This window comes from Solanum dulcamara, chromosome 4 (genome assembly GCF_947179165.1).
Source record: "Solanum dulcamara chromosome 4, daSolDulc1.2, whole genome shotgun sequence".
Lineage (NCBI taxonomy): Eukaryota > Viridiplantae > Streptophyta > Magnoliopsida > Solanales > Solanaceae > Solanum > Solanum dulcamara.
This window is the reverse complement of record NC_077240.1, coordinates 11,483,130-11,544,077: the sequence shown is the minus strand read 5'-3', so window position 1 is coordinate 11,544,077 and position 60,948 is coordinate 11,483,130. Positions and strand designations below refer to the sequence as shown.

Here is a 60,948-nt window from a genome sequence, read left to right as displayed (position 1 = left end):
GATGCTACTAGAGAGAAAGTCAGGCAAAAGGTTAAATTTGTTTACTTAACTTAATTTTGATTAATCCAGGTCACTTCTTGAAATTCTTGATTAAAAGGCCACTATTATGGTGCAGGAGTTAATTCACCACCCTTTATCTGTATATAACAAAAATTCATAAAGTGAAGACATGGAGAAGGGGAACATATACAATACTCACCTCACAAAATAGTTATAAATTATTTATACTTTATCAACATTAGTTCTCTTTCGTTATATAATAATTCTCGATTGCCAGAATTCTTGTTGTTTCATTTGAAAAAGTATGTCAAGTAAGCCCATAAAATGCTCCAAGAAAATTACCAACTACTAGTAAGCAAAAAAGAACTTGAAATAAATAAAATGCATATGTTAGGGAAAAAATACATGAAAAAGAAGATGACATAACACATATTGAATATTCTAGTCAAATATTTGTTTGTCCGACTCTAGGACAGTGAAATTGGACTAGTATTATGGAATAGAGGAACCACAAAATAGTATACCAGAAATTTTTCTGTTTAGGACAATTCAAAATAGAATATAACGAATGGACAAAAAGAAATCAAACTTATTTCACTAGTTTACTTGTAGAATTGTCATATATGTGATGTTTATTTACACCAAACTAATAATGCAAGATAAACGTCTCTTATATATACACATTTGTTACTTACTTTAAGTGAATGAATTTTAAATCTTAACTTTTTACTATCGAAAATTGAGATTGCATGATTTAATGTAAAATGTCATGTGCGACTCAGTGCGAGTTAGAAAAAATCATATGTGTGCTTGTTGATTGGAGCAAGTAAAAACTCATCCGCACCAAAACAGTTATTAAGTGATAAATTGATCCAAAAATATGTATCAACCAATTATAATTAAATTAATGATTGCAATTCATGTAAAAATGCATGTTATGTATTCACTCAATTGATATAAACAATTATAAGCTTGAGAATATTGTTTTACTACGAGTAAACATATTATAGAATAAGATTTCATTTATGTGCACTTAATTAAGATTTTAATCTTAATTATTCAAATATCAGTCATTAGATCTGTCTATTTTGTAGGTCTGAATCTTAATCATTATGATCTTAACTACGTTCAATTAAATACGATAATTGCAATACTATAAACTACTGAAAAATGACAAAATAGTACATTCAAAACATTCAAGCCAGCAATAATTTACTTGATAATTGAATAGCAGAAATTGGCACTCATTTTAACTAAAGAGGTGATGTGTATCTTGAGAAATTGTTTAATTCTTTTGTGTGACAAAATTATGATATGAAAAGTCAAACATCCAATGTCTTTATTCAACAAGGAAGAAACAAAAGTAAGAATAAAGAAACTAAAAACACAACAAAAAGGCAAGCTAATAGTACTTGGCACTAAACAAATCCATGGTAATGGAGTTTCAATACTTAAATTTTCCTATGCTTATTGCCTTCCTTATATTTGTAATTATGGCTGTGAAACTATGGAAAAAATTCAAGATTCAGAGTAAATTACCTCCAGGTCCTAGAAAGCTTCCACTTATTGGAAACTTACAACCAATTATCAAGTTCATTGCCACACCATAATTTAAGAAACTTGGCAAATAAATATGGTCCCATCATGCACTTACAACTTGGGGAAGTTTCTGCTGTTTTATCATCACCACAAGTAGCAAAAGAGGTAACAAAAACTCATGACATAATCTTTGCTAATAGGCCACAAATTCTTGCTTTAGAGATTTTAACTAACAATAGTCCCAACCTTTCTTTCTCTCCTTATGGACCTATATGGAGACAACTTAGAAAAGTTTGTCTTTGAGCTTCTAAGTGCAAAGCGCGTTCAATCGTTTGAATCAATTAGGGAGGAGGAAGTAGAGAATCTTATTGAAGCAATTTATTTGACATCATCACAAGTTCTTGTTGATATAGGCAAAATGATATTTTCCATGACGAATAATATAACTGCAAGGGCAGCCTTTGGTAAGAAATGCATGCACAAAGATGAGTTTATTGCAGCTATGAAAACAATTACAGAGTTTGCTAGAGGTTTTGATTTACCAGATATATTTCCTTCTTTCAAGATTCTTCACTTGTTAAGTGGAGTGAAGCCTGCACTTGAGAAAGTACACCGGAAAGTCTGATAAATTATGTTGCACAATGAAGATTTGGTTGATGTCCTGCTTAGGGTTCAAGAAAGTAGTGATCTTGAAATTCCCATCTCAAGAAACACTCTAAAAGCTGTCATTTTGGTAAGTAATTTCCAGCCTCAAGCATCCTTTCACTTTTTGAATAATGCTAGTGTTCGGATCAACTTGTGGGCACAATGACCATTTCAATGGTACCTGATATCTCCCACCAGTATAGCCTATAGGTATCAGGAATTCTGTTCCCCAAGTCTTAGACAGAAGGTAAGAAATCACCTAATGTTTCTGTTGAAATTTGAACTTTGATCTTTCATAGTTTTCACATACTTTACTGACAGTCGGCCACACCCTTTTCTGAACAAGATCATATTATTAGTTTACATATAACATCTTTTTGAAGATCATATTATTGTTTGCCTTAATTTGAAAAGGAATCTCAATCCATAAAACTTATACTTGATGTCACGAAAAATATATGCTCTCCAAAAGGGTGTCAATATAGTGGTTTTACAGAAGATGCTTAGCCATTAAAAGTATTCTTAGGATTTATGGATTCATCAAAGTTATTGTATCGATGTTCGAATTCTCCATGTTGTCACCTTATTTTACCATCTTGCCAGGATTTGAAAAACTGTTTATTAGCCTCAGCTGAATTTGTTTCAAATAAAAGCTTCTTCTCAAATTCTCATGGCTGTGCTTATTGATCAGGAAATGTTCATAGGGGGAACAGACATCATCTACAGTTTTAGAGTGGGCAATTTCAGAAATGATGAAGAATCCACAAGTGATGGAAAAGGCACAAGCTGAGGTGAGAAAGGTACTTGAAGGGAAAACCAAAATTACAGAATCAGAACTCCAACAGCTACATTATATGAAGTTAGTTATCAAAAAGACATTACGAATGCATCCATCGTTACCTTTATTACTACCGAGAGAAGCTGGAGAAAAATGAGATTGGTGGCTATGACATACCACCAAAAACTTAAGTCATCATCAATGCGTGGGCAATAGGGAGACATCTCGAGCACTGGAAAAATCCAGAATGTTTTGAACCAGAAAGATTCCAGGATTCTGTTTCTGATTTCAAAGGGACTAATCTTGATTACATACCATTTGGAGCTGGCAGAAGGATATGTCCGGGGGCACTTTTTGGAATTGCAAATATTGAACTTCCACTTGCAAAGCTGTTGTTTCATTTCGACTGGAAACTCCCAGATGGAATTGAAGCAAATGAACTTGACATGACTGAGACTTTTGGGGCAACAGCTGGGAGGAAGAATGATTTGTTCTTGCTTGCAAAACCTTATATTTCTTGACTGATGCACATCAAAATAAAGTGTCCAAACAAACGAAAAACACTCTTGTCCAGTCTCTGCGGTAGTATATGCAAATCTGGAAATAAGTTATGTACAAGAAAATTGATATTTAAGTAGTTTCTAAGTGAAATCATTATATATGTACTAAGCAATGGTAGCGGAAAGGTCATTTTACGTTTTAACAACATATATATTATCCATCCCAAACAGCTTTTTTTTTTGTCAAATATGACCAATTATATTATCAATGATGGTTGTTGAACTTCAATACCATTCTAGTTTAGTTTATTTGTGAAAATTGAGAGAAGAACTTCCCTACTTAACAAGCTAGTAAGTCGGTAATAATCTTCAAATGCGAAGAGCAAAACTCAGGTATCTAAGAGGAAATGCAGCACATTATGGATTATCTCAGTAATGATTTTCTTTCAAATCAAACCCATGTTTCCTCTGTTTAGTCATTCCTTCGACCCTACGCGGCCCTCTTCGATGGATCTAACCAGGACAATCTTCCTGGATTCCGGATTCAAAACGTTTATTATATTTTGTCCATTTGCAACTGAGACATTATTTGATCAAACTTGATATTGACAGGCATCAATCTTGGTTAAAAAAAAAAAGAAGAAGAAGATTTCACCACATTAAGTCACGGCTTGAACTGATGACCTATTAGTCCGAACAATTGATCTCCAATAATAACCTTGAGAATGTCCAAATTTAAACTTATATATAACCTTGACAACAAAATCTTATTTAAAAATTTGTGTTACCATCACTTTCCAAAATTAATACACATCAGGAGAGACCAAATCCATGAAAAGAATCCTCCTGTTGGATACACCAAGCAATAATGCAGATTATTGTAAAAACTATGAGCTTTAGAGGTCATAATCAACCATGACTAGGGCTTATAGTCCACAATTTTTTTCCATACCCGACCGGATTAATGTGAAAAAGAGTGATATGTTTTTGCAATTTAGCATAATGTTGTTCTTGAGATTGATCCATATAGGAGTCAGATTCAATGAAATTTGTTCTTTAGTCAATTTGAATGTAATCATATTTCCGGGTTCCAATGGATACAGTACTAGAAGAAACAATAAAGGGTAAAAAAAAAGGAAAGATTTTTAGACCCCACAACCAACTTTTTGCATGAAAAAAGAGCATTTGCAATGTTGCTCAAGTTCAAGATTCTCATAATTTTATGTGATAGAGAAATATTTTAGTATATATTATTTAAAACTTTTTAACTGTAGTTAAAATTTGGGAACTACAGAAATTTCATTAGTTTAGCAGCTAATTACTTAGACACATTCTAGTATACAATATTACGGATCTTACTAAATTTTGATGCGTCCAGATAGATGTATTTTGAGATATATATGGTCAAAATTAGACGTAATTTATTCTAGATACACTGTATCCAAGTGGATTCGCTTGTAACTGGGATACATAAACAAATCTTTCTCTCCTCCCTCTCATCTCGCTCGGCACTTTTCTATGTATCTGGTATTCCAAATACATACGAATCACACCAGATACACACAAGTATATGTATCTAGTTAGTGTGTATCTAGTGTAATTCGCATATATCTGTGATACATGACTACCTCACTCGCCTCCTCTCCATCTCGCTTGTCTCTCTCCCTATTTTAATAAATTTGGTAGCAAGAATACATATATCTAGGTGTATCTTCCTCTCAATGTATGATAAGAAACTCTTAATTAGTTATAAAATACGAAATTATTTGAAAATATAGATATAATTAGTATATAGGATATGGATGTATATCTAATAAGATAGTTTGGCTATTAAAAAAAAAATTTAATTAGATTTTGCTTTTTCTTATTGGTGAAATTACTCCATTATATAATTTTATGTTGGTTTTATAGTCCTTTACAAATTTATTTTTATTTTTTTGTCCTTTTCAGGAGAGATCTTCAGTTTTGCACTAAATCTAAAAAAAATATTTCTTCTATTCAATTTTTAAGTGTTCATAATAGATTAATTATTCGTCAAACTGTCATTCCTTACCTTGAATATTACACTAGAGTTTAGATGATGGAAAAACTGTGTATATACTATATGTTGATTCTGTTTATTTATTTATGTATTTATTTTTTTATATCTTAACTGTTTTTAGTGAAAATTCTAACTTCGTCATTGACATTAATGTTAAAGTGATGTAAATTTCAAAACATAAACAGATTCTCCTAAATATCTTGATGTATGCAATATAATCTTTAATTATCACTCAAACTTAACAAGGTCCATGAATTTTTTTGTTAAGCAATACAACAATGATTAACATGCATATATATATATATATATATATATGTACCTGTACACTTACCGATCGCGTAGGAATTTCTTTGAAATTAACTTGTTAAAGGCAGACAGGAATTTGAAACTTTGTACATCGACTGGGGTCGAGCAATTAGCTAGCTAGCTGGCTACTTAGTAAAGTAAATTAATTAGAGCTAGCCAGTCACATCTACTTAAACTCAAACCTTAACATTCATATTGGTCCACAAATCTTGGTAGGTGACAGACCAATTATGAAGAAATTAAAAACACATCATCATTTATTAATTTGTCATTAAAATATCTCTAAACTATGGGCACGTAAATGAAACCACTGGTATCAATGAGTTCCTTTTTGGGTCGTTAATTGGTTGGTATTTATAATGAAGGATTTTCAAAAATAGCAATGATTTGAAACATAATTAGAATCCTCAGATATAGTTTGTCTAATTACGTTTTATAGCTATAGTTTTAGTTATTATGTCAATTTCCGTTTGTATATCTTGTTTCATTATACAAATTGGGCTTTCCCGTTTGTATATCTCGCTATATTATATAAATTGGATTTTTTTCGTTCGTATATATCGTTGTATTACACAAACCAACTCTCTTTGGTTTCCAAATTACCTTCAGTACCCCATCTACTTCACCAGATATATGTATCTGACACACTCAGATACATGCGAGTCAAATTAGGTATAATTTGTTCTAAATATACACTATATCCAAGTGTAATTCAGATGTATTTGGGATACACTAACACTCTCGCTCTCCTCTCTCCCTATGTATCTTTATTTTAGAATGTATCTGAAATGTATATGGTATCCCAAAAAAATGTATTTAGTGTGATTCGCATGTATCTGCGATACACTAACTCTCTTGATCACCTCTCTCATGTCTCGCTCGCCTCTCTCCCTATGTATATGTATTTCAAAATGTATCTAGTATCAAAGATTCATGTATTTAGCATCTTTGATACATGTATCTAACTTGAAATCTGAAGAAGTGATGTAACTGACTTAAAATAATAATTAATTAGACAATATGTAATTATTTCAAACTATAGAGTGTACTAGTATTTATGGTAAAAATGTTTCTATAATTAGATAGTTTTTCCTTTAGAATATATTTTATAGGACATGTTAAATATTCATCAAGCTAAAATATTGGAGTAAAGACCAAAATAGTAGAACTAATCTAAACTGAAGTTGGTATAAAAGTGAAGATAATTGATGGATTTTCTAATAAGATCAAAAGTACTATTATATTCAAAAGTCACAAGTAAGAACAGAAATTAAAGTAAAGTGGACAAAACATTCGTGATAATTTGGAAAAGAAAATTAAATATTAGGTTTCCTTTTGCAACATGGAATAAGAAAATAATCTTCAAAAAGGCAAATTTTGGTTTAGTTGCAGCTATTATTTGCCTTTGATTTCACGATAAGATTCGAGAAAAATGCTCGAATCAATTGGTGTCAACTGTCAACAACTCTTTTATGACAAAGGGTTTGACAGAGTACTAAGTTAAAGAAAGAACTAAATATTTTAAAACTGTGGTCTCTAAAATAAGTCATAAATATCTGTGTGATTATAAAAGGAGAAAATTACACCTAATAAATTAATTGTGAAACTATTTACTCAAATTGGACCCAACCCAAACTATTTACCTTTAATAGACTCATGGTCTAAAATATTACCCTCTTACCCCACTTTTTTTCTTTTAATTTTGTTCATGATGTCATGCTGGCGTCAGCATCACTACTCCTCTTTGATACTCTGATGGTATCAAACAGTTTCTTCTTGATACCATCAGAGTATAGTTTCGCTGAAGTGCTATCTCTTCATTCTTGATACCATTAAAGTGTATATATACTCTCATTATATCAAACGTATATTTATTCCAGTGTCCTTTCCCTTGTTCCTCTTTGATACCATCAGAGTATATTATACTTTGATGGTATCAATTAATTTAGCAAACAGTTTTTTCTTGATACCATCAGAGTATAGTATATTCTGATGGTATCAAGAAGGAAGAGACAGTGATTCAGCGAAACTGTTTGATACCATCAGAGTATATTATATACTCTCATGGTATCAAATTCGCGAAATAGTTAAAAATAAGGGTGTGACAGTAATGAGATATTCAATAGTAAATAGTTTCTTTTTAAGGGTATAACAATAATTATCCCATATAAAAGTATCTCATTAATGGTAAACTAAGAGTTTTAAATCAAATTATTTCTAAATATTAAAAATATGTTGTTCTATTTGAAATATACTTTAAAAAAATGTACACATGGATTAAGACGAAAAGAAATACAAATTATTACTAATATTTACAAAATAATAATGATATAGTAGTTAAAAATGATTTGGGCTCTATATTTTGTCGTTCTTACGTTGGAGATAAGTCTAGGTGTGAATCAAAGTCAAGAATTTAACTTTTAAATTCAAATTAGCACTTAGTTCATGAATCTTGATTTCGTGATTAGATATATGTATCTTTCAAGAATTACACTTAATTAATTTCACCCAAAGACCCAAAAAGGTAAAGATGGTACTCTGATCCTATACGTAAGGTCGAGGATATAGCAGCCCTAGAAATAAATTGATATTGGAGCACTATTAAAGAATGCGGTGGGGCACTATTGCATTGGAGAACTTGTATATTTATTTTGAAAATATTTTTTTATTGATTAAATCAAAAATTGGACTGTTAAAGATCAAAAAACGATAAATTAAAAATTGATAATAAATATCTTATTTATTTAATTATCAATTTAATATATTTCAAGATCAAAAATTAATAAACTAAATTGATAATAATTCAAATCGAACAGACTGACCCATAAACACTAACCCATCTCATTCCATGCATCATAGTATTTTTTTATTATTATTTTCATCTCGCTCCACTTCACTTGCACACTAAAACAATCCTTATAATGAATAATTTTTCTTTATTAACATGTAGTTTGTACGTTGTTTAAAAGTTTAAACTTAACTAATTATATTTTTTACCAAAAAAATTTCAACTACTGTATTAAACTTTAATATTTTCTTGTATACATTGGCTTTTAGTAAAATAAAATAAAATGTTGGTTTATTTCTGTTATTCAGCGGCAATGACCATTCTTTTTCTTCCTTCCCCACCTGAACGTGTCACCAAAAAAAATATCTTAAATCAATCAAGACCTCAAAAAAAAATTATGAAAAAAGACAATATTATAGTACTGCAAGAAAATCAAAAAGGGAGGTGCACATGCACTGTCCAAGAGAGTTATATACCAAGAACAATATTGTAGTCTTTAGTGAATTATTCATTTTACAAGAGAGAAGTGTTTATTGTTGTTTTATCCTTGTATTTGAGAGCAGTGTAGTCCCATATTATCATAGTAAAATCCTTCTACCCCGTGATTTTTCCCCTCTATCTGTTTGAGGGGTTTTCACATAAAATTCTCGTGTCCAATTTATTTTTCATTATTTATTATCATATCAAACTTTAGTTGTGGTGCTTCCTCCCCGTAACAGTGGTATCAGAGCCCTCGATTATTCTGTCTATTTTATGCGAAGGTACTATCTCTGAATAGTAAATTTTTATGAATAGTAAAATTCGATGAAAAATACTATTCACGTGAATAGTAATTTTGGTGATGGTACAGTTTATCACGATTGTTCGCAAAAATATTCATAAACAATCTAAAAGGATTTGAAGCAAATAACAATGTCGATTACGATAAAATTTGACGTTGAGAAATTCAATTGTACTAATTTCTCATTGTGGAAATTGAAAATAAGAGTGATATTGAGAAAAAACAATTGCTTAGTTGTAACCGAAAGCTGAACCACAGACTTTACTAATGACAACAAGTGGAATGATATAGACAGCAACGCAGTTGTTGATCTACTCTTAACACTAGTTGGTCAAGTGTTGTCTAGTATGGTTGAAAAACGGACGACGAAGAGAATATGAGATACTTTTACGGGATTGTATGAGAACAAGTTTTTGCATAATAAAATCTTCTTAAAAAGAAGATTGTATACTCTTCGAATGGCAAAGTCCATGTCGGTTACTGAACACTTCAATACTTTAAATACTCTATTTTCACAACTTACAAAAATGGGCTGTAAAATAGAGGGGACTAAACGTGTGGAGCTTCTAATTCAAAGTCTGCTTGACTCGTATGATCAACTCATCATCAACCTGACGAACAATACTGACAGTCTAGTTTTCGATGAAGTTGCAGCCGCTGTCTTAGAAAAAGAAAATCGACGCAAAAATAATGAAGACATACAAGTAAGTTCGCAGCAAGCTGAAGCTTTGACAATGGTGAGAGGAAGATCAACAGAACGTGGCCACAGTGGGAGTCACAATCATGGTAGATCTAAATCAAGAAGTAAGAAGAATATTAAGTGTCACAACTGTGGTAACAAAGGGCACATCAAGAAAGATTGTTGGTCAAGAAGAAGAGTGAACACCCTGATTCATCAAATGCTTATGAAATGTTGCAAGTACCTTGGATGATGGTGATATTTTATATCGTGAAGTAGTATCAAATAATGAAGGCAGAAAATATTTCTCTGATGTCTGGATCTTGAACACAGGAGCAACATGGCACATGACTTTTTGGAGAGAATAGTTCCATCAATATAAACCTATCTCAGAAGGATCTGTGTTCATAAGAGACGATCATGCTTTTAATGTTATTGATATTGGGTCTATTAAAGTAAAGATGTATGATGGCACGGTATGCACCATCCAGGAGGTACGACATATAAAAGACTTGAGGAAGAATCTATTGTATTTGAGACAATTAGATGATAATAGATCTTTATATAAGACTTATGGTGGAATCATGAAAATATCAAAAGGAGCGCTTGTAGTGATGAAAGTGGAAAAAATTACTGCAAATCTATATGTGCTTAAAGGTGAAACACACCAAGAAGGAGAAACATCAATCGCGTCAGCAAGTTCATTTGAAGAATCAACGAGAATGTGGCATCATAAACTTGGCCATATGTCGGAACGAGGTTTGAAGATTCTTGTTGAGCAAAAGCTTCTTCCATGGCTCAAAAAGGTTCCACTATCCTTTTGTGAGCATTGTGTTATCAATAAGCAACATATATTGAAGTTTAGCAGTTTCTCTGCTAAAAGCAAGAAAATATTAGATCTAGTCCATTCTAATGTCTAGCAAGCACCGATGGAGTCCCTAGGAAGAGCGAAATATTTCATGTCATTTATCGACAATTACTCCAGAAGAAGTTGAGTGTATCTAATCAAGAGAAAGGCAAATGTTTTTTCGATTTTCAATGAGTTCAAAGCACGGGTGGAACTTGAATCTGAGAAAAAGATCAAGTGTTTGAGGACAGATAATGGAGGAGAATACACTGGTGATGAATATGATAACTTCTGTAAAAATGAAGGTATTAAAATGCAGTTCACAGTGGCATATATTCCACAACAAAATTGAGTAGCAAGGGGGATGAACAGAACCTTGTTGGAACGGACAAGAGCTATGTTGGCAACTACAGGATTGGAAAAACTATTTTGGACAGAAGTAGTCAAAATCACCTGTTATGTGATCAATTGGTCACCATCAACCGCAATTGATCTGAAAACACCAATGGAGATGTGGACAGAAAAATCAATTGATTATTCTTACTTACATATATTCGAAAGTCCTACTTATATTATGTACAACACCCAAAAAAAATTAAAGTTGGATCCGAAATCTAAAAAATGCATTTTCTTAGAATATGCTGATGAAGTCAAGAGGTATCGCTTATGAGATCCCACTGCCCGCAAGGTGGTAATCAGCAGAGATATTGTATTTGTTGAAAATAAGATACAAGCAAAAGAAGGTAGCACCTCGAAGGAAAAATCAGAGACTACTACAGTTGAAATTGAAGAAATAGAAGAAGTTCTAGTTTCTTCTAAAGCAGCACCAGAGCACGAAGAACAAGAGCAAGCTGAGATTGAAACTCCACAAGTTCGATGGTCAACTAGGGAGAGAAGAGACCAGCTTGGCGCTCAGATTATTCTATGTAGGGCAGTGTTGCATACTGTTTATTAACAGGGGATAGAGAGCCTTCAACTTTTCATGAGACTATGAAAGGACAAGAATCATCTCTGTGGATGGCAGCAATGCGAGAAGAAATTGAAGCTCTTCATAAAAATAAAACATGGGATCTTATTAAATTACCACAAGGAAGGAAGACCATTGGAAACAAATGAGTCTACAAGATCAAACGCAGTGATAATGATCAAGTAGAGAAGTATCGTACAAGATTGGTGGTAAAATGATTCGCTCAGAAAGAAAGTATAGACTTCAATGAGATATTTTCTCCGGTGGTTCGACTCCCAACAATTCTAATGGTCCTCGTAATGTGTGCTACATTTGACTTGTATTTGGGGCAGTTAGATGTCAAAACTGCATTTTTTCATGGAGAACTTGAAAAAGAAATTTACATGCTCCAACTAGAAGGTTTTGAAGAACAGGGAAAAGAAAACTTGGTTTGCAGGTTGAACAAATCTCTATACGGTCTCAAACAGGTGCCGAGCTGTTATACACCAAGATAAATATTATAATCTTGAGTATCCTCTTTAGTGAGTTATTCCTTTTACAAGATAGAAGTGTTTATTGTTGTTTTCTCTTTGTATTTAAGAGCATTGTACTCCCATATTATCATAATAAAATTCTTCTACGCCGTGGTTTTTCCTCTTTATCTGTTTGAGGGCTTTTCACATAAAATATTCGTGTTCAATTTATTTTTATTATTTATTATCATAACAAACTTTAATCGTGATGCAATGACCATTCTTTTTCTTCCTTCTCCACCGGAACGTGTCACCAAAAAATATATCTTAAATCAATCAAGACCTCAAAAAAAAAAAAAAAAACTGAAAAAAGACAATATTATGGTACAAGTCTCATTTCTTTTGTCTTTGCAGCTTTACGAATTAATAATGACTGTAATTAAAATTTAGAAATAATTTTGATATCAAAATCTAAAATAGAAAATGTTTTTGTAGAAAAGAAGAATTATTATGAGTTTTGTCTTAATATGATGAATTTTGAATACGAAATGATCTTGTTTTAGTGAGATGAATAAATCTATCATTGTAATGAAATAAGTTTGCTTTATTTATTTATTTTAATGGTTCTGCTATGGACGTATTGGATATTCCAATTGGAAGTAAAATTTTGGTTTTCAAGTTTGTAAATGAGAAACTCGAATATCAAAATATATCGTTTCAAAACTTACCCAAATCTGCAAGATCCTCTTTTAAAAACATTTGAATCCGCATCTGCCCCGTGATCATCTTACCCTACCCCTCAGAAGCTTAAACCCACCCGCTCCACCCGTACGGAACTAATTTACCCTATTGGGGTCAGTGTGCAAACCTGTTTAATAAATGGAATATTGTCATTCATTTTTTAACTAAAGCAATTAGCCATAAAGTGGTTCTATTTTTACTGAACTGAAAGTATCATAGAAAGTCATTAAATATTATTTTGTTTTAACAAAAGAATAACATAACTTTGTCTAAATATCATATTATATAATATTTCTCCTTTATATCTCTTCCAATTTTCTTTGCAGAACAAAACTTTTATCCTTCGCAAAAGGATAAAAACCCTAATAATTAACAAAGGAAAATTTGTTTGTTTTTTTAGAAAATAACTTAAAACAAAATAAAATGACTTACCGGAGACAAAAAATAGTTTTTTATGATAGTAGATAAAATTGAGCGACTTTCTGACATTGGAGCCGTCCTAGAAGAGTGGAAGAAACGATACAATATGAACCACAAAATATCAATGTCAACGCAATAAACTGGATAAATAAATCAATCATTCGTTAAGGTAACTTTAGAAATTAATAAAAAAAAATACAGAGATTTGTTCATTGAACAGATCAAAGTTTCATGCAATTTACGATAAAAGACGAATTGGTGTACGTACATCAGTTTTAGTTATCCCCCACAAGGCAAGTTGACTTGAGCTGTGTGCATTAATATGCACCATCCACGTCCAACCAATCAAACAATCTTGGTATTTATTTGAAAGTAGTGAAATATAATTGCGTAAAATGAATATAGACAAATTAAATATAGTATCTCTATATATAGTATCCCTGTGGAGGAGGCAATTGAAACTCCCCGTTGAACACGTTATCTAAAGTTGAGAGATAGAATAGAATAGTACTTTCTCTATTGTAATTTAGTTTAACTGTAACTTTTTTATCTCAATTTTAGCAAGACATGAACATCTGATGTGCATATTGCTAATATGTATATTGTAATTAAGAGACTTGTACAAATAATGTAATGAAGCATAACCAGTAAACTCTCACTTCCTCTGCTAAGTTCTTTATTCTTTAACATGATTAGTGTCAGAGTCATGACGATCGAGTACTCGTGTTAGAATTCGATCAACTGCTTTCGTCTTGAATTGTGATTACTATGCAAAAAATAATAATAATAAAGAAATTAATCAAATTAATAATACATGGTAAAATAGAATCCATGCACACTGATGTTATATCCTGGATTAATTGACATCTAGACAGTCTCTTCATAAGTGGTTAAAATTACAGCCACGTAATCATATATAATGAGCATCTTTTTTAAAATATTAGCAGGAATATTTCTTTAATGGGGCTACTAACCTAAGGCCTAGAGATGTATGGTGTTAATTAATTAACCGGCCTAATACAGATTTGAAAATAATTAGTAGCTCTAACAACTCCGATCCAACAATGTCGGAAATAATTTCAAAGCGCAGATCCAGATCAATGGACTCCAGTTTATTCATGCATGTCCAGAATCATTGCTTCTTTGCTGTTCAATTTGATTTGCGAATATTCACAGATTTCTACTAATCATCTCAATTAATCACAGTTTTTCTTTAAGTAATCACAGCTAATTGTCCATTAACCTCTACCTGATCCAAAATTTTAACTATCGTGGTTGTCACATTTTATTTGCCCTTCCAATTCACTAAAAAAAATAATCTATTTCAAGAATCTTTTACTGCCCTTATCACATTATCTCCCTGATTTGAGAGTGGCTAATAGCATATTTCTTAGAATGATTTGAACCTTTTTATTGCGATGTATCTGATCGCTAGGAATATCGGATAACAACTTAGGTGAGAAAAAGACTGTATTTAATAGCTTGTGAGTACATCAGGAATTTATGAGATCTTGAGATCGGTTCTTAAACTACATGCTAGATGGCAGTTACATAATAAGGAAACGGGTAGAGCTACAATTCTGCTGCTAACACACGTGTAATTTATGAAATCTAATAAATTGTCTTTTCTAAATTTCAAAACTTATAAACCCCGAATACTAATTTCCGCTTTGATCAATTAGGCTCGATTATTTTTTCTTTTTCGTATGTCTCTTCATAATTGATGTTTTATTTTCCTTTTTGGACTGTTTGTGGATGAAAATCTTTCCGCATTAACTATAAGAATCCAAGATAAATATGCACCTAACCGTAAGTATATATGGGGGCCATATTTAACGCGTACGTTGTTTAATTCAGTAGATGATAGAGACAAGAGTTGAAAATAACGCATGGCCACTTCTTCATAACCAACGTTAATTTGACGTGCATATCGCAGCAAATTTATCTGTCATACATATGTATTTAATAAATGCAATTTTGGATTTGCTTGAAGACTTGGTTCTTCTGGTAACTCTTAAATAATTTTAAAGAAAGAGTTCACATTGACAGATGAAGGATCTAATAATTTTTTATACAGTTTCATTTCTTAATTGAAAAGACTGACGAAATCACTTATGGAGCTATATAATCCTTTGTATATAAACCCTAGAATAATACTCCTAGGGGTCATTTGGAATAATTTTGGGAATAATTAGAGCTAGTATTAATTAATCTTGATATTATTTTATTCCATTATATATACTAAAATAATGAGATTACTATTTTATATAAAATATGAGATAAAATAATTCTTTAAAATGTTGAGATATCTTTGCTTATACTGTCCCGCGGATGTTAGGTGTATGAAGTGGTTGATGCCTATATTTGCATGGGGACTCATAGAGGGATAGGGTTTAGCCATGTGGCATAGGTGAGGTCCCACCTTGTTCCTTGTCACTCTACGTTTTCTAATTAATTAGATATACTATGCTGTTATGCACACATTATGGAGTACTTAATTACTGGTCCTCCAGGTAATATTCATGCATACTTTGATGTTTAGGAATAAACACGCATTTAAAGTATTGTTTCTCTCTTTCAATTTGTTCAAATATAAATTGACAGAAAATGGAAAGTATCACTGCCAAGTTAGTTCATGTCACATATTATTCGTGTATTCTCCGTTTACCTAACAAATATCATAGAGTTATCTTTCAAGCTATGCTATTATCAAGCTAAAAAATGTATATATCATATAAACTTGAGTTTTACCTTATAACCTATGCTTCACTACTTTCCTTTTGAATTTCAATGTGAAACTGATCTAAAATATCATGCACGTTCACCATTTCTTTAAAAGTTTGCTAGGTTAAAAAATTGTCAATCTTTCTTTTTGATCCGTCTTCCATCGCATCACACAAAAACAGAGGTAAAATAGCATGTTACTATCATCTATGTATAGACAATATTTGAAGGGAATAGACGTCATATTAAGAAGAGTTCAAATTTATACGAGGATCTCAAGTTCAAAACCCATGTATTTTTTTTAATTGAGTTATCTAAGTATGCTTTTTATGTAGTTTGCGAGCTATTATACTGAAGTGGGGGTTTATGAGTTTATCCTATGCGCGCTCAAAAGATAATAATGACAAGTTCTGTTATAAAAAATAAGAAGTCCAAATTTATATATCTAGAGTTGGGACAAATTCTAATTTTAAAAAAGGAAATTAAAAAAAAATCAAAAGGTGCAATGTTTGGGTCATCTTAGTTAATAATTACTTTTATTAGCTGGTTGTTAATTTGAGTTTACTTCCGTTTCGTACAACATTAATATAACGCTACAAATTTTTGAGTGTCCCTTTATATAAATAAACTTAAATAAAATGTTGCTACATCCATAAGTATCTAATAGTTTGGCCCAGATCATAAATTTAACTCTCATCCAACAATAGGTTGTGAGTAGTGTTTTCCAAATTAGTTGGTGATTAATTACTCTAAGCAGTACAACTTTAGAATTAACAGTCTTTATGAACCTAGCTAGCTAGGGCAGTTCAAAAAGTACTATAGTCAATGTCTTTGAGTACAAATGTATATTCTCCGCTTCAAATTCACGAGAATGAAAAAAATCATGTTCAAAGCCAGCCTTTAAAAATGGGCTCATTAATCCAAATTTAGTTGGTCTCAATATAAATACTGAACAATAAAAAAAAAAAAAAAAAAAAAAAAAATGAAAAGCTTAAAAGAAGGGTTTGGATTCCTTCAAATCGGATTCTGGTTTAGAATATTAGTAAGTAAAGATTAGAATGAGATGGTGTGTTTGTTGTGTAGTTTGTAACGGTAACGATAAATTTCTTTGAAAAAATTAATGTATAGCAATTAATCCAATTGCTTAGCACTGCTATTTGTATGAAGATCCCAATGTAATATTGAAGTGTGAGTATAATTAAGTAGACTTCAAGAGTTTCATATTGGACATGTGACTTTAAAAGTAACTCTTACCATCTTAACTAAATACATAATCTTTAGAGTCTCATTGGTGTCGCACACAATAAATGAAATTGCAAAACTAACTCTTTAAAATTACTGGCGAAAATTTAATTTTGGTTATGAGTAGATCTGAGATAAGGATAATAATTTTGGGATAAAATTTGAAATTAATTTTATCTTATGTTTAGTTTGAGGTATTAACTAATTTCAGATTTTTCAATCTCACCATTTATATTAAAATAATATGAAATTACCGTCTCATATAAAAGGTGAAATAAAATTATCTTTACTTATTCCATTTCATGTACCAAACGACCGATTAAGGCCTTTGATGAGTAGTACAAGATCCTACTCAAATCACCAACTGTCGTAGAACTTTAGGTTCCCATAAATTAACAAGTCCTTCTATCTTCCAGTAGATTCGTTTAAATTATTTGAAATTTATTATCCCTACTAATTCATATTTGTATTGTATAAGGTTCATTTATAAGCAAAAACCTTTCTATGTTTTTCTATGACTTTTTAACTTAAGACTTTTGATTAATCCATCGAATAGATCCTTCAATGACGGTACACATACATTCAATAGTATCTTCTCACAATCCTATATCCGTAAACGAGATTTACTAATACCTTAAAAGAAGAAAAGGTAAAAGTACGAATTTTAAATTATTTCTCATTTTTGTTTTGTATTATAAAATGTGAATATGTTCAAAAGAATTTCACGTGCAATATTCTGTGCATGTGTGTGGTCTATATACCGTCGAACGCCTTTAAAAGGTGAAATAATTCACCCTAAAAGAACCAAAACCCGTTTTGTAACATTTCTGTCGGATACTCTATTTCTTTTTTAGTCGATTTCAAAACCAAACTTCTCACACTATACTTATAGACTTCATCGATCGATAATGGCACTAGAAGCTATAACGCAACAACAACAATATCTTTACACGTTGCTTGGAACTATAAATTGGGGCTCTGGCTCTGATTCTGGTTCTGGTTCTGGCTCTTATTATTTCAATAATGAGGCGTTTGATGAATTTCTTGCGAATAATCAAAATTTATCAGCACCACAAGAGTACGAGGACTACTCGAATTGGAATATGCCACCTCCATTATTGGTGGATTCCCAAAGTGAATTTCATCAATGGGGTCTGAATTCTTCCTCTGTTTTAGACCATAATTTTACAATTCCGGATCAACAGGAACAGCCGCCACAATTGGACTCTCCAATTGAAATGTCTAGTAGTACAACTAGACCAAGAAGAAGAAGAACAAGAACAAAGAAGAATGAAGAAGAGATTGAGAATCAAAGAATTACACACATTGCCGTTGAACGAAATCGTCGAAAACAGATGAATGAGTACCTCTCTGTTCTCCGTGCTCTCATGCCTGAATCTTATGTCCAAAGGGTAAGATTCCTTTTTTCCCAGTTAAATTGTGTGATGTGAAATTTCTATTTTAATAGACGTGAGATTTTAACTCATAACTTGTATGATATCATGTCGAATTGTACATGTGACCACTTAGTTGCATAGCTATGTATGAAAAAGGGATTCGCCGAAATACATATAACACTTGTTAAATCCTCTTTATACACATAAAACTCTTAGTGTTGTGAATTTTTTGATCTACTATTATGTCCTCTTAATCGGAAAGTTCCATTATACACTTTTAATTACTTGTTATATTTTAAGGGTACTAAACTATTGATTTTTTCATTAAGGGTGATCAAGCATCAATTGTTAGTGGTGCAATTAACTATGTGAAAGAGCTAGAGCAACAGCTTCAATTCCTTAGTGGTCAGAAGCATTTGACTAGTCAAAATCAAGAATCCAATGGTGAAACTTCTCCATTTTCTGAGTTCTTTAGCATTCCACAGTACTCAACAAGCATGACTGCTGCTACTGCTACTAGTGAAAATGGAGGTTGTGAGAATGAATATTATAGGAACCAGCAGCTACCAGCAACAGCTGATATAGAGGTTACAATGGTGGAAAATCATGCAAATCTGAAAATAAGATCAAAAAGGAGGCCAAGATTGCTTCCTAGAATAATTTCAGGGCTTGAGAGCCTTAGGCTAAGTGTACTTCATCTCAATGTTTCAAAAGTTGACCAGTTTGTCCTCTGTTCTCTCAGTTTGAAGGTGAGACTACTTAAGATGTCAATTATTTACGTGACACACCTACAATTTCGAGAGTCAACTAAGCTTTTTTCTTTGACTAGAGTTTATTTATATGTCTTTTAAATTTTTTAAGTTGTTAATTATTCTGATTTATAATACTTTTTATGTACTTTTCATATATATAAAATTTATTTGAATTTTTTTAAAAACTTCTATGTTTATATTCACAGTCAAAGTTTAGAAGTTTGAATCTCAAAATTTTAAATGTGTCACATAAATTGATATATAGGAAAAAAGAGCTTTAAGTTTTATATAGGAGTAGTAGTACTATTTAGTGTAAACAATTTTTTATACCATCAGATCACGAATAAGACTGAAATAATGAAATTAAGTTATGTTATCTATTATGATGGGTACAGATGACCTGATGACGTAAAAAAAAAACTCTAAATGTATATAACATAAAGCTAAAATCTTTGGAATTTAATTTAATGTACTGATTTTTTTTTTTTGAATGTGCAGGTAGAGGAAGGTTGCAAGATGAGTTCAGTGGAAGACATAGCAGCTGTTGTGAATCAGATTTTATGTAGGATCCATGAAGAGGCTAACTAAATAGCTTGATGTGACACTATATTTAAGCGTCTTAATTCTCCTAGCTATATTGCTTATATTTATATATGTAGGATTAGGAATATTTAATTTTGAGGTTGCAAATTCTAATTGTATTGCCTAGCGCGTTAAATTCACTTAATATGTTATTGAAGATATATTTTTATTTACTTAATTATCAATGGTCTTCATATACGTGTATCCATGGCTTCTATCACATTGAATAAACATGTCAAAGATTCATTTAAATAGAATAATACCACTAGCTACTTCATTAGCTAGTTACACTTGTTTAGTGGAAAGAGAGCAAAATTTTATTTAACAATGCCTTTTGCTGACTGTTTGACACAATTTCTGTTGACTACCTCCACGCAATAATTAATCACTCTATAGTTCAATTAATTATCTTATGTACTAATCTTTTTTATCGATCTAAGTCTATAAGAAACAAAAGAAACATGATTTGTTTGATGTCCGTACGTGTTCTTTTTGCACTTTAAAGGGGTTGTTAGATTTAAAGTTCACCTAAAAGTTACTAGCATCTAAATAAAGCCTTTCGTTTTTGTTCTTCTTTTCGAATATGTGATGGTGCTCCTATACTAATACTGCTATATTATGGACAAAACCATTGCATAAAAAGGGCTACACGTCATAGAGAATTGAATCAACCATATTGCACAAAAGTACGGATTATTAACGTGTTGCTATTTCGAAATTGAGCCATAACTTGCAATAGGAAAAGCCAAATATAAGAAAGAAGATAAAAATACATAATGTAATTCTTTTGTCAAATTTACGGTCCTTTGAGAACAAGGACAACTCTGCTATTGCATGAAAAACTTGACATCTACGAGAGAGAAAAAGGAGAGAAAAGAACTTACAATTCCATTAGTGGAATCTATAAAGGATAGCATAAATGTTATTTTCGATAGATCTCTCAACTCAAAGAAATTATGTTAATCAAAGTGGGGTGTCAAGAAAATATGGCAACCAAATAGCAAGATACAAAACAAATGCAACAACAGATAGTAACACACATAAAAAAAATAAGAAAATTACGTAATTACTAAATAATTAATACTACTAATAGTGAGAAGAAGAAAGGAGGGTCCTCCCCCTCCCTCCTACATATAGTGCGACAGCATTCGACTATCTACTAATTTTCTATCATAATCCTATACATCTAATACTTTTTTTTTCTTGTGCTAATGTCCTTGGCAAGATGAAAGAAAATAACTTACCTGTATGACAATATTTACCCCCTAATCAATATTCAAATGTCATATGGCTTTTTCAAACATTTATCTACCATTTAATCTTGATTAGTTAATGTATATTTTTTATCTAATTAAATGTGTATTTTTTAACACAAAGCTTGCAGCAAAACATAATCAGATCTAGAAAGGGCCAGGCTTTTATTTATCTTGTTTTATTACAAGAAAACAGAACAAACTGGAAACACATACTTATGGATCCACATGACCCACATAAGCAAAAAGCAGGAAATAATGAAACCCTTATTGCCATTCCTGTACCTAAAAATAAGAGAAATGATTATGCCTTTTTTGTTTAGAAAGAGGAAAGGATTCAAAAGAAAAATCAATTGCAGGTACTGAAAACAATCATGCAATTGCCTTCTCCATGAACATGTACGTACGACGACGTTGTGTTGGCTCGAAACCCCAAAAGTAAAAAGGTGAAATGTTTTTCGTTTGGTGGGGATCATATATTCCTTTTCCTTTAAGTGAACAGAGTAAAGGAACATTAAAAAAGTGGTGAATTTTGTGATACAAATATATATATATATATGTTGAATAGATCAATTAACAGTAGCAAACATTCGTTTACACAAAAGGTAAAGAAAAACTACAATGTTTTACAAACGTAAAAATGAACTATATATATAGTAATATATTACGTGAGGCCTAAACATTTTAGTCATCAATATCTAGTTATCTTTTGCGCTCAAAAGATAAACATTGTTCTAGTGTAATAGACTTTAAAATCACATTGAAGAGATAAACCGCACTAGATAAGTCATGTTCGATAAACCTGATCTAGCTAAAAAACATGCAGAAGATATCGAACCTGAGATTCCAAATAGTCCACTACCTAGATGTTAGTAGGGATATATATACCCACACGTGAAATTCTTGATTCTTCAATAACATCAGATTTCGAAATTCAAACAAGTCTATTTTTAACCATAAATTCTTCATATATCTTTTAAATATTTTGAATTATCAATTATTGTGACTTATGGTACTTTTTATATAGTTTACAAATATATAAATTACATTTCAAAAAGATTGAAGATTGCATACGCAAATTCCCGATTAAACTTAAATTATTTGACTTTCGAAAAATGAAAAGTGTAACATAAATTACGGGAGTACATAGTATTAGTTAGTTAAGGCCATCATATCTAGTAAACCAAGAAGAAAAAAAGATAGTAGCTAAGTTGGTAAGCTAGATACTACAACCGGTAAAACTATACTTCATATTTATATATATGAAGTATATGTATGTGCAGAAAGGTTTTAGCTATTACTATGTGCAAGTTAAACTCAACAACTAAAAAGGATTTAAATTTTGTCATTAATAGTATATTCTTTTAAAAATATGCGTGTGTGTAATTTTTAACTGATTAATTATAGCAAGTTTTTTTTTCTCCATGTTATTTGCTTTTCACTTATCTGATTGTATATTATAATTGCTATCAATATCATCAATTCATAGCTAGAACTTAACCTCCAAATAAATTCTAAAAAGAAGAAAAAGTAGAATCACACAATTAAAACGTTTTTTTTTTCCTTGAAAGCATTCAGCTATTGGCTGTGTGATTAAATATATACATGTGTATTTTCTACTTATCATTAATTACTTGATACCAGGCAAAAGATAGCATACAACTGTTAACAATATAATGTGGTACAAAACATGCAATTTCAAATCTGATATCGATTCTCGAAATAGATGATATTATAGCCTGCTTTTTGACAATGTAACAATCTTTCATTTACTTTAAAAAATTATTACATCCAATATTATTTGTTATGTTTCTCTTTTACACGCCCTAAGAAATATTAATAATTAGGAGGGGATTTGATTATTTTATTTATATTTATATTTTAAAATATTATCTTTCTTTATTGAATATTTACTCTATTTATGAATCATCTCTATATATATCATTCAGATGTTTGTAATCTTCAAAAACAATTATAACTAAGAACCAAATAAGAAAAATAAATAGTTTTATCTGAGAATTCCAAAATGACCAAAAAAATTGAGATAACTCCTTTTAAAAATTACAATAAATAATAGGGTACTTTACTTAAATCCCATAGTGAAAAGGCCGAATTACAGTTTATCCCGACTTTTTTGGTAAATACCCGAATTTTATCTTTTTTCATATTTCTGATACATTTGAATGACGCTGATACATTGCGATTTGATACATAAGTCCTTTTCATGATACATCGCTAGTTAATACAAACCAAACATTGTAATATCAATAAAACTTATGAATCAGCTTATAACACCTAATATATCATGAACACAACAAAAATAGCAGTAAAACTTATGTTTTACTGATACATTTTGTGTTTGGTTTGTATCAACTAGCGATGTATCATAGAACTTATGTATCAAATCGCGATGTATCAGCATCATTCCTATGTATCAAAAGAGGGATTTTTAAATTTTTTATAAATGGTAGAGAATGATTGAAAATATAGGAATATAAGGTGGGTAATTTGATAATTGTTTCTAAATAATTTGAGACTGTGTGCCCAGAATTGGATGAAAAACACAAAAAAGACAATATCCCTTAAGTTTGGACTATCAGTGTGACTGTTGGTCCAAGCCCAACACAAATTTAAATCGTGAAGTTCCTTGTAAAAAAATATTTTTTTTATACTATTGGTGAGGATTCAATTTCCATCTTGTAATTTTCTATCTCGTCAAATCGGGAATGCTAACTTTTTTTTATGGAAGCCGAGATCCCTCCGTGACGTGGAATCGTTGTTTATCCATAGGGTTACGTAATTAGAATGACTTTTTCACATGACATTAATTATACTTAACAAAATGATCATAATCTCATAGTTCCACATAGCCGTAAAACAAAGAATTAGCTTGGTCTAAATGTTTTATTAAAGTGCTTTTGGTGGACAACCAAATAAATAATTGAGACAAAAATGTCACTGTAATTGAAAAGAATGGAAAATGGCCCAAAGAGGATGCTTTCTCCATGTAGATTAATTTATGCACCTTAACAACCATAAAGTAATATTATTTTTCGGGTTTCCCAAGGGATATGTTTTGCATATTGGAATATGGATTTCAGTGGCGGAGGCAGAATATTACTTATTGAAAGAAAATATTTTATTTATAAATTCAAAATTTCTTGAATCTTATTATACGATCTCTCCTATTCTCTCTCTTTTTCTATATATTCTGTGTTTTTTTTTTATGTATTTCTCTGTATTGAAAATAACCTAGCAACATCTCTATTTATAATAGTAAGAAATCAAATTAAAATAGGACTAAAAAATCTATTTCTATATGAATTAGGACAAATAAATCCTAACTAGATATTAATTAAATAAATATCAAAAATAACAAATCCTATTATATTTAAAAAATTTATTAAATAAATATCAAATATACTTAATTGAAACTCCATTACGTATTCAACTATAATTCAAAAATCATAAATTTCAAATCCTGATTTCATTTCTGATATCAGGGGTGCAGAGGCCGAACTCAGTTACTATCACTTGAAATTATCATCATAATATTCTAATTTTGCCTTCGTCTGGTACGAAACTTGTCCAAATTCAAAGGTCATTTTGAGTACTTGTGTTTGAACTTTTCTAGTGAACTCTCTGTAGAGCTCACATGCAAAGTTTATGGAGAGCTACAAGAATGCCTCTCTATACGTGGAAACAGTAGGTACTTATTCATACCTAAAGAAAGCCTATGGGTTTTTTTATAAATAGAAGATTCCAATTTATCTTTCTGTTTTTATCTTCTTGTTCTCTTGTGAGGTCATGAATGTATTACAAAGATTCCATTTTTTTTATTTTGTTTTTATTTTACCAATTGTTGTCTATGTCCAGAGTCATGTACTTGAGTAGCATAATACAACCAAATAAAACATATCTAGTTTAATTAGGATCAACTGATTATACATATAGTTGAATGATTGAACTTTTGTCCAGCTAATTTTTTTAAGTTGGGATTTCTTAAAGAAAGTGTTAGTAATAAAAGAAAAAATAATATCACCACTTATGATATTATTCGTTTTTACTAAGCTTCCTTGACGTGATGGGGAATTATTTTCGCTTATGGTATCCTATTTCTGCAATTTATACTTCCATAAAACAATATTACAATGAAATTAAAAAGAAAGGGACAATTTTTATACACAAAACATATCACATTCATGGATGATTCAAGGAGTTAATAAAGGGCATATCCTAAAGGATATGATGTAGACAATCTACTGTAATGCATGCGCATCATTGACAATTTGCAGATCACAAACCCGTGAACAGGAGGACAATTTTACCGTTGCTCCAACACTCTTCTTCCACGATGAAAAAGAAAAAAGACATCAACATGGGTTGTGGTACAGTGCTATGGGAGCCTGTACAATTACAGGCGGGATGTTCAGTACCGATTATTATAATACTGTTCGGAGAGTCGATAAGCTAATTCATGTAGATGTGGTGGGACTGCTTCAGTATCCTTAACTAGTGCAATGCGCGAACCGAATTTAATCGGTATCATGGCGAATTCTTCAGAAAAAATTGTGCTCCTCAAAAACTAAAAAAAAAGGGGGCAACAAAATACATGAGATAAAATAATTCAATTGGATAAGATTCAAAAATCGCCATTAGGATATTATATTATATATACAGAGGAAAATATTTCACCTGTATACATATTATAATTTTATGAAATAAGGGATTTAATTACCCTTGGACCATGTGACTCCGTGACTGATTATGACTGTCAAGTAATTAAAAAGAGAGCAGTCCATTTGCAATCATATCTTAAGAGAAATAAAAAAATGCATTTCTAAAGTATTATTTTAGTATAGTCCAAATCCAGACAAGCTGGAAATCTGGAGATGCAGCATATATATAAGAACTTCTGCATAGAACAAAATAATGATTAATTGTGTTTGCTCTACCCTCCAAAAATAAAGAGAGCAAAATAGGGTAATAAAATAACTTGAGGGATAATGAGAAGACAAGGAAAGGGTAATTAGATAATGACTTGTATCAATCAGACAATTAGTTCATAGATCATACATCCTATTAGCAGATATATGGTGTCAATTAAAGTTAATATTAATTGGACCCATATAGTTGAATATACATCTAGTCAAAAATCCACTCAAACTAATTGAGGCTAATTAAATCTCCTAATGTCCTAATATGCATATGCGCATCATTTGTTAATTAGAGAAACTCTAGGTCGTTTGCATGCACTATTTTCTTTCTATATATTGCTTGTTTAGTTCATTTGAATTTGTTCGTAATTTCGACAATTCCAAAATCTAAAGTGATTATTTTTTGAGTTTAAGTTATATATACTTCTAACGACCTAGTCCGTTGTTACTAAAAATATATGCGGTAAAGGTATACGTATCTCATTCGTCATTAGATTAGGATCAATTTCTTGGTATGTGACTGCATTAGTTGTGAATTAAGGTCGTACGATGCCCCTATCTCAAAGTTAAGTTTAAAGCATCTTTCCGATTTAATTTCGGACTTGAATTTGAAATAGGGTCAATATCAAACGATCATATCCCTCAGCCTATAACGAATTACGTGGCCCATGACCTATTAAATTAAAGATCTATGAGTCTTCTTTCCAACTCCACCATGCCTCATTTGGAGTTCGGAGTAAACAATTATGCCCATTTTACTAAGCATTGTCGTGTTGGGCCACCAGAGTAGGATTTGACGGGGACAGAATGAAAAAAGAGCGTATTTTTACTATCTCCTTCTTTCCTTAGGTGCCAAAATAGATAAGGGTTACCCTAGAAACCCCAAAAAATCTGATCTAGGCTTGGAGAGAAGGGAAGAAGAGATTCTTAGCGTAACAAAAGGCTACAACCCACGGATTTCAGGCCCATCACCATAGTTTTTCCTTGCAAAAGTCAAGGATCATGCTATAATCCTTCCACAATTGCTTGGCGCCCAGGTAAGCTAACTTTTCTCAATTTAGTAGTTACAAATTTGTTCCCATTGCTGAATATAATGTAGATTGACGGGAGATTTCATGTCTAGGCCTTCGTGCACGGAGTCTGGATGGTTAAATGATTGTCAATTATTTTTTAGAGTGGGAATGTATGTTGTGGATCATGATTATTATGTGACTAGTGATAAAGGTCTAATCTTTGAATGTTAACCTTGGTGAAACTGTTTAGAAGGTATAGTTGGGTCATAACGGAATCCTAAGACTTGGGATTATGGGCTATTGATTTATATACAGAGATGTGTTTATACAAATAATTATGTGTGTTCATGTTGATTATTCCCTGTGAATTACTTGAGTAATGCAAATCATGAAATAAATGGTGAAGATGAATGACTTAGTATTGATAGACCTCATGCCATGAACCTATTTTATTGTCTGTGGCTGTAGGTTATAATTTAGTCTATATCATAGAGAGACTCTTAATAGTGATTGAGTAATGTTGTGATATTTACCATGTATTTAATTATTGGGGTTGAGTGATTGGTATGTTGTTGTAATAGGTCTACAATTTCAAGACCGTGAAATCCATAATCTTGAATTTGTTCTACCAAAAGTAATGCCTATTGTTAATGAAGATAGAATGAAACTAATAAAATGACTATTTGTGAACAATTGCAAGCAATGAACCTGTTACTTGATTGTACAAGTATGTGAACTATTCGTTGTAGACTGTAATTATGATATTGGATCGGGTGTCACGTTCCGACACATATATTCGATCGGGTTTCACGTTTCGACATATATATAGTTTGTGTATGATTTTAATGAGAGAAACATTGTGTGGTTATCATCTGTGAATTGATCTCGACTATATGGGTGATGATAGATAAATTGACCCGATTATAATTAAGCATGCCTATCTTGTGTAAAAGGTCGAAGTGTTACCATGTTCACTGTTGTCACGACCCCGACCCGGCGTGACTGGTACCCATGCTAATTCTCAAGTGGGAGAACTATTATGACATCCCAACAATTAACACACGCTGTAGATAAAACAAGATAAGGATGCGTAAGCAGTCTTCATTAAAGAAATAAGCATGAGTCCCCATAAACTCAGAAAAGTCTAATCAACAACTTAAACATGCAGAAAAACATCCTAGGAACTGAAAGTCAATTGTATCAAAATTCTAAAAAAGTAGCAAGTCTAGAAAAGAAACGCAACCCCAAAAGAAACATAACAATAGTGTCTAAAAACCTAAGACCTAAAAGAAGGACTTGAGATAGGAAGAGCATATGGTAGCCCGTAAGAAGTGGCTCACCCTTGAACTCTCAAAAGTTAGTGATCTCTTATGCGAGGTCTCTCCTTAATTGGTTGATATGCTCGTGTACTCAACAAAAACAGAGCAAGTGTAGTATCAGTACACAAAATCAACAGTGTACTGGTAGGATCACGTGGTTAGCCAGTAAGCGAGTCGTGGATAAATAAATCCCACACAGTAAGCACATATATACAGAATAAACTCAATCATTTTCATCTCAATAATACTCAACAAGATCACAGTTTACTAGTCCCAATATCATGCAATTTCACACAAGGGTCCTCTCATGGTACCCGCAAACACTTATTATATGTCGAATTATGACACCTGATCCAAAGTTTGTGTCGGACATGACACCTGATCCCAATGTGTATCGAAATGTGACACCCGATCTAATTATGTATTAAAACATGACATCCGATCCGAACATAAAAAGAAGGCACAATTATAATCAATAGTTAACATCATAATTCATAGTATGCTTCCCTATTCATATACGCATATGCATACAATGAAGTAATTTAGCAAGTAAATAGAACACATACGAGAAAAAAAATCATCACCTACCTGAAATTCGAGCTTCAATAACTCTAAAGTATAGGAGCTTTCACTTTTCGAATTCATTCAGCTTCGTTTTGGTCTGAAGACAGTACATACATATAAAGGATTAACATAATGGTCTACTTTACTCAAATTATAGTACAATTCCGTTCTTAGACCAACAAATGATCCTAAACCTCATCTAAGGCTAATTTCCACCATACCTATAGGCCAAAACCCTTCGCCAATGATCACCCACCATAGTTTATGGGTTCAAGAAATCAAAATATAAGTTTAGAGAGTAGAAATCTTACCTTTAGCATGAGAATCCGTGGAAAAATGTTCAAAAGTACCCTGGATCGCCTCCTATCATCTTAAGAACAATTTCTATGCATAAAAACATTTCTAGGGTTTTTAACTCATATTAATTCGCGACTGTCCCATCACAGCGGGATCATCTCGCTCTGGCGGATTGCATAAAAATAGTGATCTCAGAACTTGAGCTCCAAACGTCCATTTCACAACACACCCTCAATCCATGGTGTCGTAAATCATACCTTTCACATCAAATTCAATTCTGAGAGTATTACTCACCCAAATGATAACTTAGTAATTTTCTTGTATATGCCAGTTTGAATTATGTTATGGTGGCTAGATACGTCCGTATGAGGCAGTATGTAAACAAGTGGAGAGCATTTGATGTGTGGTTTAGTAAGATCACTGACTTAGAGTCAGATATTGATGGTGTCTTGTTGGTACATGTGAAAAAAGAAGAGCCTTAGTCCACCTAAATGTTTTCCTCTTTCAAGTGAGATGATAATTATTCTAGGGCCAAGTGATGGTGTGAAAGCTTAAAGAAGTAGACTAGTTAGACAGTGTAGTGGTGGCCCATAGTTTAGAGACTCATCTACGTATTAGAGTTGGCAGCAGACCAACTAGAAGGGATAAGTATTAGTCTTGAACGACAAGGAGGTAAATGAGAATGATAAGAGCATGCTTTATTCTTGTTGATATATTTATATTATGTAGTGGATATCGGGTTGACCGATGATGCCTATCAGTACGTGTTATTTATTATGATACTACTTATACTATGCCATTTGGCATAGTCTGGTTTTAGGGTCAGTTTTGCTTCTTAGGTGAAGATGAAGATAATTCTCCAACTGCTTCTACTCTTCCTTCCTTATCTTTTAGCATATAAATCGATTAATTATGAAAACAAAAGTGACTCATTTATTTATAGATTACCCTTTCGGAGATGTGTCATTACTTTATTTACACTCTGTATCTTTAGAAGCTCTTGTATCTGTTTAGACTAGTATCATTGGGGGTGTTAGAGTATTTCTTATGATAAACCTTAGAGTTTTGATAATTTAATTATGGTGTATTCTTGACTTTTAAGGCTATTATTGATATTTTGTTAAACTTTTGCATGTTATTTCTGTTTATGGGATTGATGGTTCTTCTACTTAGGTGTTAAAGTAAGTGCTCGCACGACCTGATGGGTTGGATTGTGACAATACTAATAATAAAATTTTGTATGTTATTAGATTTTCTAGAAAGATATATATAGAGAGAGAGAGATAAACATTCCTAAAAAGTGAGATTTGTAAACAGTGCATATTACATGTTATTAGGGGCGGAGCTAATAGTTTGCATGTAAGTTCCGTCGAATTCAATAGCTTTTACTCAAATAATATATTCATGCGAATAAATTCATTAATTATGCATAAAATTGAATGATTTAAAATTGTTAAGGTAAATAACACAACTAAGGAAAATCAAATAGTGACGACTGAAACAAAGAAGAATAGAAGCAGAAGAATTTTTTTAATTAATATCTGCAGGTTACATTATTTTAGACCTAGAATGAAACAAAAACAATAAAACACACGACGTAACATATTTTACTAAATCACTCTTAAATAAAAGGAACATATGGCTAATAACTAATTGATTATTTCTTATTTAAATAAAAGCAGTAAAATTAAATTTATAGCAGCTTAAAAATAAATTCTTAATAAAATTAAATTTAGAATTTAATTATTGTCATTTAAAATTATCATTATAAAATTTTTTACTCATAAAATTGAAATTCTAATCCCGTCGCTTCCTATTATAACAAGCAAGTAACTGTGACTTGACTATGTAGAAACTTCATTTATCATCAGTGTATAAATACTTGTTTGAACTCTTAGTTTTCCTCTTAGCCCTCAAATATTGGAAATTACGTTTCTTATGAATAAGATTGCATGTCATTAGCTCAACTGGATCTTGTTTCTGCCACCATATTTTTCTTTTCATGATTTCCGACCTTATTAATTACTGCTCTAAACTATTATTGTGGACCACACTTTAATTATTTTACATGTCAATAATAAAATAATTGCTAGTACTATTGTACATGTCTCACAAACACTTCCATATCCATATATATATATATATATATATATATATATATATTTGACATGTAATCATATAGATGGAAGAAATATTGGTAAAAAGAATTTGATATTGCTATTTAAACCCCTTGTGCACGATCGATGGTCACGAGCATTTTTGTCAGTGGTTGGTGAATATAAATTTCGTCTTCAACGATGCATTAATTTTTAGTAGACATTAGAATGTGATCATTTTATAAGTGCAATCATCTTTTAGACCTGCCAAGAAAAAACACAATCATTTCTGGGACAAAAACGCGTATTAAATTTACTTCAAAACAATTTTGGAGAAGAGTTCCTCGTTTAAGTTCATGATAAATTGATAATTTATGGACGGTGGAGTTCAGTAGCGGAATCAGGATTTTTAATAAGGGGGTTTAAAATCTGAAAAAGTAGACACACGAACTAGTCGTAGGGGGTTCGACATCTACTATTTATACATAAAAAAATATTTTAATAATGTATAAATAATATAATTTTTCGCCGATGGGGATTCGGATGAATCCCTGGACACATACTGGGTCCGCCACTACGGTGGACAATGCGGCCAACTAAACTCTAAAAAGTTTTATAGATTTTTTAGGAATAACATAGTGTAGAGGCCAATTATCATTTTTTCCTGCCTTTTTTCAATTTACAGTAATTCCTTAAAAACACAATAATTCGGATCATTAATTAGGATTTTATGTATTAGCGGGTAACATTTAAAGCATGATATATTGAATATAGAGACAATTTATGAATCAGAATCACTGAATTAATGTATCGGATGAAAAGAAGAGATTTAAAAAAAAATTAAAATGGATGAGAGTAATGGAAATATGATATATAAAGGAGTGTAATTAGGTAATTTTTCCAAAAGTTATTTCAAGGGGAGGTTGCCTAAGGGCTAAGTCCATAAAAGAGTACAACCATTGTATTTTCCAACCAATACTCACTCTAACACCTTATATTATGCAATAGGAAAAAAAATGAAATTATAGTTGTATTGTATGCTTCAATTGATAAGAGTTAATGCAGAAATTTTCACCAGTTGTCTTTTGGGAATAATTGTTTACTAATAGCCCTATTTTTACTTTGATTTTTTCAATTTGTTGATATTATAGACCAGACCTCTTTGAACAAACTGAAAATCTTATGAAGAAATACTAGACGCGGTCTAAAATTTTTGTAAGAGTTAAGAATACAGCCTAGTGTTTAATCAATCCCAATTTATAAAAATGGAAAGAAAAATTAAAGGGGAAATTACACAAATTAGACCCATTAGGCAAAGTATTTACTTAAATTAGACCCAACTCAAACTATTTATCCGAGTTAGACCCACGGCCCAAACTATTTATTCACCTGCCCTCTTGTTCTATTCACTGAACCACTTCTTCTTCATCCTTGATACCATCAAAGTATATATATACCATGATGGTATCTATATATATACTCTGATTGTATCTATATACTTTGATTATATCAAACAGTAATTGAATAGTCTTTTCACTGAAACATTGTCTCTTATATATATGCGCTAATGGTATCAAGGAGTAAATGAGTAGTGTTCTCTATTTCTCTTTGATACCATCAGAGTATATAAACTCCGATGGTATCAAGTAGTAAATGCAAATTAACAGTTAAAAATAGGAGGATATGAAAGTAAGAGAGTAGTTACTTGTAAATAGTTTCTATTTTTGGGTACAAGTGTTCTTTTCCTAAATGTAAATGGTGTCCAAAAAGAATCATTTGAGTAAACCAGCGGAGCTAATGTGACTCTAAACATATAGGAAAAATTACTTAACTACACATCATTTTTTATCATTTTTTCTTATTTTTCCTACCGTTTCAAAATATATCAAAAATTCCTTTTTTCGGATACATCAATTCAAAATACCATACCCAGATTTTCCTTTCTTTTTTCAGTCCACAAATCTCTCTACAGTTACATCCATTAATCTAATTTTGAATTTCAAATACTTTCTTTTTTCAATTAATGATTTCAAGTAATTCAAGAGTAGATTTCTTTTCATCACTTTAGGTGTTTTTTTTTCAGTTTTTTCATCTTAAAAAATTGTTGATACATATGGATGAAGGTAGTTTTTTGTTATTCATCTTTTTGTGATACATATAAGTTCACATTTTTAATGTATCTAATTGTTTTAGTTTCTTAAATTAATGTATAATGCCTTTGCTTCAACATTATGATACATTACATTTGAATATTATTTTCGAGACTGATACATTTATCATGATACATAACTATTTATGTATCTTGTTTGAATTGTTAAGTATTGTATTTATACTGGATAAATTAAATAGGTAATTGTTGCCCATAAGATGTTACATTTGAGATAAATACATTATAGTGTGGTAGTCACTTCGTATCAGATACATTTATTATAAGTTCAAATTTATATATCATGTCCAAAACTTATATCTATCAGAAAAAGATTAACAATAAAAATCAAAAAAAATCAGCCAATTTTTCTATCAATGTTCTATCATATACATAACTATGAATATGATACGAATTGATATTGTTATAAAAATATTAGTGTTATATATATCAACAATTATATTTGATAATGTTTACAGATACATAACCTTCTAGTTGAATAAGTTAAGGTGTATGTATCTGGTAGTAAAAACTAAAGAACTTTATAATAGTTATGTATCAAATACATAACTATGAACATGATACATACTAATTTGTTTTTTAATAAATTAAGATTGTGTATCAAAACTAATATTTGAAAACAATACATTATGCATGATAAAAATGTAATGTATCATAATATTGAAACGAAGGCATGATACATTAATTTCAGAAAGAAAAAACAACTAAATACATTAAAAATTTGAACCTATATGTATCACAAAAAAGATGAACAACAAAAATTGAAAAAAAATATATTCAAAAATTTGATTTGTTGAAAACAAAAAAACGTGACTACGAAATCCTTCTACACTTTCTTTTTTGATTTGTACCAACTCCCGTAACTTTTTTTCACTTTGAACTATGGGGCCATTCATGGTTCTTGACTCAAAACCTTTACCGGAGCCACCATTAACTCGACTTTTCCCCTCCCTTTTGGGACTTTTTTTCCGCAATTGATTTTTGAAGTCGAAGATGCATCATTCTCCAACTAATTGGATAATCACAGTACTAAAAGACAGAGCATCATCCATATGTATCAGAAATTTGTATATGAAAAGGCTAAAAAAAATAAAAAATTGATAACTAATTACTAGAAAGAAAAAAATGGATGAAGAAGAAGAAGAATTTTTACGATTTGGGATAGATTGAGGAGAAGAAAATTTGAAGTTTGAATTGTTTGAAGTTCCTAAAATTTTGAGAGAGATTGATACCAATTTGTTTTGAATGATTTGTGGAACTAACATTTAATTTTACCTTTTATTTCCTTTTTAAACTCAATAGACAAGTTCTATAATGTATTAACATTTATGTATCCGGGTGATTGTTATGTATCCGAATGAGACAAATTTGAAGGAATTTTTGTAAATTGATAAAGGGCAGGGATAAAATGTAATTTACTTCTTCCACAATGTGATTCCTAAAAATTATACAAACATATACTCATTGGGCTTGGCATGATAGCTGGGTCAGCCCATTAAAAGGGTAAGCCGGAAAGGCCCGCTAGGGGACGATCAGGTCCGGTCCCCCTTCTTACAAAAAATTCACACACTCGTTTCACCATGCAATAATTGAGAGTAAACAAATGAATAAGAAATTTTCACCAAACTTGAATCACTTGACCTTTAACATTTTCCAAATGTATCCTTTTGTCATATAAAGCATGAAAACATACTTTCTACTCACGGCTTTGGGCCCATATTCAAAACCTTCTTCTTCTTTCTTGGGCCAATGTATACAGTCGCTATATTCAGTATTGGGCTTTGTCATCTATTTTGCTTGTAGAAATTCACTAATTTAGGAGCTAATTATTTAGATACACGCAAGTTTGCAATATTACGAATCTTACCATAGTTGATTGCGTTCAGATACATATATCTCGGGATACATGGAGTCAAATTTGGTGTGACTTAATCTAAGATACACTATCTCCTAGTGGATTCACATGTATTTGGGATACATAAACAAATCTCCCTCGCCTTCGTCCATCTCACTCGCCACTCTGCTATGTGTATGGTATCCCAGATACATGCGAATATATACGGATACATGTATCTGATGTGTATATAATGTGATTTACATGTATCTCAGATACATAGACAAATATCGTTCGTCTCCCTCCCGTTCTCTCTCTCCTTATTTTAGTGTATTTGGTAAATAAAAAAATGTATCTACGTGTATTTGACTTTGAAATCTAGTGTAAAATTATTAGTTAGTGATATAAAATATAATTATTTCAAACTATATGAATAATTAATAAATATGATTGGAATATTTATGAAATTAGCTAGTTTCTCCTGTATATTTTAGCACATTATGACCAAATATATATATTCAAAGTGATATAAAATATGATCATGATGTAATCCCACTATAATAGAAAATTCAACGTTATTTTCATCATGAAAAACTTAAAAAGATTTGACTTCTCAGCAATTAATGCATTATGCGTGTAACTATGCAAATATAGGAAGACAAAAAAACAAGTGCATGAAATAGAATTGTAATAATAGTGGTATATAAGTGGAAAGAAGAAAATTGCTCGATATAACTTTCATCAAACACGCGTTAAAAGGTCAAAGTTGGACCAAAAAAAAAAATTGGTCTTAATATTGAATATTTACGGCAGAAAATCTGGATTTTAACCAACATTATGTACAATTTTCCAATTGAGAAATAAAATTAAATGCAGAAATACCAAATAGGGAGGTCAACATATTCAACTTTCTAGAAAATCAAGTTAAGATTCCAATTAGTTAGTGGTTGACTTGGAAAAGTATAATAGTACTCTCCCTGTCCATAATTAATTATCATTTTTTTTCTCGAAAGTCAACAATAATAATAACAATATATCTAGTAAAATTTCATAAGTGGGGTCTGAAAATAGTAAGATATACGCAGACCTTACCACTACCTCATGGAGATAGAGAAATTATTTTCGAAATACCATTGGCTCAAAAATCACAGTCCCAAGTAAGAGACAAAAACAAACAATATGTATAACATAATCGTAAAAAAGCGATGCAAATTTTACAAGAGAAGAACGATAACGATAGCAAAGTAATGCAATAATCAAAGGCAATAACAACACAACTATAAAGGCACGTCTAGACCTACGACCCCCCCTAAACCGACACACGGTAAAATACTATTCTATCTCAACTAGCCTTCTACCCTAATCCACAACCTCCACTCATTTCTATCTAAGGTCATGTCCTCGGTGATATGTAGTAGCGTCATATCTTGTCTAATCACTTCTCTCCAATACTTTTTTGGTCTACCCTTACCCCTCCGCATAACCCCCAACTTCAATCGCTCGTACCTCCTAACAGGGGCGTCGACACCTCTCATCTGCATATGCCCAAACCATCTCAGTATCGCTTCTCTCATCTTGTCTGCCAATGATGCCACTCCCACCTTGTCCCGAATAACCTCATTCCTAATCTTATTACTCCTAGTGTGTCCATACATCCATCTCAGCATCCCCATCTCCACAACATGCATCTTCTGAACAAGAGAGTTCTTTGCTGGCCAGCCCCATTCTATATAACAATGATGTTTTAACTATCATTTCGTAGAACTTACCTTTAAGTTTATGTGGTACATTCTTATCACACAAGACTCTAGAGGCAAGCCTTTATTTCATTCACGTTACTCCAATAGGGTGCTTGACATCATCATCGATGTCTCCACTACTCTGGATGATAGATCCAAGATATTTAAAGCTTTCTATCTTGGGAATAGGTTGAGTGGCAAGCCTCACTTTTATGCCTTCTTCATGTATCACTACACTAAATTTGCACTACAAGTATTCTGTTTTGGTCCTCCTCAATCTGAACCATTTGGACTCCAGCGTTTGTCTCCAAACTTCTAACCTATCATTAACTTTGTCCGAGTCTCATCAATCAAAACTATGTGGTCTGCAAATAGCATTCACCATGAAAACTCCTCCTAAATAGACCGTGTCAGCTCATCCATCATTAAGGCAAAAAGAAAATGACTCAACACAGATCCCTGATGTAGTTCCATCTCAACAGGAAAATGCTCTAAGTCACCTCCAACCGTCCTAACCCGAGACTTGGCTCTGGCATACATATCCTTTATCGCCCTAATATAAATCATCCAGACACCTTTAGCATCCAGACACCTCAAAAGAATATACCTCGGAACTTTTTCATAAGCCTTTTCAAGGTAATTGAACACCATATGGAGATCACTTTTTCTTTCTCTAAATTTCTCCACCAGTCCCCGCATAAGATGTATTGCTTCAATAGTCGACCACCCCGACATGAATCCGAACTGATTCTTTGAGATTGACATTTCTCTCCCACCCTCATCTCCACCACTCTCTCCCAAATCTTCATAGTGTGGCTTAGCAATTTGATATCCTTATAATTATTACAGTTTTGGATATCACCCTCGTTCTTGTACAATGGAACCATAGTATTCCACCTCCATTCATCGGGCATCTTAGTAGTATTCAGAATAACATTAAATAACTTAGTCAACCACTCCAAACCTGCCTTGTCAGTGCTCTGCCAAAAGTCCACCGGAATCTCATCGAGCCCGATCGCTCTCCCCCTCCTCATGCTGCTAATACCACATCTAAGCTCGCCAACTCTAAAACACCTAATAGAGTAAGTTGGTAGATAAAATTAGAAGAAAAAAAATATAATAATAAAAAAACTCTAAAACAATTGCAGTACCCAAAGTCTCGAAGATTATGAGAGTACTCTAAATCACCCACTACAATGTCTCTGTCTCCTTTTTCATTTAAGAGTCGGTGAAAGTAAGATTGTCACCTTTGCTTAATAGAGGTCACATCCACTAACACTTCACCTTCCTCGTCCTTGATGCACTTTACTATATCCTGGTCGTGAGCTTTTCTCTCTCTCTTTCTTTGGCAAGCCTATACAATCTCTTATCCCCACATTTTCCCCCTAACTCGACATATAGGCGTTCAAAAATTGTCGTCTTAGCACTGGTGATTGCCGACTTCGCTTCCGTCTTCGCTTTCTTATAGATATCTTTAAGCCTACTCTTCTCCTCCTCGTCCACGTACTCCAACCACTCCGTATATGCAACTTTCTTGGCTTTCACTTTTCCTTGTACTTCTCCATTCCACCACCAATCTCCTTGACGAGCATCAAAGATTCCTCTCGATGCCCCTAAAACCTCGGTAGCCGCTTTTCTAATGCAATCAATTGTCATGCCCCACATGTTGTTCACATTCCCGCTACTACTTCAGGCCCCTAAAACAGTCAACTTCTCCCCCATTTTCCGAGAAAGGGTGGGAGTTAGCCCTCCCCCCCTAATTTAATCCTCGGTCAGTCATAAAGGGTCTTCTTTCTTCTATCCCTCTTAATCTCTAAGTCCATCATCAAAAGCTTATGTTGGGTAGTAATATTTTCACTCAGAATAACTTTGCAATCCTTACAAAGGCCTCTATCACGCTTTCGGAGGAGTAAGTAGTGAATCAAAATTTGATTAAACTAACTTATAAATATTTTATGTTTAAATTTTATATATGATAAATGTTATAAGTAACAATTTTTTTCATATTAATTTGATTAAAAAATATATATTAAAATTCTATTCAAAGTCTATATAATTTGACTCTAAAAAGGTGAAACATAAAATTCATATGAGATCGGAGAGTATTTTCATCCATTATCTCCACTATAAACCATGAAGCAATCTATTGACTTTTGGTTGATAAGACGAAACGTTAGATTATCATAATTTAGTAAATGAAATAAAGTAGAATTTTTGGCTGACTTTTACTTTTAAAATCTGGATCTCGACTAGAGCAGACTAAAAGGTCTTTTCGAAAACTTCAGCATTTCTTTATTAAATTTTGAATAAATTCAAATAAACAAGTTTCAGTCAACTCAAAGCAAAATAAAAAATAAAAAATGACTTTTTACATTTCTGAAAAATAATTTTCATCGTTTGTCGAATGGGACAGAAAACCATCAATTACCTCAAAATCAAATGACACTGCTTAGAAAGTTAAAAATAAATAAATTGGATTAGACTAAAAAGTCTTTGCTAAAACTTCGGTATTTCTTTATTAAATTTTGAATAAATTCAAATGAACAAGTTTCAGTTAACTCAAAGCAAAATAAAAAAAAAATAACTTTAAATTTTTTGAAAATAATTTTCTTCGTTTGTTGAATGGGAGATAGAACCATCAGTTACCTCAAATTGAGAATGAGACTATTTGGAAAGTTTTGAAAAAATCTGAATTATTTCGACCGGCGCAGACTAAAAGTTCTTTGCTAAATCTTCAGTATTTCTTTATTAAATTTTGAATAAATCCAAATGAACAAGTTTCAGTTACCTCAAAGCAAAATAAAAAATAAAAATGACCTTACCTCAAAGCAAAATAAAAAAATAAAAATGACCTTTTAAATTTTTGAAAATAAATTTTTTGAGAAAATAGTCAAATGTCTTTTCAAGCTATTATCAAATTTTTAACTACGTGCTTATTCTTTACGGGTTCCTATCACCCCTTAAGACTATTTTAAAATAGAGTTATTTGCTCCCTAAATGCTGAAGTGGCAAAAAAGGCGTACTTCACTCTCTTTGAGAGAGTGAGAGATAAAAAGATAATTAAAATTTTAACTTTATAAATATTTCTTTTTATTTCATATTAATTTTCTAATATTTTTTTAAAACAAGAAATTATGTTTCGTTTTTTTTTTGACCATCTTAATCTTTTTCCTTTTATGTTTAACCGATAGAGAGACACAGGCGGTGATTCACCTCCACCACCAGGTCTTCGTCCTCATCAATTTTTCACCAAGACAATTCTCATCTTCAAATCACATACTTCTCACCATAGCTCCATTTTTTACCACTTTAAAAATTTGTTGGTAGCTCAAAATCAAAATAGAAAATTAGATGAATCGAATTTTAGAGTCATTAATGGAAGAATTTATTGAGTAATAAGCACAAATAATGGAGAAGAATTCATTAATGAAATCATTTTGTAACAGACCCATTTATTGTAATTGTTGCAAGAATTAATAGAGTTTCTCATATCAACATTGTTAAATCTAAATCAATACCAGTCTCTTCGCTAGTCCGGTACCTTCATCTCGTCGAGGCAGTGTCATTTACTAGTGATTCTTTGAAGAATCAATCTCATAGAAATATTATAGTAGTGGAAGAACGAAGCAACTTTCAGTAGTGAAGTTTTTTGTTTGCCTCTAGCTTTAACGGATAATATCAAGATTCTCTAGTGTTTAGAATTTCAATAAAAGTTGAAGATGTGGTAGTCATGGCATCCTCGTCGTCAATCTGCAAAAGCCATCAAAGAAAAGAAAAGGAATGGAAAAGAAAGAGAAAAAGAGAAAAGAAAAATATAAAAGAAAAAAAAGTAGAATATAAAAAGAAGTTAATATTTTATTTGTAAAAATAAGTAATATTACGTGCCAGGCACATGAAGATCACTACCTAATACAAATCTGGGTGTAAATTCGTAGGGGTAATATTTCATTTTTAAAGGGTTCAGAAAGGTGATAGGACCTCTATAAAAAATAAATATGTAGTTAAAAATTCGATAATATCTTGGAGGGATATATGGCTATTTTTTCTAATTTTCTTCGTTTGTGGAATAGAAGAGAGAACCATCAGTTACCTCAAAGTCAGAATGAGACTATTTGGAAAGTTTTAAACAAAATCTGGATTATCTCGACTTGCACAGACTAAAATATCTTTGCTAAAACTTCAGTATTTCTTTATTAAATTTTGAATAAATTCAAATGAACAAGTTTCAGTTACCTCAAAACAAAATATAAAAAAAATGACCTTTTAAATTTTTAAAAAGAATTTTCTTCGTTTGTGGAATGAGAGAGAGAACCATCAGTTACCTCAAAGTCAGAATGAGACTATTTGGAAAGTTAAAAAAAAATTGGATTATCTTGATTTGCCCAGACTAAAAAGTCTTTGCTAAAACTTCAGTATTTCTCTATTAAATTTTGAATAAATTCAAATGAACAAGTTTCAGTTAACTCAAAGCAAAATAAAATAAAAAAATGAACTTTTAAATTTTTGAAAATTATTTTCTTTGTTTGTCGAATGGGAGATAGAACATCAGTTACGTCAAAGTAAGAATGAGACTACTTAAAAAAGTTTTTTTTAAAAAAAACGGTCCCTCATAAAAAGGAAGCGGTAGAGAGACGCAAAATAAACTAATCTAGTACAACATAGTTAATAAATGAATGGGCTTATATTTTTTCCTATTTTCCCCCTTATTATTTCAAAAAATGATGATTAACTACTTCGACGGAAGAAGAAGATTACCATAAGGGGCGGAGCTAACTCGTAGACATAAAATTATATTATTTATATATGGTTAAAATTATAAAAAAATTATTTAATATATACTATTTTATTTACCATATCATCAAATATTTCCTACCACTTCAAAATATTTCAAAAAGCCCTTCTTTTACACCCAAAACCCATTTTTCTTGATACATAATTGCTACTCTCTTTATTTGAATTAATGTATCCGGATACCACAAAATGTATCCAGATGGACTATTTTTTAGAATTAATATATCCGAATTAATTTTTCCGGATACATAATAACTACTCTCTTTTCCTTTTTTAGCTCAACTGATTTGTTAATTAATATATTCGGATACAGGATGTATCCGGATGCATAATTCCTTTTTTAGGTCAATTGATTTGTTAATTAATGTATCAGAATTTATGTATCCGAGTGGGACAAATTTTAAGGAATTTTTGTAAATTGGTAAAGGGCAAGGATAAAATGTAATTTGTAAAAAATTATACTATTTATGCACGGTTAAAATAATTTTTATGTATAAATAGTAGATGTTGAACCTCCTTCAGCTAATTTGTGTGTCTATTTCTTCAAATTTTAAATTCCCTCATTGAAAATCCTGACTTTGTGCTTCGGTTAGTAATTAGTGTGCACTTTTTCATTTTGAACTGAAAATTCTGCTCCGAACTGATTACAGTCAAACACCAAATTAAAACCTTAAATTGTCTTTTTCAAATACTAAGAAGAAAATTAAGCAACGTCGGCTGACATGCAACAAAATGTTTTGTTGTGTTCAACATATGGCACGCAACTTGCAACCAAACTTTGCTTGAGGGTTGGCGGCTACCTATTGTCAGCACAGTGTATATATCACTAGAGACATTATTCCTCATCTGTTTAATAGACCAATCAACCACCTATCTTATCTATATGACTAAATATATCCAAGTTTTTTCTCATGTTGATGTAAACCATTAACTTAGATCATGTCAAGATAAAGGTGTTTGGTTTGAAGGGAAATGTTTTCTTCGAATATATTTTTCTGAAGAATAAGTGATTTTTTAATTTATCTTTTGATATTTGATAAGTAAGCAAATTAAAAATATGGTTCGAAAAGTATTGTTATATAAATAATCTAAGTAATCACCGAAGAGGAGTACTAAGAGGATATAGAAATGGGGGTCGAGGGGTGGGTTGTTTGGGATGAGAAGGAGATAATATAATAAGTAAAGAATGTCACTTATGGTTTAATTTTTTTTTTGTTTTATGATTATGAATGTGGGGAAAATGTTACACTTGCTTAATTGGATGAAATTTTCGAATTAGATCGTGGATTTTGAGGCAATTATAGATTTTGAAAGGAATTTGGTCTCGACAAATAAAAGCAGAACTACGAGCAATGACTTGAAATATACTTCATGGTGGAAATATACGTAAGGGAGTTCCGAATCAAATCTAATTCTGTTTTCATTTTCATATTTTCTCATTTGTGTAATCTTGCCCTTAAATTAAGAAACTCAAATAGTTAATCGATAATTATTCATCTCAAAGGTGAAACTGGCCATTAAAATCCTTTTATTCCAAAAGTGCCACTTTCTAGTTTCTACGGTGTTAAGACCACATCCATTTTGAAAATGTATCTTGGAATTTCATGGTCTATAAATAATGTTTATCAGATATATAATTGGGTTTTAACATCCAACAATTAAAGGCTATATATACGAGTAAATTAATGTCGTCTTTTAGAGAGTGATTGGATAAACTGGTCAATCTGGCTTCTAACCATTTTAAGTTTATTTAGGCATATTAGTAAAAAAAAAGTGTTTTCTTTCTGAAGATGTGACTCTCCACCCAATCTATATAAGTAAAATAGCCCATTTATACAAAATGATAAAAGGGGCTTTATGATCATTGATCATAGAAATAGAAATGAAGTATTTATTCTTACCAACTTGATCTTGTTTCTCCTCGCAACTAACAAACATGAACCATTTCACAAAGTATATATATGTTCGGATATTCCAAACTCTTCGATAGTTGCCTCTCGGACTTTCGATCAGAATAAAACGTAGATAAAGACGTGTATGTACACTGTTCCATTGTAGGGATTATTGTAAATTTCCAAGTAATCTATTATATGTAAATACATTTTAATTTATTCACACACGTTATTTATATGGTGGACCATCATAGTTATAAAGTCAAGAATGAATAAATGAAAAGTCTCTGTTTGAACATGTTTATATTCCAAATAGACGATATAGCAGCTGCAACTGTACAAGTCTTTGAGTCTATATTCTTCAAAGACTTTAGCATTTACGCCACTTAACTTTATATCACAAAATATAGTTATTATTCTAGAGACTTCTCACCAGGATGCTTATGCTTTTCTTCCTTTTTCTTGGAGAAATTAAATTTAAGAAATGTTATTGCTTACGTAGTTCATGAAGTAGATCTAATTAATTTAAATTGTGTTTTAAATAACATGTTGACAGCGTGAGCTAACACGACTTTAATAAATTGCTTTGAGCATAATTACAAATTTAGCAAATAGTCAAAGATAGAGAAACGTTCAAGGGAAATATTTTACTATATTTCATAATCCTTATCATTATCCTAATTAAATAAACCAACAAGAGTTTATAAAGCATTTAATTAGAAGTATTTCTTGCTAAGATGTTAAACGAAATATATATCTCGTTGAAATCGATCGTTCACCAATTATGAGTAAGGTGTTGTAAAATGAGACTAAATTAACAATTTAATACTGAAAGACAGAGTAAATAGGAGAACTGAAAAAGAAGCAAAGCACAGAATATTTTGTTTTTTTTCTTTACGACTATCAATTACCAATTCATGGTAATGTATATATAGGTGTTAATTTAGTGGGATGCCCACTTTTAGTGGGCCCCACTTTAATATAAAAATGTGGTGGGCATTCCACTTATATGTGGACACTCCACTTAACACTCCCCCTTGGATGTCCACGTGTAATGTGTTTACATAAAAACACTTTACAAGAAATAATATACTAAGTTATTCTGATGTTGTGTCTACATATCTGATAATACGCCTTGATTGCTGCCTCATTAAAAACCTTACCAGGAAAACCCAATGGGACAAAACCTTGGTGAAGGAAAAAAGAGTGCAGCGCGTATTTACTCCCCCTGATGAAAGCTTCATTTGATATTTTGGAGACGGCGCATTCCAACCTTATGCCTTAGCTTCTCAAAAGTTGATGTTGGTAATGCCTTTGTGAATAAATCTGCAAGATTATCACTTGAACGAACTTGTTGTACATCAATTTCACCATTCTTCTGAAGATCATGTGTGAAGAATAATTTTGGTGAAATGTGTTTCGTTCTGTCTCCTTTTATGAAGCCACCTTTCAATTGAGCTATACACGCGGCATTGTCTTCGAATATAATTGTGGGTACTTTAACATTATTTTCCAGACCACATCTTTCTTTGATGAACTGTATCATCGACCTCAACCACACACATTCTCTACTTGCTTCATGAATTGCTATTATTTCAGCATGATTTGAAGAAGTAGCAACAATGGACTGTTTTGTAGATCGCCATGATATAGCAGTCCCTCCGTGTGTAAACAGATAACCTGTCTGAGATCGAGCTTTATGTGGGTCTGATAAATAACCTGCATCTGCATAACCAATAAGGTCTGCGTAACCTTTGTTAGTATAAAACAAACCCATATCAATCGTACCCTTCAGGTATCGCAAAATGTGTTTGATACCGTTCCAATGCCTTCGCGTTGGGGAAGAACTATACCTTGCTAGCAAATTAACAGAAAATGTTATATCAGGCCTAGTTGCGTTAGCAAGATACATAAGTGCACCAATAGCACTGAGATATGGTACTTCAGGACCAAGAATTTCTTCATCCTCTTCTGGAGGTCGAAATTGATCTTTTTCTACTTCAAGTGATCGAACAACCATTGGAGTACTTAATGGATGTGCTTTGTCCATGTAAAATCTTTTTAAGATTTTCTCAGTGTAGGCAGATTGATGGACAAAAACTCCGTCTGCTAAATGTTCAATTTGTAGACCTAGACAAAGTTTTGTCTTTCCAAGGTCTTTCATTTCAAATTCTTTCTTTAGATATTCAATTGCCTTTTGGACCTCTTCAGGGGTTCCAATGAGATTTATGTCATCAACATAAACGGCGAGTATAACAAACTCTGATTCCGTTTTCTTAATAAAAACACATGGACAAATAACATCATTAATATAACCTTCATTTATTAAGTACTCACTTAGGCGATTATACCACATACGCCCTGATTGTTTCAGACCATATAATGATCTTTCGAGTTTTATTGAGTATACTTCCCGAGACTTTTTACATGCTTCAGGCAATTTTAATCCTTCTGGGATTTTCATGTAAATTTCATTATCAAGTGAACCATAAAGGTAAGCTGTAACCACATCCATTAGGTGTATTTCAAGATTTTTATGTACAGCTAAACTGATGAGATATCGAAATGTTATCCCATCCATAACCGGTGAATATGTTTCTTCATAGTTGACTCCGGGTCTTTGAGAGAATCCTTGTGCAACAAGGCGTGCCTTATATCTTACAATTTCATTTCTCTCATTTCGTTTTCTAACAAAAACCCATTTATAACCAACTGGTTTTACACCTTCAGGGGTTTGGACTACAGGTCCAAAAACCTCACGTTTAGCAAGTGAGTCTAATTCTGATTGAATTGCCTTTTGCCATTCTGGCCAATCACATCTACGTCGACAATCTTCGACGGATTTAGGTTCAAGACTTTCACTATCTTGCATGAGGTTAATTGCAACATTATACGCAAAAACATTATCCACCGTAATTTTTGATCGATCTAAATTTATCTCATCACCGGTAGAACTTATTGAAAGTTCTTCATTCACTTGAGTATAGGGTTCACTGATTTCTTCAGGAATATCAGGATTACTCAAACCTTGACCTTCTTCAGGAAGTTCCTGTGTAGTATCATCTTTATTATTTCTTACGCTTCTTTTTCTAGGATTTTTATCCTTTGAGCCCAACGGTCTACCACGCTTCTGGCGTGTTTGAGATTCAGAAGCTATGATACTTGTAGATGATCCTTTTGGGACATCAATTCGGATAGGTACATTCACTGCAGGGATATGTGACTTAGTTATCCGTTTCAAATCAGTAAATGCATCTGGCATTTGATTTGCTATTTTCTGTAAGTGGATGATCTTCTGGACCTCCTGCTCACATGTGCGGGTGCGTGGATCAAAATGTGATAGTGATGAAACTTTCCACGCAATTTCTTTTTCTTTTTCGGGTTCCTTTTTCTCTCCCCCTAATGGCGGGAAAATTGTTTCATCAAACCGACAATCTGCAAATCGAGCAGTGAATAAATCTCCAGTCAACGGTTCAAGGTATCGAATTATGGAGGGTGAGTCAAACCCAACATATATGCCCAACCTTCGTTGAGGGCCCATTTTTGTACGTTGTGGTGGTGCTACAGGCACGTATACCGCACAACCAAAAATTCTTAAATGAGCTATATTTGGTTCATTACCAAATACTAATTGTGACGGGGAGTATTTATTATAATGAGTCGGTCTGAGACGTACAAGTGCTGCTGCATGTAAGATAGCATGACCCCAAACAGTAATTGGCAATTTTGTTTTCATTAGTAGAGGTCTTGCTATTAATTGTAGGCGCTTAATAAATGACTCTGCAAGGCCATTTTGAGTATGAACATGAGCAACAGGATGTTCAATTTTTATCCCAATTGATAAACAATAATCATTAAATGCTTGGGATGTAAATTCTCCAGCATTATCAAGGCGAATGGCCTTAATTGAATAATCTGGGAATTGCGCTCTCAATCTTATTATTTGTGCTAACAATTTCGCAAACGCCAGGTTGCGAGATGATAATAAGCACACATGAGACCATCTAGATGATGCATCTATTAGGACCATAAAATATCTAAACAATCCACTAGGTGGATGAATAGGTCCACATATATCTCCATGTATACGCTCTAAAAAGCCAGGAGATTCGATGCCAACCTTCAGGGTCGATGGTCTGGCAATTAATTTGCCTTGATAACAAGCAGCACATGAAAATTCATCATTTGTAAGAATCTTCTGGTTCTTTAACGGATGTCCAGTTGAATTTTCAAGAATTCGTCTCATCATTATTGATCCAGGATGACCTATTCGATCATGCCATAGCACAAATATATTTGGATCAGTAAACTTCTGGTTTACGATCATATTTGCTTCAATTGCACTAATTTTTGCATAATATAGGCCAGATGACAGAGTTGGTAATTTTTCCAAAATATATTTCTGGCCTGAGACACTCTTGGTTATACCAAGATATTCAATATTCATTTCATTTAGTGTCTCAACATGATATCCATTTCTGCGGATATCTTTAAAACTTAACAAGTTTCGTGAGGATTTAGAAGAAAATAGTGCATCTTCTATAACAATTTTTGTTCCCTTAGGCAGAATTATAGTAGCTCTTCCGGAGCCTTCTATCATTTTTGAATTACCAGAAATTGTAGTAACATTAGCTTTTCTTCTAAGTAAATTGGAAAAATATTTCTCGTCTTTAAATATAGCATGGGTTGTTCCACTATCAATTACACAAATATCCTCGTGATTTATCATTGATCCAAACAAGATTTGACGCATTTCCATATTTTCTTCACAAAGAAAGAAAGTAAATATTATAATTAATACATAATTTATTATACAAAATTTTATTTTATTACATGGATCTAGAAAAATACAAACATAATATTTAATAAATACAACAACAAAGATAATTGTTTAAATATTATCTGGCTTATCAACATTCATATTTACTTCTGGAAAATTAAAGAAATCAGCTACATCCAGATGCATGGGCTCAATATTGTCCTCAGAGATAAAATTTGTCTCTGGATTATTTTCTGCCCTCTTTAACGATGCCTGATATAGCTGAACCAAGCGTTTTGATGACCGGCAAATCCGCGACCAGTGTCCCACACCTCCACATCTATGACATATTGTTTCTGAATTATTCTTCGGTAAAGCTTCTGGCTTTTTACCCTGCCTTTTATATTGCTGGTTATTTCTCGGTGCCAGCCGAGCATCATGATTAAAATTTCTTCTTTGATTACGACCACGACCACGACCACGACTGGGGCCATGGCCTCTTTCTCGTTGGTTAGAATTTGCCTGATTCACTTCAGGGAGTGGCAAAGAACCAACTGGCCGACTATCATGATTTTTCATTAATAGTTCATTATGTCTTTCAGCAATAAGAAGGTGAGAAAGTAATTCAGAATATTTTTTAAAGCCTTTTTCGCGATATTGCTGCTGCAGGAGCATATTCGCGGGTGGAAATGTGGAGTACGTTTTTTCAAGTTTATCTTGTTCCGTGATTTCATCTCCGCATAAAGTTAACTGAGCTATAATTCTAAATAAAGCAGAATTATATTCAGTTATATTTTTAAAGTCCATCAGTCTCAGATTTAACCAGTCATAACGTGCTTGTGGAAGCATGACCAACTTCAGGTGGTCATACCTTTCTTTTAAATTTTTCCACAATTTCAAGGGATCTTTTAATGTAAGATATTGTAATTTAAGACCCTCGTCAAGATGGTGGCGGAGGAAAATCATAGCTTTTGCACGGTCTTGACTAGATGCCGTGTTATCATCTTTGATGGTGTCTGCCAGACCCATCGATTCAAGATGAATTTCGGCATCTAGTGCCCATGAAGAGTAATCTTTTCCAGAGATATCCAAAGCAACAAATTCAATTTTTGAAATATTTGCCATTTTATGAAAATAAATTTAAATAAACTTCTTACCACTTTTTGTTACCTTGAAAAATTAGTCGGAGCCTCGTGCTGATAACGTGTTGTAAAATGAGACTAAATTAACAATTTAATACTGAAAGAGAGAGTAAATAGGAGAACTGAAAAAGAAGCAAAGCACAGAATATTTTGTTTCTTTTCTTTACGACTATCAATTACCAATTCATGGTAATGTATATATAGGTGTTAATTTAGTGGGATGCCCACTTTTAGTGGGCCCCACTTTAATATAAAAATGTGGTGGGCATTCCACTTATATGTGGACACTCCACTTAACAAAAGGGTTATTTTAATATATGGCCTAAATTAAACTAGTTTTACAAGAAAAAGTTGGTGGCGTAAAAAATTACACAATTTGCAGTAATTTAATATGGTATGACGTTTGTGAGTGTTATTTCTAGATATCACGACTTTTGCTCTCAAGGAAAAAACAAAATTAGTCTGAAAAAATATAATTTATTATTGACATGCTATTTATAATCCCAATTCATTTTAGCCTATAAAAATTATGATGATATCTAGCCAAATTGATATGATACGTTTTGTTAAAATGCATATTATAGAAAATAAATACTTGTTATTTGATAGGTCATATATAATTATAAAAGTAAATTTTATGGAGTAATAGTTAGACCAACTATATTATATTGAATAGAGTGTGAGCCAATTAAGAATTTTTATATTAAGAAGTTGAAAGTTGCATGAATATTAAGAATGTTGCGATAAATATGTGGGCATATCAGGAAAGCTAGAATTAGAAATTAGGATATCCGGAATAATATAAAAGTGACTTTAATGGAGGAAAAGATGCAAAAGAGAAACTAAGATGGTTCATGCATGTTAAAAGGAAATGTATGGATGCCTCGGTGAGGAACTTTTAGAGGTTGGTTATGGATGATTCAAAAGATGTAGAGGTGGAATAGAGAAGCATTGAGGAGATGATTAGACAAGACATGACACAGTTTAATTTTATCAAAGACATAATTTTAGATAAAAAATTATACATGATACGCATTAGGATAGTATGTTAGTAGATAAGTAGTTATAATATTGCTCCTACTTGTAAACATCAATTATTATTATTTTGTTGGTGTAATTTTTGCACTGTTACTAGCTATTTTTTTGCTACATCTGATATTGCGTGCACTTGCTGTCACTTTTTTGGAATATCTATTGTGTTACTATTATCTGATATTTCATGCACTTCTATTTTGATATTCCGTGCATTTCTATTTATTTTTTTTGGACTACTTTTTTCTGAGCTGATGGATTTATAACTTTATTAAAAATAATATTTTTATCTTTAAAATAAAAATAATATTTTTATCTTTAAAATAAAAATAAGATTTGTGTATCTTTTATTCTCCTCAAATTTTATTATATGAAATTATATTAGATATTATTATAATTTTTTTGACAAATTTAACCGAAGGATGGAAGCTATTAAGTTTTAAATATTTTGAGAATATTTTCTGTTAAAAATAATTCAAATATATAATTTAAATTTGGGTATAGTTTAAGGGTGTTTTTTGAGGAGTTTTTGGCTAAAAACATTCTTAAACTATACCCCAAATTTAAACTACATCCTTAAAATATATTATTTTGGTACAAAACATCCTCTGAGTATTTGAAATTAAAGTCAACAATTTTCATCCTTATGTTAGATATTATCAAAAAATTAAGGGATTCAACAAAAACATATGCGGTTAACGTGACTATCGACAAAAGTTTTTCTGCATAATTTCATTACCTGCTATAAAAAGCTCTTGAAGAAAAGAATATTAAAACTATTGGAAACTAGTGTTTGCTGAAACAAAAAATATTAGAAAGGTGTGAGGATACATGATCTGCTCTTCTTCTCATTTGCCAATTGAAAGAAGCCGATGCACTTTTTTCAAAGCGCCATTGTAGTTAGATCAATAAATTTTTGAGTCAATCTGATATTGAGGTGATCAAAATTCTGAATATGTTTCGCATTTAAGTTTCATTCTCCATTATTAGAAGTGGAAGTTTCTAACAAACACCGCTTCTAGCAGATTCAATCGAGAAGAAACATATTTCAATTGATAATTTTTTTAATATTAAATAACAGAAAAAATATTGCATAATGCTAAACTCAATTGTCGAAAAAAGTTCATAATAATATTTTTGGTGTATCTCAGAATAATTAATACAAAGAGGTAACTTAATTTTTATGGGATCTATTAATTTTATGATAAATTCTAGTAGATAAATGAAAATTGTTAATTTTTAAATAATTAAAAAATATTTTTTATTAATAATAATATTTTTAAAATGTAATCTAGTTTGACATATAGTTTAAAAATAATTTTGGTCAAAAAGTCTATTTTCGGGCAAAAAGAAGTCGTGACCAAGAGAAGTTGTAGTTTGTATAAATCTCACATCATCCCCCAATCTTCTGTATACAAATCTACCAATTAAGCAATTTCTTCTAGAAGCTTATATATAAGCACATCACATATTAATTTTAGTGCACCGGATTGTCCTTCTAGAAGCCGCGCCATTTCCAATTCTCTCTGCCAAGTAGGATCCCCCTGTATCCCACGATTTTTATTTAATACCCACACGAATCGAAGAACAGTTCATTTCATTTTCTTTGCTATTCAAAATTATAAAGCTTATATATAAGCACATCACATATTAACTTTCCCAGTCCATATTTAGTATGAGACATGGGTATTTTTATAAAGCAAGAACCCCCTGTTCTTCGTTATGTTCTCTTTGTGTTCCTCTTTTCATGTCCTTCTTTGACTCCCAAAGCAGTGGCACAGCAAGCAACTACTGGAAATGAGTTTCAATATGCAAGGCTCAATCCCCCTTTAGCAATTATCATAATTGTTCTAATTGCTGCGCTTTTTTTCATGGCAGCCTTTTCTATTTACATCCGACACTGCACTCAGTCCTCTGCCATGAGCGGCAGCGTCCGACGAGCGCTATCCTTGCGCCGCCGTGCTGCGGCGGCGCGTGGACTTGACCCATCGATTATTGAGACTTTTCCGACTTTTACTTATGCTGAAGTGAAGGATCATCAAATTGGTAAAGGAGCTTTGGAGTGTGCTGTTTGCTTGAACGAATTTGAAGATGATGAAACGCTGCGTTTAATTCCAAAGTGTGATCACGTTTTTCATCCTGTGTGTATTGATGCTTGGTTGCAATCACATGATACTTGTCCTGTTTGCCGCGCTAATCTCAACCCTCAACCCGATGAACCGCCGATTCAAGTTCCTCAGTTGATCCGAGATGAACCGGGGACTGAGCAGCAACAGCAAAACGATGAAGTTTCGATACGCATAGCGAGTGACGAAGAACAAAGACAACAAGAGGACGAAGGTTCTGTTAGACCTACCGTGAAGAGGAATTTGAGCTTCAACGTGACGAACCGGGTTCCCAAGCAAGAAGAAGGCGGTTCAGTTAAATCGGGAGTTAAGAGAAATTTGAGTTTCAACGTGCCGATTCAACCACCAAGATCAATTTCCATGAGGCCAAGGATATTCAGCAAGTTTAGATCACACTCGACCGGACACTCACTAGTACTACCAGGTGAGAATTTAGACCGGTACACTCTCAGATTACCGGAGGGAGTTCGGAAAGCGGTAATGAACCGGGCTAAAAGCTTTGGAGGTACTTTACCAAGAGACACAAGCTCTAGAAAAGGATACAGAACCGTTACCGGAGATGGAAGCAACAGGGGTTCTAGATCTAACAAAAGGGTGGAGTGGTCTGAACCGGAAGCTAAATCGGACCGGTGGATTTTCAGCATGGCGCCACCATTCTTTTCAAGAGGCTCATCGATAAAGTCACCAAGAGTTGGAGCTGAAGCCGGCGAGGGTTCCACTTCAGGAAGTATGAAAACCGCCGTCAAATTGCCGTCATTCAAATGCTTGGAACCAAAAGGCGATGAAGCCTCTTTGATGTCAGCTGACTCGGCTCGACCGCCGGTTTAGTAAATCCGCATTCCGGTTCGAAGTAAACCGGAATAATTTGGAGTCGGCAATGGTGTAAGGTAATAGAAGACTTTTCGTGGGCTATGGGAAAGGAGATTGGGCCCCTACCTAGAAAACTAAGGAGCCCATAGTTGACTTTAAATTTATTTTTTACGAGAAAACCATTTTTGTTTTAATTTTTTTGTTCTATAAATAAAAACATTTTCATTTTTTTTTTGGTTTTAAGATTTTGTACATATCAATAGTTGATGTAAGCAAATAATCACTTATAATTTTATTTTTTTCCCTATTGGATAATGTCCTCTAGTGACGTAAGTATATGTTTTTTTTCTTCTTGATGTATGGTCTACTGCAATTTTGGTAAAACAGAAATCTAAAGTAAAAAGTAGACTAAATTGCTTTCCATTTTCTTTATATATTTTGTTCAAGATGAGAGATTTTGATATTGATTTCTTATTGTGCTGTGATAAGGTAAGACTGGTTCAAATTCAAATGAAGATTATTAGTGGTCTTAATCTTAAACTTTATTTTACTATTAGAATTAGAATAAAACTTTCCGTAACTTTACAAAAATGGTATAGGCAAAGTCTCGTGCCCCACAGATTTGAGAGAAGACCTAAGACATTGATTTCATAATTGATTTTTGACGACTAAGTTTGGCATTTTAGTTAATGTAATTGAAATAGCTTTTAAAGGACAAAAAATGTAGGCATAAAGGCAGAGTTTGAGATATTAAATTTATGGCTTCGATTAAAAAAAAAAAAATTTAGAATAAAATAGTTATATGTATTAAGTAAATATTTTTAACACAAATATATTAAGTTATAATACACCAACAATCTGAATGCTAGCTCCGTCTCTATGAGTACGATGTATCAAGTTCTCCGAGTAAACAACTATCTTTTTATGAGTGAGAACAAGAGAATATAAACTATTCCCATAAATAGCTTTGCTTGTAAGAACAATTAGTTAAAAGTTAAGAGAATAAGTTTTGAAGTATCATCAAAGTACTAGTTATATAATGAACGAGTACGTTCTAAAGGTGAATTTTGACTTGTTTCAACACTCATTTTAATTTGAGGCACCTTTTTATTTAAACACCAATAATAGTCTAATTCACTACAAAACTTAATGCCTGGATGGTTTTTAAATGAAGTTTGCGTTTAACTCAATTTTAAAAGTTAGTTTAAAAAATAATATTACTAAAAATTGGGTGGACAGTTCTAATAAAATTTTATTCTTGAACAAGTCTAAGCGGTCACGTCCCTGAGCTAAAATAAAGAATGATGAAATCTGTGGTCAAACAACTTTGATTCATTAAGATGAAAACTTCATACAGAAAATGTATGTGACATGTATATTTGTTAGTCTATTATTTATGGATTTTATGGGCCTTCATGTGTTTGTCTGTGTATGGTTTCTGAGCTAGGAGCGCTTGGAATTTCAGTCCTACTCATTAATATACTATAAAGAAAAGTGACTCTCCTTCTCTTATTAGAGATAGGCGCTCGATACAAAAATTTAGAAATCAAAATTTAGTAGGAACATGGGATGAAGGATTGTACATCATCATTTTGACCTGGGTCAGTTTCGTAGGATCAATCAAAATTGAGGAACAATCGACCCAGTCTGTTAGTTTCAATAAATTAAAAATCGATATAGAGTTTTTTAAAAACCTGACAGACTGAAAGTGAGTTAGCTACTTGAAATATTCTATCACCCGACCACACATACTCTTTAATGAAATATTTATTTATATTCTTTAACTGTAATTTTTTATTTGTATAATCAATGGAGTGCCTCAATTTTTATAAAATAAAAAAGTTGAGGATCGAATCCGTCCATCGATTTTCCTCCGTCTTTTTGAAAGCGTAAGGATTGCTCAAGCCCCAAGCAATATAAAGAATCCATCGATAACTTCATTCAACATTGTTTCAGTAATCTTTTTGTCACAATGAACAAATTCGGAAAAGATAAAACGGTGAAAAGATTTCCTTTTTCCACAATTGATTTTACAGATGAGCTACCAAAATACCCTTTATTTGTCAAAACTCCATAGCATGCCACCAAAGCAATAAATCATGTATTTGTGATCCACAAAAAAAACTCTATCAAATAAAATTAGAGTTTTTTTGCGTGCAATTAGCTGATAATCTTCAAGTATCCTTATCAATAATCAGTCAGGTACCTTTTGTTATTTGTCCTTTCTGCTCTTATTAATTATGGCTACTAAATACTTTTTTGTCACAATGGAATAGTGTATTAATGTTTATTAATTAAGCTGCGTTAGGGTAGCAAGGACTTTGATGGGCTAGAAAAAATTATGTTTCAGAATTTGTTGTTTGTTTAATTTTTATGGAGATTTTATACTTAACTAGTGATTTCGTGCGGTTATAAAATTCGAGAAAGAATTTTTTTAATAATTTAATAGAGACAAGAGATTAGTTTCATGTACATAAAAAACATTAATTCTATTTATAAATATTCTTATTAGAGTTAAAAATTAGATAAAAAAATACTTTTCGTTATCACATTTTACTTTTTAAAAAGTTTTCTTAAAAAAGATCTCTTTATATATATATATATATATATATATATATATATGCATGAGTTTTTGGCATTTCTTAGTGTGTGTGTTTTATTATTCTGTGACTAATACATATTTAGAAAGAAAAATACAAACTATATTTTCTATAATGTTTTGATGAGATAGTAAAATTTTTGCTCTTTAACATTACTTCTGCTATTTAAATTTTACAAAAATATCAAATGAAAAGTCATTCCATAAAAGCCATAAATATTTCCTATATTCTTCAGTTAACCTCCATCTCAATTCTCCTATTCCATAAAAGTCAAGAATAATTGACCAAGTAGTAAAATTGAGGAGATTTGTTTTTGATGAAAACACAGTAAAGGAAGTAAAATGAACATGTTAATAGTAAAATTATGGTAAGCAATGGAAAAATAGCTGACATGTTATAATGTATTAAAAAAAGAATAGAAATGTTATTGGTACAAAATGAAAATCTGAATAAATCGAAAAAATTGGATATTCAAGATTTTTCAAACAATGCAAATGCAAAATAGACAAATATAAATGTATCTTTATATATTCTCAATACTTAATTCTGGATAGTGTATGTTATAATTCAAATAAATGTGTAATAAAAAAGGGCAATAAATTAGTAAAGCAATTTTTTTAAATAAGATAAACAAAAATCAGAGAGAAAAAGAAGAAAAGACAGAATAAAAATGAAAGTTTTATGGGTAATTTAGTATTCATAATTTAATGGACACGTAAATACTTAGAATTTAATGTGCAAATAAATGCACAAAATGAAAGAAAAACTATACCGTAACTTCTTGCTTACGTATATGGCTTTTTTGTTACCAATAGTTAAGCAATTAGAATTATTTATGGCCTGGAACAACAAATAAAGAAAAAAAGTGAGAAAAAAGGGAAAGAGCAAAGGTGCAATGGAAAATATCAAATATAGAATAATTTATTTAACTGTGTTTGAATAAGTTATAAAATTTATTTCATTTAAATTTCTTTCTTACATAGTAATAGTACTTCACCTTTATATTACAAAAAAAAAAGACTATATTTTTAATTCTCGTTTAATAAATTCATTAATTTTTCTTATATATAAGTCTGTATATCTTTTTAAATTTGAATTATTCATTTTAATTTTTTTTCTATTTTAAATGTCAAATAAAAAAGATAGAAAGAGAAGTGATTAAAAAAAGTGAAAAATCTGAATAGTTTTGCAATCTAAATTTTTAAATTGTTAGTGAAAGTTCAATTCTTCATGCATTTCCTCGTCCATTTTCTTTGCCCTACTCTCAATTTCAAAATAGAAAAAAGAAAAATAATAAGTAAAAAAAATAAAAAATTAACGTGACTCTACATTATTTCTTTCTTTTATGTTTTGTTATTTATTTAAAGCTTTTAGATTTTTCTTTTCCTTTCCTTTTTCTTCCCTTCCTTCTTTTTTCTTTTTATTTTCTTCTACTTTGATTCAATATTTTTTCCTTTATTTTGCAATTTGTCGTCTCTGTCTCCTCCTCATTCTTCTCCAATTATTACGCTAAATTTATACTCTACTTTTAAAAAATAATTATAATTTTATATTTTAAAATAACCCTCTGTATCATTTTAATACTTTATAGTTTTCATACTTTGTAAATCAAAAGTGAAGGAAGAAAGAACCGGCACTTCATTGTGGCCGTTATTTTCATGACTCCACATATTGACTATCGATCTTAGGATGTTGAACTCTTCCAAGAAATACGATTTAAGTTCTATTTTATTAGATCTTGTAAGAATTTCTGTTGATATAAAAGAATCTTCGGCTTGAAACGGCCGAAAAGTCTAACGACGGTTGTTTGGCCGGAGGTAATGGCAGAGCGAAAGAGGGACCTGACAATGATAGTGGCCATATTTGCTCAGGTTATTTCCGGTAAGAAAAATAAGGGTAATATGTGCTAAGAGTAAATTATCTACAAAAAGAAGCAATGAGAAAAAATCAAATAATTTTCTTTAAAAAAATTCATGATTCTACCATCAGAAATACTAAAATAATAATATTAAATGTATAATTGCAATAGAGAAAAAGAGATAATTATATTAGACATATCAAATTATTTTAACTCATAAAATTGAACTATGCATCTAAGAATCTTCATATAAGTCTCAAAATAAATTTTTATAAGAGTGATTTTAAGGTGTCATTAATTCGTATAATAATTTTTCGAGGGTTATGAATATGAAAGGTTAGGATTTATGGACATTACTAATATTAATTAAGAGTAGAATTTATGTATTAAGAAAATAATTTTATAAAATAATAATTGAAAGAAATGAGAGAAAAAAGCTAAAAAAGAGAGAAAAGAGATAAATATGAATGGAGGTCATACAGAGGTGTCAAAAGCACGAAGACTATTAAAATATTGATTGAAGTTTTTGCCCTTCATTAAAAAACTCCACTTTAGACAAAAAAAATTCACAATTTTTCTTCAATTATTATTTAATTACGTAATTTAATTTTTCCTTTTAAATAAAAATAAAACATGAAAATGAATATGAGTCTTAATCTTACCCTAAATATATCATATTCATAACTTCCGTTTTTTTAAAACAATGTATAATCCAAAAAATAAAAATTCAAATATAATAACACTATAATTCTTTTAATTGAAAATAAAAAACTACTTAAAGTCCTTATTTGATATAGGTAAGAAATCATGATATTTAATACTTCTAAATCAAGTAGAATTTTATTTTATATAAAAATAAATTTCCACAATTCTATTTAAGTAAATATTTTGGATCAAACTTTTAAGAAAAAACATAAGCTTCTTCTACTTCTACATTTTCTTCTTATTTTGATTTTGATTAGTCTTGATTCAAATTGTCTTCTAGCATTCATTATCATTATTGACAATGAATTCTCTTATTATTATCTTTTTGATAATTTTTCATATTTCCTTTTTAAGTTAAAAAATTCTGATCGAAAACATGAACGAACAAATATGTTGCTATCGAATGAAGTAGACGGAAAAATCAAAGGTTTATCTCTTTAATTTTTTTTTTAATAAAAAAATTGCCCAAGTGAGCTATATCTCTGTCACAATAAATCGGGGACAGGGGTGATAGTAAAACTTAAATATATTGATACTTTTTTGTATCTTAGGATATGATACATTGTTATTTTCTTTGTAGACTTGGGTTACAACTATTTAACTTTTTGTTATTAAATTAACAATACTACTTTTCTATCAGTTTAGGAGTTTTTGGTACAAATAAATATTAGTCTTAGGTCTTTTAATTGTTTTCAAGTTTAGGAGTCTTAAAAATTGTATTTCACTTGGACATTGTTTACGTCAGATGATTATTTTTTTTTGGTTTTGGTTTAAACCTTAGAATTCTAATTTTAATAGGACTGCATATTAAGTATTTGATTTACAAAAATATAAACTTATATATTTGTAATTACAATAAATAAAATATGATAATATGAATTATTTTGTGGTGAAATATTTTTCAACATGATTAAAAGATATATATATATAATGCAAGATTGAATGATTGGTATGGATTGTTAATTTTATATACATATCATGTATTTAAATTTTACTAATTTTTATATATCTCACATGCTTACTGCTATACAAATTATGTTATATACATACTTGTAAAAAGTTGCATAGAGTAATTTAGATAATTGTTTTTCCATTTTTTTTTTCTAGTTATGTTGCCTTGCTTAGCTCTTGATCGTTCAGGTCAGTATTCTATTTTAATATTTTGGCATTATAAATAATTTAAATTTTGCATATTAATCAATTGGCTGTTGGTCTGTTGTTTCATCGGTATTTAATACTGAATGTAAAAATTTTGATATACATATTGGAACTTGAAATTGGTTATATAATTCCTTTTATTTATTTATTTTATATGTTGATTTCTATGTTTGTTTGTTTTCTTGGATGATTTGTGTGACTATTATTATTATCATGCTTGACTAACTTATTTCTATAATTAGGGTAATTTGGCATGACCATTGAAGTTGATATTGATCGATGAATTGATTTATTTCTTCAGATTATTTATTCAATTTTAGCAAGTGATTTGGATTATTTGTTCAATCTTCCTGACTCAATATAATGAATTGATATTGCCTGAATTTTAGTTATTCAAAATAATGTGTATGAACTTAGCTCTCCAATGAGTTTTGAGAAATTTATTCATTTTATATATATTTATTATTAATTAATATAATACACACCTGACTGATGAATACTTAATACGTAATACTAATATAATATAATGACGCCGAATATTTCTCAACGAATATTATCTTCTTTTTATCTCTTAGCCTAGAAAAGTGTGGCTACGGTGCAAAATGACAATATGTCATGTCAGCTTTTTGCTAACTAACAATACATTGTCGATTTACCGTAAGCAGGTTGTTTAAT

The 60,948-nt window shown here is 31.4% G+C and overlaps 3 protein-coding genes and 1 pseudogene across 3 annotated transcripts; 3 read left to right on the top strand and 1 right to left on the bottom strand.

Annotated features, from left to right (window-relative positions):
* The first annotated feature begins 1,396 nt into the window (after positions 1-1,396).
* LOC129884683 (desmethyl-deoxy-podophyllotoxin synthase-like) lies at positions 1,397-3,774 on the top strand (annotated as a pseudogene).
* Positions 3,775-18,237: 14,463 nt separating this feature from the next.
* LOC129884682 (transcription factor bHLH96-like) lies at positions 18,238-20,362 on the top strand. Its single transcript, XM_055958967.1, has 3 exons — positions 18,238-18,862; positions 19,177-19,596; positions 20,098-20,362. Exons 1-3 carry the CDS (start codon positions 18,359-18,361, stop codon positions 20,185-20,187), a joined length of 1,014 nt encoding a protein of 337 aa, XP_055814942.1. The 5' UTR covers positions 18,238-18,358; the 3' UTR covers positions 20,188-20,362.
* A 17,434-nt stretch (positions 20,363-37,796) lies between these two features.
* On the bottom strand, positions 37,797-39,065 carry LOC129883992 (uncharacterized). Its single transcript, XM_055958381.1, has 3 exons — positions 38,761-39,065; positions 38,365-38,474; positions 37,797-38,194 (listed from the first exon to the last, which is right to left on the bottom strand). Exons 1-3 carry the CDS (start codon positions 39,063-39,065, stop codon positions 37,797-37,799), a joined length of 813 nt encoding a protein of 270 aa, XP_055814356.1.
* A 13,462-nt stretch (positions 39,066-52,527) lies between these two features.
* Positions 52,528-54,365, top strand: LOC129886227 (E3 ubiquitin-protein ligase ATL6-like). Its single transcript, XM_055960812.1, has one exon. It carries the CDS (start codon positions 52,699-52,701, stop codon positions 53,968-53,970), a length of 1,272 nt encoding a protein of 423 aa, XP_055816787.1. The 5' UTR covers positions 52,528-52,698; the 3' UTR covers positions 53,971-54,365.
* Positions 54,366-60,948: the final 6,583 nt, after the last annotated feature.

Bases quoted from the DNA above. Each gene is read 5' to 3' on its own strand.
- LOC129886227 (XM_055960812.1), top strand. From the start codon at position 52,699: ATGGGTATTTTTATAAAGCAAGAACCCCCTGTTCTTCGTTATGTTCTC.
- LOC129883992 (XM_055958381.1), bottom strand. From the start codon at position 39,065: ATGTGGGGCATGACAATTGATTGCATTAGAAAAGCGGCTACCGAGGTT. The intron at 38,475-38,760 runs GTATAGGCTTGC...TTACTCTATTAG, and splicing joins AAATGTGGGGATAAGAGATT to GTGTTTTAGAGTTGGCGAGC. The intron at 38,195-38,364 runs GTTTGGAGTGGT...AAGATTTGGGAG, and splicing joins GCAGAGCACTGACAAGGCAG to AGAGTGGTGGAGATGAGGGT.
- LOC129884682 (XM_055958967.1), top strand. From the start codon at position 18,359: ATGGCACTAGAAGCTATAACGCAACAACAACAATATCTTTACACGTTG. The intron at 18,863-19,176 runs GTAAGATTCCTT...TTTTTCATTAAG, and splicing joins CTGAATCTTATGTCCAAAGG to GGTGATCAAGCATCAATTGT. The intron at 19,597-20,097 runs GTGAGACTACTT...TTGAATGTGCAG, and splicing joins TCTGTTCTCTCAGTTTGAAG to GTAGAGGAAGGTTGCAAGAT.